General features: G+C 40.8%; 1 long non-coding RNA gene across 1 annotated transcript; it reads right to left on the reverse strand.

Annotated features, from left to right (window-relative positions):
• Positions 1-23,460: 23,460 nt before the first annotated feature.
• Positions 23,461-53,224, reverse strand: LOC122459043. The gene is made up of 3 exons (XR_006279474.1): positions 52,987-53,224; positions 52,125-52,126; positions 23,461-23,507 (listed from the first exon to the last, which is right to left on the reverse strand). It is a non-coding gene; the product is annotated as an uncharacterized LOC122459043 (long non-coding RNA).
• Positions 53,225-61,215: the final 7,991 nt, after the last annotated feature.

Genomic DNA, 61,215 nt, shown 5'->3' on the forward strand with positions numbered 1-61,215 from the left:
ATTTTTACCTAAGTGACTTGCCCAGCAAGTCAGTAACAGCTAAATACAGTATCCAGTCCACTTATCTGACCCAGTTCTCTTCTCTAGCCATTAAATCTTAATGCCTCACAAATGCAATCCCACTATGAGCTGATACATCTAACATTTTTTCCAAAATATCCATTTGTAGAATATTATGCTTTGCCTGTACCTCCTGTCTTCTGATTTCAAGTAAGCATCTCTAGGAACACATCTCTCCTTGAAATATGCCAAAGTATATCCGTGGCATCATTCCAGGTGAGACTCGGGATTATACTTGGAATGAGTGTCTCATGAGATTCAAATTGGTTGCTAGCTGTTGGGTTGCAGACTGTTTTTTAGGTTGTTTTCATTTGTTAGCTTTGGAATATCTTCTAGTTTTAGGGTGGTTTTTTTGTTTGTTTTTTTGTTTTTTGTTTTTGCTGTTTTCAGATGGTCGCTGAGGAATTTAGAGAGATTTAAAAATAAAATTAACTACTTCTGTATTTTGCTTTGATTTTACAGTGCTCGTTTCCTATCCAGACCATCCTTCAGTTAATTCAAATTGCACAGAATAAGCTTTGGTAGCCAGTGTTTAATATTCTTTGAGCTTTTTACCATCCATCTTGTTCAGTGTACAGGGTTGCCATCCATAAACTATAATCATTCAGAATTCCATAAGGCAGGAGCTTCGTTTTATTAGAGATGTGCTGATCTACTCAAACCTTAGGAATAAAATGTATTGAGCTCCCAGTAAAGTGTTCATTCAGCTATCTATTTATCTAGAGTAAAGTTAACAGGTTGTGGTCAGTTAGAATACTCCACTGTCATCAAGCAATATAATTATTCAGGAATGTGATCTTTGGTCTTGTTTCAGTTCGAGTATGACAGGAAGCTTGTGTGTGTGTGTGTGTGTGTGTGTGTGTGTGTGTGTGTGTGTGGCATAGCTCTCAACCCATATAATCACTTATACAGTACCTGAAATCAGATTATATTCTTTTGCAAAGATTAGAAATAGTAGCATAAAGTTAACTAAGCAGGATTCAGGCACAGCTTGTACGTTGGTTTTAGTGGAAATATTGTTCATTGTAACAAATCAAATGCGTACTCTAAGGTTAGGCACAATGCAATCCATGCTCAGGTACAGTTGTAGTTCTCAGAATAACTGAGGCAGGTTTTCAGAGCTAAAACATTTAGGGATCTAGGGTAAAATTTTAGAAAGTGCTTAAGTGATTTAGGAGTCTAAGTCCAACTTTCAAAAACTTGCAGCCAAATGTTTAAGAGTGCAGATAAGCACCGAGTGGGATTTTCAAAAGTGCCTAAGCAGGTTAGGAACCTAAATCCATATGGGAGTTAGGCACTTAACCAGTGTAGGCATTTTGAACCCTCTCAAGCACCTATCTGCATCTTTATGCACCTAAATACTTTAAATATTTATGAAAATATATCCCTTAATAACTTTGGAAAATCCCCCACACACATATGTATAGTTGCACAAATTTTGTAGCCATTTGTTGGGTGACAGAGCTGTGATAATCAGACTCCCCTCACTATACTTTAAGCAGCTAAACCAAAGTCAGTGTTACAGGGTGGGGGCTTCCAAAGTAACCACATTTGTTACATTCGAGGCAGAAGACTGTTCAATTTAGTTATTAAGTTTCTGGTGTAAAATTAATTAACACGCATATAAACAAGATACATAAATGAATGTTCTATCTTCTTAATAAAGAAGGAGTTATAGTCACTGGCTTTATCCTGGTTAAAGGAAAGGTATTTTCTTCCCCAGACTTTTCTTTAACCCTTTCTGAGTATAAGCAGGGTGGAGCTCTTAGCGCATACCACCTTTGGATGTTTGCTAAACCTGCAGTGGGACCTAGTAAAATCCCATGTATACATCTCCAGACGAGAATCAAGCCCTAAGAATTTGGAAAAGGATATTATCATCTTACTTTGAGTGTCTCCCCAAATCATGCAGTTACTCAGTGAGAAGGATTAAAGTAGCTTAGGGGTCATCTTACAGTTACAAACTATGTTTTCCCTCTTATCTCAAAATATGCAGGTTTTCCATACATATGTCTGAAATCTGTGTTACGGATGGCACTGTGAGCCTTAATAATCCTTAACATAAATCACTTGAAAATCTACTGTGTATTGGTGTACACTGTAACTACCATACTGCTATACTGCACATGCACTTTATTTCATAGCTAGATATAATCCTTTCATAGTTCAAGACGTCAAGCAGTTATTTTGTTTGTTAATTAACTCTGCAGTTGAGATAAGAAAACAAGGCTGGAGCATGTTTGGTCACATACATCATCCTCAGCACTGCGCAGAGAGATCTACAAGTCAAAAAGTTTGCTGAACATCAGCGCTCTCAGAGGCTGCTATGTTCTCACTTGCTTCCCATGCCTGTGACTCAGTATTGGATTTTTTGCTCTTGTCAGCAAGTGAGTGGGAGAAGATTCTTTTGACTGGGTGAAGCTGAGCGTGCATTATAGGCAGGAGTTAAGCACATACCGCAAGTACAGTGCTTCCTGCAGTCTCTCTTCATGGGGTTGTTGCCTAGACATGGATTGCAGGAGCAGTCCCATTATATGCAGAGCTTTATTTCTTCCCATGTCTACAATAGATCTTTGTTTGGGGCCCAGTCATGTGAATGGTCCTCGCAAATACCAGTGACCGCTCATGTGAGATAGGGCTATTCATTGAGTAAGGGCTTACTGGAACAGGACCTTGGTTTCTCAACAGGTGATTTAATAAAAGGAGAAAGAGAAAAAACTGTTCTCTAAAAATTAAAAGTCTCTTAAATACAGCCAGACCCTTGGCCATTATTCTTGCACCAAGAAGCCAGAGAATGACCCTAAAGAATCCAGGAATTTATCTGGTGTAGAGGGAATCCTTCAAGTAATGTAAAGCCAGCGTAACTCACTTGATGCCACCCACTCCTCATATGGGGTTTGCTGGGGGCAAGGAGAGACATGTTAGAGGTGGGGACAAAAGCACACAAGACTAGCTGAGCCATGGCTGATGACAGCTATAAATTATGTCAGGAGGCTGATTTGTTCCCTCTTTCCCCCGGGATTGAGGGAATAGGGAGATGGCATAGTGTCATGTTTCCCATGCACCTCTGAGCTCATGCTCAGAGAAACTGATGATCCAGCACAAACTGTTTTAAAATAGTTTACTTGTTTTTGTTGTTTTTTATTTTCTGCAAGTCAAGGACATTCACACTTGGGAATATTAATGTAAAATAATCTTTCATTTAGATTTAAAGACCACTAATGCTATTCTGTTTGTGATGCTTGTTTAAACAACCACATAAGATGTTCAAACTTTTGTTTACAATATTTGACTACTAACTGTTTAATGTGTTATTATGAAGCTATTTGGATTATGCTGCCAGATGTCAGCATTTCATTGTAAAGTTGTTCCTCCAAATATAAAACATTACTAATCTTACTAAAGTTCTTTTGTAAACTGGATTAGTACATGTCTGGATTAGTAGCAAGAGCTATACCACAGTGAGAGATTTATAAAAACATAACAGAATCCAGCAGAACAGTTGTGGTATGTTTGGTGAAACTGACCAAGCTTGCAAATAGAACTGGGAAGAAGCTGAAATTATTTTTTTAAATGTTTCCCTTATTGTTTCTAAAGTTGAGTTGGCCATTTTGGCTAAAATAAGAAACTATCTTGAACATTCCATCAAAACTTGAACCAAACCAAAACCATATTATTTTGAGGTTCAGAATCTTTTTAATTAACTTTCTGTTTTGATTTTGCAACCCTCTGCAATTCCTGGGTTTGTGTGGGACTGGATGTGGAAATACTGAAATACCACAAGAAAGACTTTTTCATGTTATTTCAAAACCACACAAAATTAAAAAAGTAATAGAACTTTCATAAGAAATCTTTTTCAAGTGAGATTTCTAGCATATATGCCACAGGAAAGAGGTTCATGTAAATCTGCCTGATCCAAATATCTGAATTTAAAATTTCACACCAGTAATTTTCCTTATATTTCTCCCTTTCCCAATAGAATGTCAGTTATAAACTTGTCAGAAAAAGGGATTTGCTCAATTCATCAATTTTAGGTCACATGAATGTTGGTGAAATTTATCATTCAGTTCAATTCAGTCAGTTTAATGAACTCTAAATTCCAGATTCATTCTAGGAGTAGACTCCCTGTAGCCAGCTATTAAGGTGTTTCAAGGAAATATTAGGCAACTGTATGAAAAATACAAAACAATATTTATTTGATGAGACAGTAGATTACAACAGAATCTCACAATGTTTGTGGTACAAAATCATACACAAGAAAGAATGATAGAATTTGAAGGACAATGTGTTATTCTTAGACTATGAGCAAATATTCAGTCCTGGAAAGAGATGTGCATTATTAATTTGGTTATATGAGTTTCTGATGAGAAGCCATGTGAACAGCAGCAGAGTTTGCTTTCTGTCCTGGTCTTTGATTGGAGTCAATCCTTGAGGCTGACTTACTGCCTAAGAACTGAACATTGGTGTTAGGCTGAGATTACTAAAAGAATGGACTATCTGCAGGCTGTTTGCCCATCTCTGTCCCAACCATACATTTGCATCATGGTATATGATTTGCTGCATTACTGCTCAAATTCAGTGGTGTCCTATTATTGCCCCGATGTGTGATCAGGGACATTACACACCAAATAGAGAATGCCTAGTAAAATAAGAGATGCCCTTTAAAATAAATGTTCATCCTTCCTTCAACAACCCTGTCAAGGTTCCTTCCCCACTCTGAACTCTAGGGTACAGATGTGGGGACCTGCATGAAAACCTCCTAAGCTTGCTTTTACCAGCTTAGGTTAAAACTTCCCCAAGGTACAAACTATTTTACCCTTTGCCCTTGGACTTCCACTGCCACCACCAAACATCCGGGTTTACTGGGAAAATGTTGTTCGGAAACATCTTTTCCCCAAAAATCTTCACCAAAACCTTGCAGCCCCCTGCCTGGGGAAGGCTTGATAAAAATCCTTACCAATTTGAATAGGTGACCACAGACCCAAACCCTTGGATCTTAAGAAGAATGAAAAAAGCATTCAGTTTCTTACAAGAAGAATTTTAACATAAGAAAAGATAAAAAGAATCACCTCTGTAAAATCAGGATGGTAAATACCTTACAGGGTAATTAGATTCAAAACATAGAGAATCCCTCTAGGCAAAACCTTAAGTTACAAGAAAGACACCAAGACAAGAATATTCATTCTATTCAGCACAGTCTAATTTCTCAGCCATTTAAAGAAATCATAATCTAACACATATCTAGCTAGATTACTCACTAAATTCTAAGACTCCATTCCTGATCTGTCCCCAGCAAAAGCATCACACAGACCGACCCTTTGTTTTTCCCTCCCTCCAGCTTTGAAAGTATCTTGTCTCCTCATTGGTCATTGTGGTGAGGTGCCAGCGAAGTTATCCTAGCTTCTTAACCCTTTACAGGTGAAAGGATTTTTCCTCTGGCCAGGAGGGATTTTAAAGGTGTTTACCCTTCCTTTTATATTTATGACAAACCCCAACTGCCATCATCTTTAGGAATGGCATACTGATTCATTCTCTGCCCCTGGATCTTTACTGGTGAAGGAGAGCTGTTAAACACCACCACCTACTGTTTCTGTGAGGCATTATTGAAAGTCTCTGAGTAAGGATAAAAGGGGTAAAAACCAAGGATGATGTCATGGTAAGGGTCCACTACAGACCACCTAACCAGGAAGAAGAGGTAGGTGAGGCTTTTTTTATTAAACAAAATCAACAAAATCATCCAAAGCACCAAATTTGGTGGTGATGGGGGACTTCAACTACCGAGAGACATCTTGGGAAAATAGAAAAGGAGTACTTGTGGCACCTTAGAGACTAACCAATTTATTAGAGCATAAGCTTTCGTGAGCTACAGCTCACTTCCTCGGATGCATTAATACAATAATACAGCAGGGTCCATATTATCCAAAAAGTTCTTGGAATGTATTGGAGATTATTTTTTTTAGTTCAGAAGGTGGAGACAGCTACTAGGGGAGAGATTGTTCTAGATTTGATTTTGACAGATAGGGAGGAACTGGCTGAGAATTTGAAAGTGGAAGGCAGCTTAAGTGAAAGTGATCATGAAATGGTAGAGTTCATGATTCTAAAGAATGATAGGAGGGAGTCCAGCACAATAGAAATAATGGATTTAAAGAAGGCAGACCTTTAGCAAACTCAGGGAGTTAGTAGGTAAGATCCAATGGGAAGCAAGTCTAAGTAGAAAAACAGTTCAAGAGAGTTGGCAGTTTTTCAAAAAGACATTATTAAGGGCACAAGAGCAAACTATCTCACTGTGTATGAAAGATAGGAAGTATAGCAAGAGACCACCCTGGCTTATCCAAGAGGAGATCTTCAATTATCTGAAACTCAGAAAAAGAGTCCTACAAAAAGTGGAAACTAGGTCAAATGACAAAGGATGAATATAAACAAATAACACAAGTATATAGGGATAAAATTAGAAAGGCCAAGGCACAAAACGAGACTAAACTAGCTAGACATAAAGGATAATAAGAAAGCAAACATTCTATAAATACATAAGAAGCAAGAGGAAGACCAAGGACAGGGTAGGCCCATTACTCAATGGGTGGGGAGGGGAACAATAACAGAAAATGTGGAAATGGCAGAAGTGTTAAATGACTTCTTTGTTTCAGTTTTAACCAAAAAAGTTAGTAGCAATTGGACATTTAACATAGTGAATGCCAGTGAAAATGAGGTAGGATCACAGGCTAAAATAGGAAATGAACAAGTAAAAAATTATATAGACAAAATACATGTCTTCAGGTCACCAGGACCTGATGAAATACATCCTAAAATAGTTAAGGAGCTGACTGAGCAGATATCTGAGCCATTAGTAATTGTATTTGAAAAGGCATGGAAGACAGGAGAGGTTCCAGAGGACCGGAAAAGGGCACATATAGTACCAGTCTATAAAACAGGAAATAAGGACAATACGGGGAATTATAGACCAGTCATCTTAACTTCAGTACCCGGAAAGATAATGGAACAAATAATTAAGCAATCAATTTGCAGATACCTAGAAGACAATAAGGTGATAAGTAACAGTCAGTGCTGATTTGTCAAGAGCAAACCATGTCAAAACAACCTAATAACTTTCTTTGACAGGGTAACAAGCATTGTGGATAGGGTGGAAGTGGTAGATGTGGTATATCTTGACTCTAGTAGGGTTTTTGATACTGTCTCGCTTAACCTTCTTATAAAAAAACCTAGGGAAATACAACTAAGATGGACCTACTTGTAAGGTGGGTACATAAATGGTTGGAAAACCATCCCCAGAGAGTAGTTTTCAGTGGTTTATACTCAAGCTGGAAGGGCATATCAAGTGAGGTCCCATAGGGATTAGTTCTGGGTCCAGTTCTGTTCAATATCATCATCAATGATTTAGATAATGGCATAGAGAGTATACTTATAAAGCTGTGGACCACACCAAACTGGTAGGGGTTGCAAGTCCTCTGGAGGATAGTATTAAAACTCAAAATGATCTGGACAAACTGGAGAAATGGTCTGAAGAAAATAGGATGAAATTCAATAAACTCCACTCCACAATCAGTTGCACACATACAAAATGGGAAACGACTGCCTAGAAAGGAGTACTGCAGAAAGGGATCTGGGTGTCATAGTGGATCACAAGCTAAATATAAGTCAACAATGTAACACTGCTGCAAAAAAACAAACAAAAAAACCCCCACCACATCATTCTGGGATGTATTAGAAGGAGTGTTGTAAGCAAGACACAATAAGTAATTTTTCCAATCTACTTCACGTTAATTAGGTCTCAAGTGGAGTATTGTGTCCAATTCTTGGTGCCATGATTCCGTAAAGATGTGGACAAATTGGAGAAAGTCCAGAGAAGAGCAACAAACATGATTAAAGGACTAGAAAACATGACCTATGAGGGAAGATTGAAAAAATTGGGATGGTTTAGTCTGGAGAAGAGAAGATTTGAGGGGGGACATGATAACAGTTTTCAAGTACATAAAAGGCTGTTACAAGGAGGAGGGATAAAAATTATTCTCCTTAACCTCTAAGAATAGGACAAGAAGCAATGGGCTTAAATTACAGAAAGGGAGGTTTAAACTGGACATTAGGAAAAGCTTCCTAACTGTCAGGGTGGTTAAGCACTGGAATAAATTACCTACGGAGGTTCTCCATCATTGGAGATTTTTTAAGAGCAGGTTAGACAAACACCTGTCAAGGATGGTCTAGATAATACTCAGAACTGTCATGAGTACAGGAGACTGGCCTAGATGACCTCTCAATGTCCTTTCCAGTCCTATAAGTCTATGATTTTATGATTATGGATGTCAATCAGATTCTCCCCCAATTCCACAGCAGAAGAAGCAAGAATAATTTCTTTATTTCCACGGACATCACTTGACTGGCCCTTTGACTGATCTCTGGAGGTGAGATGTCACAGAGTGCATTGCACATAAAAAAATTTCAGAACACTGTGTAAGCTAATTGAACCTTGGTGAGTTTCAAGCAGTCCTGTTGAGACCAAACTCTGAATGTGATGTATTTTATGTAGTCTGCTGTTTATCCATAACTCCCAGTAAACTTCTTTGTAGTCTCTACTCAGGCAACCTAATAATTTTTTAAAAATGAGACCTTGAAAGAACTCAAAATTGTTGAACAAGTTGTTAATTATGCAGACAGAGCCAGGTGGCACCTTACCTCAGAAAAGCAAGGAAGCATTTCCATAACATAGCCTCTTCCTGCTGTTTTTCTCTATCTGAATCTTCTGGATTCCAGATCTCCTTTGTGAGATAATTTTTGCAAATAGTTGTAATTTTCAAAATGTTCCATTATATTCCTCCTCTTGCTTCATTATATATCCTTTATGACACTTATATGTAACACATACTGTGACTAAGACTTTATTGGTGCTGTCCAACTAATTGAAAAGCTGAACAAAAATATCTAAATAATATGTAAATCCAGTTACTAGAGACATCTGCATCTAGGCTGGGTTAGATAATAAGCCACAAGGAACAATCTATAGTAGGTAACCTATAGAGTCCCCCCCCCACACACACACACACCATCTCTAACTTCTTTGGAGCACAGAAAATTTCTCCAGAAGAAGTAAAGGTGATATGCTCTCATTCGACCACAAGCTATTGGGCTAAATTAGGAATTGCAGAGTGGAAATCTATGGCCTGTGTTATGCTGAAGGTCGCACTAGATAATCATGGCTTTAAAAGCTATTCAATCTCTGAATCTTGAGAGAGAGAATTCTTACAAGGTGGAGTGTTGCCTTGGTGGTTTGATTTTGTCTAACTCAGCTATCATGAACCAAACCCTGAAGGTTTTTATACTCAATTCATTAGCTAGTCATATCACTGTACCTTAGTAGTCCATTTTATAAACCATAGACATGCATAGAGTACATACCATACTACAAAATGTGGTCCTCTCATTATAGGTGCCAGAACTACTCACCTTCTCTGTGTGGCTATCAGTCTCAGAATAGCTATATATATATATAGTGTAGATATTTCAACAATGATCTTGTCATTGGATCTGTCTGGATGCACCTTTAAGTCATGCAGACATCCATGGAAGTCAGTGGCACTCTGTCTGGGTATAAAAGTCTGCCTGCATGGATCTGATTACAGGTGTGCCTTATAGCATCCTCAATATATAAATGCCTAATGCATCAAACCACGTACCCCTTATAGATTGTATTTGTTTATTTTATGAAGAACACAAGGATGTTCTTCCAATTGGCTTTAATAACTGGCAAAATAATTCTGAAACTTATTCTAAGTGTCTAAGCAACTAAGAATGTCAGTGATATTTTCTAAAGGTTTTGTGCCTGGTCCAAAGCCCATTGAAGTCAATGGAAAGACACTCATTGACTTCAGTGGGATTTGTATCAAGCAGTTGGTGCTCACATTAACTTCAGTGCCATTTAGAATCAGTTTTTTATATATATAATTGCTCCTGATGACATCTCTTTTTTCACATGTGAGGTTAATCATTCATTCTCAATTTAGATGAAACAAAAACTATTTGGTTTCCCCTGTGTAATCCATTTGATCCCTCCAAACTCTTTGAAAATGATAAGGCTAATGTAAATAGACTGTTTGGAGAGGAGTAATATTGTCAAAAGCAGTTGGTGATGCATTGAGTGAAGTATTAACTCCATAATGTCATGGCAAGGAGCATAGGGACAAGAAATGAGGGGGCTCCATTTTATTGTGTTTCATTAGAAATAATGAACAAAAGAGGCTAAATAACACAAAAAGTCACTCATTTAACACTGAGTTAGAAAATAAATAAAAAGAGATTGGACAGTTCAGTAATACCTGGCAGTTGATTGCCCCTCAAAATTAGCATAATTGGCAGCTAGTGTATCCTATTTGTCAAAGTGGTTGTAGGCAGAGTGGATTTTTGTGAGCTGCAATGAAATTCAGTTCTTAGCCCTTGAACATGATCAATGATTGTCTGAAAAATACAGGCTATAAATAATTGCAAGCTGAAAGCCATTAGAGTATTAACTTTTTTAAACTGCTTATAGAAATAGAAAGAACTTCATAATAATTTCTTCTGATCTTTCATTAGTTTTGTGTCATTTGTTTCATTAGTTATATGCTGTTTCACATTGATGTCAATGACCCAAAACTAATTTCTTGCTAAATTGCACTTGTGAATTGTACCCATTGTAGGAATAGTTTCATTTGATCATTTGTATTGGAAATGAATGATTGCATCAAAATGGTTAGCTCTGCCTGTACTGGTAATAGGCCACTTACATGAAAATGATGCATATACCATTAGAAAAGAGGTAGCAGAATACTGTTTGGCCCTCAAAATATTTGCTGTCATGCTGACCCAAGTTGCTCAGGAGGTCAGGTGTTTGACAAGTTCTAAAGTCTCATCCAAACCGTGTATTGTATTTTGCATACAGAAAGAAAACAATAGCATCACCTTGGATCTGAGCAGCCTTTTCATTTCTACAGTGTTCCAACAACAACAAAATCTTAATCCAAACATATAGTAGACGTTAAAGGCCAACACCTGCAAAGTACTGAGTGCCTCCTAGAGGGTGCTGAGGATCTGGTTCTCCCAAAGAAATTGTTGGGATTGAGGACACTAAGTATGTTCTAAAATTGTTCCCTAATATAGTATGTAGAAATGTATACTTTAGCAAACTTCTAAGGTAGCTGACCTGATCATACCCTCTATCTGGGTGAAATATTAACAGCCTACATCTGAAAAACTCTACAGGAGTTTGTTGATATATTGAGTTGAGTTTGTTGATATAGCGGTCAGAAAATGAATTCCCATGTCTGAATTTGGACCCTCTGGTCACGCCTGAGCTAGTGAGCTAATAACAATTAGGAATTCTGTGGATACTTCACACATACTCCTTTGTGGTGATGAAGTACCTCACATCACTTTGCATGAGTCCACTCTGATGGACTCACATAGACCAATTCTGTTCCTACAGGACACAGGTAAGTTCTATTCTAGTGAACGTGGCTTTCTTCTCAAGGGCACATCCATGATAAGATACTGGTAACCTCTAGAGTGATCCCTTATTCTTTCATGCTGGATGGAAGTTTTTCTTAATATGGGGTCTTTGAAAATGGTTATTAAAAGATTGGGGGGGGGGGAATAGCATTATTTGAGATTCACCCCAAGAGGCGGTGGGCAAAGAAATACAATTCTAAAATATGTGAGTAATATAGTAAACTTCACACTCAAAAACTAGAGATAGGGGAAGTGCGCCAGACAAAATAAAAACTGATTTGCCCTGAAAACTCAAACTGAGCCTGAACAAACACTATCATCTTGTCAACTCTCCCTTATTTTTATATACTTAGAAACTGTGCAGTCTGTTCATGTGTAATAGGAGAAGGGAAGCATTTCATTATGTGCTTACTTAATTAAACAGAATTTAAGAAGAAAACAGAAGGGAAGAAATGTCTTCAGTCTCTCTGAAATTCTGTTCTTTATTCTTCAGAGAGAGACAACAAATAGAACAATGAATCTTATTCTGTAGTTCCATGGAAGAATTGTCATGCTCAGAGTTGCTACAGGGTAGCAACAGCTGTCTACTATCAAACATAATATAGTACTTTTCCAGTCTAAAGCAAACTGGCAAAACAAATGACAATGCTATAGAAGAAAAAGCTTCTTCAGTGTAAAATACATGGCAGAAAGTTACACATTTTGACATGTTGAAGGATGTCTAGAAGGCACATGTTTTAATCAGCTTGTTAGTGACCTTTGACCACAGATATGAGCTCATATGTGAGCAAATTATGAAGCATATGGTAGTCCTTTACAGTCTGTTACAACATTCTGTTCATTTGAAAATACTCATCAGTGATCTATTAAATATTCAAAATGGTATGTAATACTTTATTACGTAAGGGGGTTAGATTGGGAAGGGGAATTTTGTGTTTTGTTGGGGGCTGATGGATGTAAATGGCTATTTAATTTAATTTTGCTCATATAATTTGGATCAGGGTGCCTAGAGCCTTAGATAGACTCCCTTTTTATTACTGTCTAAATCCAAAGAAAGAAAAAAAAGAAAAGAAACTAAATGTTACATGTATTATAATGGGCTTTTAATTATGGCTTTGAGAATGTGTGCACTTTACTGGCAATAACTACTTTGCACTTCAACCCAGGAAAAAGATGATGATATGAACTTGTGCATCAGGTAGCAACTCATTCACATGACTTCAGATGACATTAAAATGGTGATAGGTGCCTGTAATTACTTTTATGCACACTTTTTTCATCAAATAATCCAAGGAGAACAGGATGGTGGTCAACAAATCAAAGCACAACACTAAAAAGTTAAATTTGAGTGTAGTTCATTATCCTTCAGAAGGTATATTGGCAGAATTTCAAGTATGTTATCACATGCTTGTGTCAAATACGAGAAAGGCAGTTGTTCATCCATTCTGGCTGCAGTCTTCAAATTCTAACATCACTGAGATAAATGCATCCGCAGTATCTCTACACTTACTTCAGTGAAATTACACAACGAATGTGGTCCATAGTCTTGAGCTGCTGTTGTACTTGATGTAGTTTGCATTGTTCATGACAGAGGGAAACCTGATGGTGTGTGGTTGATTAAACATAATGAGGTTATCAGAAGATCTTTTAATGACTATAATAATTCCGAAATCCCAAACTTGTCAAGCTAACTGCTTAACTTTCCTTTAATTATAACTGATGATTGTTCTAGCGACAAAAGGGAGAACTAAGATAAGAGACAAGGATGAATAAATTAGTAGATTGGACTTCATATGACCTTACAGTGCTACAAACAATTTTAAAAAAACAACAATAATTTTGTTTGATTAGATGGTTTACATTCATTCTTTTCAACTGGGAGCTAGTTTCTAATCATGCCATTAATCACATTACTTAGGTGAACATTAATCTAATGCCTCTTTCTCATGAAAAATGTAAAGAGGGAATAATTCTTTGTCTTGGTGATTAGACCAATGACCTTGCTTATTTCTGTATGCTATATAGTTGTAGCTGTGTCAGTCCCAGGATATTAGAGAGACAAGGAGGGTGAGATAATATCTTTTACTGGACCAATTTCTGCTGGTGAGAGAGAAAAGCTTTTGAACCAAACAACGCTCTTCTTCAGGTCTGGGAAAGGTACTCTGAGTGTCACAGCTAAATGGAAGGTAGATGTTCAATAAAAGATATTACCTTACCCACCTTGTCGCTCTTGCTTATTTCTGACAGAGTAATCATTAAAAAGAGACCTTTAAAACATTTCAAGCTGAAGTTCCAGATTAAAACAATTAAGGAGGTTGAGTATCAGGGCCTCTGATATAAGACAATGAACCTATTTTGGAGAGGCCTGCTATCATTATAAAATGATAGAGCATTAGATGTGCTTCAGGGAGTTTCTCTGACTCATGCTGGCTGGTTGTTGTAGCTAGTTTGCAGTCATTTCATAGGAAGTATAAAGACTTGCTGTAAATAATGAAGTCACTATGAAAACAGCTGTTTTGTATGTCTGTATTTGTGCATGTGATAATAAAATAATAGAAATCTACTTTGAATCTTTTTTTTTAAACTGAGTATAAAAAATTACCTATAGTCTGAGTCTGCTACTGCTCAATAAACAAATACCAGATATTTACATCAACCAGTATTTAATAGCTGGAAAGGATTAGTGCTCTCATAATTGTAGTTTAACATGCAAATTGGATGTCACTGTGTTCAGGCAGCAATAGATTGCTATGTTTATGCAGCCATGAGAGGGGGAAACTTCTTAAATAAAAAGAGGATCCTAAATCGTCTTGATTTTGTAGGATTAAGTTAAATTACAACACCCAGCACAAAGATAATATAAATGGCTGATTTCTAATGTTCCCCTTTCTATTGTGACTAAAAGCAAAAGTTAAAAGACAATTCAGGAAACACTAATAGTATCTGGCTGCTACCTCAGTCATTTAAAAGGATTCTGTGGCATTCACAATAGTGATAGAAACCGCAATCAAATTCATTACTGATGATGTACAATCACCCAAATAAGGGTTACATTCAGCTTGCCATAAAACCTGTGTAGGGGGAGGTGTCTAGCTGCATCACCTTAGGAACAGGACAAGGAGGCCTATAACAGCAGGAAATTAGGACACCTCCTGTACTGGCTAAATCATTTTCACTACCGATACTGAAATATTGAAATAGTAGTTCAAATAGTCACGATGGAAGGGTGACATATGTCACAGGTTCCTATGTCAGCAGGGCCTAGAAATTCAGATTGCAGAAGAACAGTCTTGAATATGGTGTTTGTATTTCCCAGTCCCTACTTCTGAAGATAAAATTATGGGGACTGTGTAAGATTGGAGGGAAGGAGGGAGGAAGAGAGATGACATGACATGACGTGAAAAACACTTTTATTCACATAAAATGATATTAAACACTATTAAATGTTATACAATGTCAATATATACACAGAAAGATATGAATAAAATAAAGAAAAATACATCTTAAGTGAATATTAAACATGGATCTCTAAAGTATCATTATCACCAGGTTCACTCAAAATATTGTTAACACACCAAGTCAACTGAAAAGTGTCCAGGTTACAAGTCAGTTTATAAAAGGTGCAATCAATCTGAAGTCTGGTCACAACCAGTGTGCGGAACAGCCCGAGCACATCACACCTCTCTACGCTGGCCAGTCTGTTCTGGTGAGATTTCAAAATGGCTAGTTTTGCCTGACTCAGCAAAAAGTTAGCCAGGCAGGAAACCCGTTCAACAGGAGTATCATATCTCACTCAAAAAACAAACAGGGTCTTGGAGAAAACCTGTCCCAGCAGCTGAAAAGCTGCTGCAAAAACCAAAGAGAGGAATAAAACAAGGGCGATGTAGGAAAAAATGGAACACTGTTTCTGATGCATAAGTGATGCATCTGAAGAAGTGGTGTTTTACCCACTCAAGCTTATGCTCAAATAAATCTAAAGGAGTACTTGTGGCACCTTAGAGACTAACAAATTCATTTGAGCATAAGCTTTTGTGAGCTACAGCTCACTTCATCGGATGCATCCGATGAAGTGAGCTGTAGCTCACGAAAGCTTATGCTCAAATAAATTTGTTAGTCTCCAAGGTGCCACAAGTACTCCTTTTCTTTCTGCGAATACAGACTAACACGGCTGCTACTCTGAAACCTGTCAAATAAATCTGTTCATCTTTAAGGTGCCACCAGACTCCTTGTTGTTTCTGATGGGTAATATGATGCACAAAACAACTGATTTCTATTATGCTATACAGGTCCTTCCTCTGCATGTTACCAGTGTGCTTAGAAAGAGGAGGTTTGTACAGTGTCTTCCAAGCTGGGGATATAGACTTACCCACGGACAGAAGTATCCTCTAGGCTGTATCAAGGAGATTAGAGAGGATGGCATAATGCTGCTCCTTGTCACACATGCCACAGAGCTGCTTCTTGGACTTGGTTGCAAAAGGAACATTCACCAAACCCTTCCAGGACAACAATCTGCCAGGCTGCCCAAGGATCTCGTCCTCAGAAGGGGAGACAGCTAGTGCGGGGAACACAGGATTCCCCCCTGGAAGAACAATCCCTGCAGCCCATTGAAGGAGCACAGCCTGGAATTCAGAGAGGACATTATCCAAAACATGCACAGAACAGATTCTGGTCTGAACACCAAAAGCTGTCACTGACTTCTAGCTTCCAACTGGGATCAATCAGGTAAGACAGCTTGGTCACCTCAGCCAGAGTAAAGGCAGAAAACAGGCTCCCGGAGGAGAGAGCTTCAGCAGGAAAAAGTGGGTTACAAAATAGCAGCTCTCCCAAGAGACATGCACTGGAAAATGCCTGCTCTGGTTTTGCACTTTGCAGAAGTCATCAGGAGTTAAAAAGACAATTATAGAATAGAGGCAAATCTAGACTCTGTAATGGATCAGGTACCAACAAAAATAGGAGACAGTGGAAGCCTCTCCCCCCAGCATGACAGAGAAGGCAAGGGACTCCCAGGCTGGTGGGGAGTCAGAGTACAGCAATCACTGAACAGACCAGAGCCAAAAGGCTGTCATCCTGCTGACTAAACCAGTGAGCTCCTGCCTCCTTCATCTAATGGCAGGAACAGCAAAACAGTATGAAACCAGTGGTAACTATTCCAAAAAATAGTTAATATACCTCTGAATTGAATCCAAAAGACCCAGATACACTAGCCGATGCCACAACATTGAGGTTACAAGGTTGCTGGCAAACAGGTAGCCTTGCACCTTCTCCTCAGTCCTTCCTGAGTCCTTAACATATATTGTTTGGATCCAAAAAAGACCCTCAAAACCTTAATCCCGAAGGTGCCCATTGCAATTGTTGGGGCAACAAAGAGGGAAGAGCCCAGTAAGATTGAATTTTTCTTAGCCCAGTTAATGTGGACAGAAGATGGCTGCTCATATACTTGTAAACAAGTGCAAAGTGCCAGTATGTCACTGTCAGACATGATGAAAACTGAGATATCATCAGGCCTGGGTGTGAGACAAATCAAAAAAGCATCTGGCACCCCTGTCATGAAGAGGCTAGTAAGATAGTTTCTGTGGGGGTGCAGGAATGGCTCCAACCTAAGAGCATACAGTATCCCAGACAGAGTACATCTCTGATGAATGCCTCTGCCACCTGGAAATCAGTGGCTAAGACCTCCGTTAAACTTTAGTACCCTAAAAATGTTATGGTATAATAAAGAAATATATGAAGAGAACACTGGCCTAGTGCTGAAAGCTTGTAATGTTTTTAAAAGACAACTGTGGTTAACTCTATCAGAGGTCGTCTCCCGATCCATTGAAACAAGCACCACATCCAGATTTCAACATTTGCTAACAAGTGAAAACATTTTGAATGAAAAACAAATAATCAAAAATACAGTGGTATTCATGGGCTGAAACTAGGACTGCATGCCAGCCTGGGTATACTGCTGGCAGCGCAATTGGATCTGGACCATTCTGACATACTACCACTGTCTCAGGGACTCATATTGGGACTTGTGCTGCCACCAATGCTCCCAAAACACAGCAAACATCAGGGTGAAATTCAAGTCCTGTAATAATTTGGTATTGAAGCACTAGTGGGAAGCACAGACAGGGAGAGGAATAGACACATTGACAGAAACATAATGATGATTAGATAAGTGAATGGGAGATATAGAAGATTGAACAAACATATTCACACTGGCCTTTATGGTATAAAGTGAACTCGTGTAGCCCCCGATACTTGATTGGGGATAGCTTTCCACCAATATTGCATAATAGGGGAGAGAGAGAACCTTCAAACATCTACTCCACCAACGTCTGCATGAGACAATACAGTTCTCTGGTTAACTGAGGGTGTGGCTCCTCATGGTTCCTATCTAAAACATAATCAACAGTGCAATTAAAATCCTGTCCCAGGACAATAATAGTATCAGCCAAGCATAGCATGGGCAAGCGTCTGCAGAAAGGAGACACTATTTTGCCCCAGTGTAGGGGTATGCATAGTACAAAGATTAAAACAAATACGTTTCCACCTGGAGGACCCTTCCATGAAAACTCTTCACAGAGAGGATCTGTGCCCCTGCAACCTGCAAAAAGAGAACAGCTACCCCAGCAGAGACATTGGAGCCATGGCTTGAGAAAGCTTCCCCTTTCCATTCCTTCAACCAGTTCCCCTGATTGTCAGTGTCTGAGTGATTGTCTTGCAAAAGGGTTACATTAGCTGATTTTTTTCTGAGAAATTCAGAGTTGTGCCCTTTTATGTCCATACTGGCATCCATTAATATTTACAAACACAAAATTGAGCAGCACCATAGAGACTAGGAGGAGAGAATCAAGCAGCGGAGAGAAACAATGGAAACTGGAAATACTTTGAAGAAGATTAGCCATGGGGAGGCCCGTGTATCTTGAACAATCCCTGCATGCTTCCTCACCTTGCGCAACAACTTTTTGAAATGGAAATGTTTCCGACAATCAACCAAGATCTCTCTTAAGAGGAGGGCAGCTGGGTGAACAAAGTGCCATAAATCAGGGAAATAGGCTTCAACCTCAACTGCCCGCATCCCTTTAGTGCTATTCAAATAGTCACTAATCTCCTTCACACAGTACCAAATCTTCCTATATAGCTGACTGGCTTGGACATCAGGAACCAGTGAGGAGTTAGGAAAGTCATTGTCATCCTCTTCATCTCCCTCAAATTCCACCAGCTCAGAAAAAACATTGAGCCACCAATGCAACATTCTCATCATTCACAAAGGAGAGATTCAGTGGGAGCAGCTGTTATATCTATTTTCCCAAGAGGGATAGGCAGTGCAGCCCAAGAAAGGGCCCAGCATCATCACTGCAGCATGCAGGATTGTAGGCTTCAGGACTCGTCAAGGGGAAGACATTGCCCCACTACAGAAATGGAGCTACTATACAACTCAATGCTATCCTCCTGCTAGGCACATAGCTCCCTCCTCAGCCACTGCCAGTGGCTCAGAGCCTCCAAAGTCTTAGCCCATTTAGAAACAGCCCCACATAAATCAGTCTCATTGATCTGTTCTTCACCTCCATTTCTAGAACTTGTCTTTGCTGATTCTGCAGGGAGGTACTCCTCAACCTCCAGGGCTAGTGTCTGTCCAGATATAAGTGATGTGATCACAACAGTGTTCTTCTGAGGGGCCTACTCCCTGGACAATGGCGAGGGGGGGAATCCAGCAGAGCGGATGCATGCTCTCTCTGCTGCTGGTGCCTTGATGTCCCAGCTGTCTCCCCATTATTGTGGGGTTCCACATTCTTATCAGGGACCTCTGAGCCAGCAGTCCATGGGCAGGAACCTCTCAAGTGACCAAGGTCACCACACAAGAAACATTTAATATTTTCAGAGGTATAACCTGCCTCGTCTATGTGGTGCTTTAACACTGGGTTCAAGGGCTGCTCAGGATTATGCCACAATAACCTGGGAAGGAGATTCCACCACCTCCCTAGGTAATGAATTCCAGTGCTTCACCACCCTCTCAGTGAAAAAGTTTTTCTACCTAAACTACCTAAACCTCTCCCACTGCAAATTGAGACCATTACTCCTCCTTCTGTCATTTGCTAACACTTGGAACAGTCTCGATCCATCCTCTTTGGAACCCCCTTTAGGGTAGTTGAAAGTAGCTATCAAATCCCCCCCCCTCATTCTTCTCTTCCACAGACTAAACAATCCCAGTTCTCCCAGCCTCTTGTCAGAAGTCATGTGTTCCAGTTCTCTAATCATTTTTGTTGCCCTCCGCTGGACGCTTTCCAATTTTTCCACATCCTTCTTGTAGTATGGGGCCCAAAACTGGACACAGTACTCCAGATGAGGCCTCACCAATGTCGGATAGAAGGAAACGATCACATCTCTCGATCTGCTGGCAATGCCCCTACTTATATAGCCCAAAATGCCATTGGCCTTCTTGGCAACAAGGGCACGCTGTTGACTCATATCCAGCTTCTTGTCCACTGTAATCCCTAGGTCCTTTTCTGCAGAACTGCTGCTGAGCCATTCGGTCCCTAGTCTGTAGCAGTGCATGGGATTCTTCTGTCCTAAGTGCAGGACTCTGCACTTGTCCTTGCTGAAGCTCATCAGATTTCTTTTGGCCCAAACCTCTAATTTGTCTAAGTCTCTCTGTATCACTACCCTCCAGCATATCTACCTCTCCTCCCAGTTTAGTGTCATCATTCCCAGTTTAGTGTCATCTGCAAACTTGCTGAGGGGCAGTCCACACCATCCTCCAGATCATTAATGAAGATATTGAACAAAACCAGCCCGAGGACCGACCCTTGGGGCGCTCCACTTGATACCGGCTGCCAACTAGACATGGAGCCATTGATCACTACCCTTTGAGCCTGACAATCAGGAAAATCACTTTAGAATTATGCTTTTGAGAGGCAAATTTTATATTAGCACAGCCTATAGTATTATCTACATTCATCAACATATCCTCCACAGTGCAGGAGACAGAAGGCACATGCCAAAACCCAGGCTTGTAGGTTGAACCACTAAATCTATCAGAAGTGGGCCCCAGGGAGGAATTCCCCCCAGCTCTTCCACGTAAAAGGAGAGGGACCAAAAATACCCCTAACACAATGAAACAGCAAATAACAAAACAAAAACAGACTACCATAAACCCCGGTAGTGCACATAGCACATGCCAAACACTCTCAGAAACTCCCACAATCAAGAGAGAGAGTCTGGCTAGGTGAGGAGACTTCCACTTGAAATGTGGAGCCACTAAAGTGTAGTCATGTTGCTGAATGCACTACCGGAAGATACTGAAATGCTACAGTGATGAGTACAGAATAAGAATCTGAATAGAATAGAATAGAAAGCATTATGAAAAGTGAGAGATATAACAGAAGTCTCTGGGGAATCTAGTTAAACCCCCAGAGACTGAATCACTGGGAAGTCCAGTCAAGAGACTTAGATGAATGAAGACCAAAATAAGAGACACCTGCTCAGTACAAATAAGGCCTAAATATTTTAAAATCTCTATATGGGACTGACATCTCCTATCAGAGTGTGGATCCCCTCTTAGAGGTAAGTGGGCCTAGGGGACAAGAACCTGTCTGCACCCAAATGATAACTGTCATTAGCTATTAATTATTAACATTGTTAATTGTGTTAAATCCTAATGTTATTTACTGTTACCCTTTGCATCAAATTACTCTATATCCTTGCTAATCCATGCCCTATTTTACCTTTTCCAGGTGGAGAGGAAAAGTCCTTTTCACTTTATGATTCCAGTCTGTGGGTGTCATTTTAGAGCAACCCACCAAGCATCCAGAGCTCAGATGCTCTAATAGTTGAAGCGCCCACAGCACTTGCTTTCAGAATTTGTGATGTGTTTACCTTAGCTACCAACACTACCAAATTTCCATGTAATGCTGCTCCCTTGGGCTCAGGTTCAAGCCAATATGTGACAAAAGGGGGATTGGTTACAACAATCTGTGGTTTTATTGCTTTTCTACACATGTTCCATTAGACCTATCATTAGTTAACTTTTTGTTGTTGTTGTACGGGAAGTACGACTTTTCCACTGCTCATCTCCAAATTGTGACTCTGTAGTTCCTGCACTTTTGAACTGACAAAGCAGTTCCATGGAAAACACTGCTGGTTCATAAATCAAAGTTAGGCTGAAGTCATTACAACTGATCATATTCCATGCACAAAAAATTCCAAGGAAATACTGATTTTACAAAATGTGAAAAGGGAAACTTCACTAATGGATGTATTATTTCTTTACAATCAATTATTCAGCTACATCTGGCTACTGTAAATTGATATTCCAGCCTTTAGATGAACATAGTTGATTCTTATTTTCTAAAATAAAACTCAGGGAACACATAAACGGTCTCAGGTCTTAGCTATAGCTCTGGGAATAAACCAATATCTCAACACTGCTCTGAAATAGCTTTGAGCTAGAAAAGCTTTTCAGGTACTAATATGCAAAATAAACATGCAAAATCTAGAATTCCCACAGATTACAGCTGGTAATTATTTCTCTGTACAGTTTACATGTAATGTTTGGGGCAAGCCCACATAGATCTTTACGTTCCAGATGTGATATGGATAATGTTTGAGTAATGTAAACTCCCTGGAATTTCTTATGCCTTCTCATTTTGAAGTGCTCCTGTATGCAACATTTCCAGTGCTCATCCCAAAATCATTGATTGGGTGATAATCTGACATTTGTAAGTATTAAATAGATTTGTAGGCAGTAGTTTGAAGGTAATGAATGAACTGCATTTACTGGGCTTATTGGTACTGTGTCAGTGAGGCAATCCCACAAAATTAAGTACTACACAGGATTAAGATATCTAGTTACAATTTAAAATGTTCTTTTTTTCTGTGCCTAATAGTTATCGAGGAGCTGGCAAGTAGATGATACTATTTTAGAACTGCATTGTTGATTGAGCCTAAAGCTGATCAACCTTTTTCCCCCCCAAACCAAAACTTCTCAGTTTTCATCAACCTTCGCCTCCCCTCCATCCTCCCCCACCACCCCTCCTGCCCCCACCAAAAAAAGATGGAAATCAATAAATGTTTGGTATTCAGGGTTTTGGTTTTCAGATGAAAAAAAAATGAAAAAGAAAAGCAGGCACTTAATACACACACACAAAATAATTTTGCTAATTTTCATCCATCAATTATTTTTAACTGAAAGTTTTCCACAGCACTAATTGGGGCCTTTTCACATTTTTTTAAAATAACAGAGTAATGGATAATATATATGCACCTTGACAATTGAGCATTTTTTCAATAGCTGAGATTTTAGGCCTTAGTTTGTGTAATGAAATTTAAGTACTCAATGCTATTGCAATTGAAGTCAGTAGGAGATCAGCCATTAACTTAAATAGGAGCAGAATTGGACCCAAGAGATGACAGACTTGATAAACTGAAGTTGTTGTAAAGGGGTTAATAGGTACTGCATGTGCTCACAATGGATGCGGCATAGTGTTTATGTTTTGGTTCAGTTGACAGGAGATGGATAGTTTTACCAGATCTATTTTCTTTAACAGATATTCACTTGAGTAACTGTACATCTAACCCCATTTTGATAATGCTGTTGAATGTTGGCCATTGTCTATGTTTTGCTGTTTTTGTTTTGTTTTGTTTTTTACTGTGGGTAATTGCTATTTCTACAAATGTCAGAAAGTGTCATGTTTTCCCAAAAACATGAACAACATTGTCAGCTCAAGGGCAGGCATATTGTGAAGGACATTTTAATGCTTTATTGATTTAGAAGCAAACAAAAGAGGAATATGCATATAATTCTTTGCCCTAGTCTCACAAACTGTATTTTCAAGAAAAAGAACGAGGAGTCCTTATGGCCCCTTAGAGACTAACAAATATATTTGAGCATAAGCTTTCATGGGTCTTAGCCCACGAAAGCTTATGCTCAAATATATTTGTTAGTCTTTAAGGTGCCACAAGGTCTCCTCGTTCTTTTTGCTGATTCAGACGAATACGGCTACCACTCTGAAACCTGTATTTTCAAGGGAAACCTTTCTAGAAAATGGCCAGTAAAGCAACTCACCTATTAAATTAATTAGAAAATCAAATTCCTTGTTTACTGACTTCAGATATAATGACTGTTGAAATATCCTCCAATATATTATTATTGTTCTTTATATGGTAGCACCTAGAGACCCCAGCTGAGATCAGGGCCACCTTGTGCTAGGCACCATACACATTGTGAGAAAAGCCCCTGATCTAAAGAACTTACACTCTATGGGTGGGATTTTCCAAAGCCGCCAGGGGTACATCTACACAGGATTAAAAAAAAAAAAAAACCTGTGGCTGGCTATGGTCGGCTAATGGGGGCTCATGGGGATCAGGCTGAAAAATTGCTCTGTAGATATTTGGAGGGTCCCAGACCGTGGCCTCCAGCCCAAGCTCGAACTGCAATTTTTCAACCCAGTGGATGAGGCCCATGAGCCCGAGTCAGCTGACCTGGGTCAGCCCATGCCTGTGTAGACATACCTGCACTGTATGTCTGCCTTGCATTTAACAACCTGGGGATGACCAGTGCCAGTTATCTTGGGCTCGCAGGTCTCAGACAAGGGGGGCATTTAACTGTGGCATAGACATTTGGGCTTGGGCTGCAGCCAGGCTCAGGATCCTCCCACCTCACAGGGTCCTAGAGCCCAGACTCCAGCCTGAGCCCGAAGGTCTACACTGTAATTAAACAGCCCCTTAGCCTGAGCCCTGTGAGCCTGAATCAGCTAGCATGGGGGAGCCATGGGTCTTTAATTGCAGTGTAGACGTACCCTCAGTGACTTCAGAGCACAAGACTCATTGAAAGTCAATGAGGAAACAGAGGGTGAGGTAACTTACCCAAGGTCACAGAGGAGGCTAGTGGCAGAGAGGTCAGTGGCAGAGCTAGGAACAGAAACTCAGGTCTCCTAAGACTCAGTCCAGTGTTCTATTCATAGGACCATCCAGAATATTTCTTAGTAAGTCACCTGAACCTGATGGGATTCTGACATTCAGATTGTATCAACTGCTTATCCACATTAGCATACAGAGCAATAATCATAATACCTAGTTTTATATAGAGAACTTTCATCAGTAAATCTCAAAAAACTTTTCAAAGGAGGTGAGTATCATTATCCTTATTTTACAGATGGGGAAACTGAGGCACAGAGAGTTTAAGTGACTTGAGCAAGGTCATCCAGCAGTGGTAGAGCCAGGAATAGAAAGTGAGTCTCCTGAATCCTAGTCCAGTGTTTTATACACTAAGCCACACTGTCTTTCAGAGTACAATCATCTAAAATAATACAGTGCGATATATATATAGTTTACATATTGTCTTTTTTTTTTAAATACAAACCCCTTCCTGAGATCCTGGAACTCTCTCTTACTCTCACTTATACTCCGCTCCAGTGTGTTGAGAAGGTCTTGACAGTGTTTTTTTTCTCATTCATGTGTTATTATTACCACTGTCAAGAGATTTTGGATAATAAATGTAGTGCTTTATCAACTAAAAATATTTTTTTTCACCAACACAGACTCGTCAATAAAACCCCATGGCATGTTAACTTTCCATCACTCACATGTGGCACACTGACATTTACAATGCAGAGGGAGGTAACACAGTGTGAAACACATCATAAATCATTTAAAGAGAGTTAAAAAGAAACTTAAACCAAACCCCCCCAGGAAAAGTGAAAAAAAAAGTTAGATAAGTGAAATGGGCACCAAAAATTATTTTATACAAGAATGAAATAGTGACCTTTTCACCTATCATCATTCACATCAGTTTGCTTTCTCAGCCTCCGGAGTCTAGAACAATTCAGTCACTGTGTAGTATACTGCATGGTTGAGGAATGAATCTTTTATTGTTATTATTATCCAGTGCATGATACCCTAGAGAGGAATGACAAAAACAAGTAAAAACAGAGTGAAAAAGAAAGCAATAATCATTGCTGATACTGTACAACAAAAGCAAGCTGCAAAATGCTATATTCTTAGAGACAGTCTTCAATTGAAAGTTCACGAGGCAGACAATTGTTCTTCATTGGAAACTTTTACATTTTGAAACATGTTTTACAATTTTGTCACTCATTCAATTAAAAAGAGGCATTGTGGAAGCATGGAAACGTAGCAGGGGAAAGGGGCACACTTCATCAAATCATGAAACTAGGAATGTACAACAAACAGTCCTCTTCACAAAGGCATAGTACAGAAGGTTGGACATTTATATGATCAACTTTAAACCATGACATTTGAGATCTATTTCTACTTTTAATGAAATGAAGCAATGGACAGTGATACAAGCAACATGCAGGAATCAGAAGCTGGACGTCTGAATCTGAAAAATAAAATGGGTTAAAGAAAAGAAGACAAAACTAGAACATTTTAATTTCAATTACATGCTACTATTCATGATTATTAATTGTAGTACAGTAGAGCATTGAGCATAGGCGCCAACTCTGTGGGTGCTCCAGGGCTGGAGCACCCACGGGAAAAAAATGGTGGGTGCTGAGCACCCACCGACAGCCCCTCTCCCCAGTGCCTCTTGCTCACTGGTGGCCCCACCTATCAGCGCCTCCCCCTCCCTCCTAGTGCCTCCCATCCACCTCGATCAGCTGTTCAGAGATGTGCAGGAGGCGCTGGGGGAGGGGTCGGAGCAAGACGGGGCGCCCTCGAGGGAAGAGGCTGAATGGGATGGTAAGAGGAGAGGCAGGGTGGAGCAGGGGTTGGGCCTTGGGGGGAGGGGTGGAGTCGGGGGCAGGCTTGGGGCAGAGCCGGGGGTGGAGCACACCCCTGCCCATTAGAACATCACTGCTTCTGGCATAGTGTCCCCAACCCAGATTGAAAGCCTATTCTGCTAGGCACTTTAGAAACATACAGTGAGAGATTGTTCCAGTCTCAAAAAGCGTACAGTCTAAATAGACAAGACAAAGTATGGGAGGGAAAACAGAGGGATATAGACTAAAACAACTTTCCCAAGGACACCACAGGTTAGTGATAGAGCAAGGATTAGAACACAGGGCTCCTTGACTCTGGTTAAGAATGGTAATCTGCCTTTATATAATAGCCTTGATCACACCGGATCCCAAATAGATGAACAAACTGCATTTCACCCATCACTGAAATATTATTAATGGGTTGAAATGTAACAGCTGTTTACACAAAGTAAGAACATACTACAATTTCTGGCAGGAAGTGAAGACCTGCTTAACATTGCAAAAGGATATTTTATATAGACAGAATGGCATTAGTAAATTGGAATTTGGAAGGGACTTCATGGGTAGCTATTGAAATTAGTGAAAATATAAACAAATAAAATAGGATAATGAGATGGGATAGTCAAAACCTTGTTTTGTGGTTCTTCTGTTTGAGAATGAAATTAAGCCATAGTCATAAGTAACAAAAACAGTGCCTCAAATTTCCGCTTCCCCTGCTCACTTTTGTTGCTTTTCTCTGAATTCTTTCAAATTCATCAATAACTTTCTAGCAATGAGGTTCCCAACCTGAATGCCACATTCCAAGTGCAGTCTTCCAGAGACTTTGAGAGAAGGATATTGCTTTGATCAACATTAAAAAAATTCTGAATGTTTGACAACATTTTTCATGAAAAAATTGAAATTAGTTGAAGAAAATAGTTGGGGAGATGGGTTGAGCAGCTCTAGAAATTCTTCCAGTTTTTGCTCCATGACATTGTGTCTTTTTATACCTAGCTGAAGATTGCATTGCCCTCTACTGCTGGCATAACACTTTGCAAACTCATGTACAAGTTGTTGTCCTGCATCACCCATAGATGATTTTTGAATGACTATTGTTCAGGTTTCTCCCTTGCACTGATCATATTTTGGATTTCAACTGCCATCCTCTAGAATTATCAGCTTACATTTGTGCAGCTTGAATCTGATTAATTATTCTGTTATAATATCACCCTCAGCAGCAAGATGCCCCATAATTCTAAGCAAGGACATTGGTTCAGAAACTGACTTCTATGGAAAAGTGCCACCCACTGGATTACCAATTTGAATATTTTTCTGTTTACATAATATTTTTCTTTCCGTATTTCTTCATCCAATTATTGAGTTTCAATATAGGGTTTAATTTCAATTTCCCTTCATTTAGATTCCTTGTAAAATGAAGTCTCTAATCTCAGTATGACATTTGGGAAAGTGTTGAAAATAATCTCTATATTAATAATTTTAGGTTCATAAATGTTTTGGAAACAGATTACAAATCTCTGGAAGAAACCACAGTACAAACACATTGTGTATGGAAAACAAAATAATAAATGTTGATTTTTTAAAAAATGTTCAGGTTCACTGCTTTTATTGCCTGTCTATACTTCTCAATATAAAATGCAGTGCCTGATCCTGTACTTTTTATTTACTCAGGCAAAACTCTAATTAAAATCTGTAATGTCTTCTCCTGATGTTGCGTCGGAATGAACTTGGATCAGGCTAATAATTATCCATTAGTTCATACACACATCGGACAAGCAGTTGAATAAAAGAATGTAAACTGTTGGGGAAAGGGATAATGAAAATATCAACAACGACAGACAGCAACTGTGAACTGTCAATGTGAGAATTTACAGCAGCTTCTGCAGAAACCTTTTAAAAAAGGAGGACTTGTGGCACCTTAGAGACTAACAAATTTATTTGAGCATAAGCTTTCGTGAGCTACAGCTCACTTCATTGGATGCTCCGGTGAAGTAAGCTATAGCTCACGAAAGCTTATGCTCAAATGAATTTGTTAGTCTCTAAGGTGCCGCAAGTCCTCCTTTTCTTTTTGCGGATACAGACCACAAGATACAGACCACATGGCTGCTACTCTAAAAGAAACCTTTTAGCTTCCAAGTTAAGATTCATTCTTCAGCCTTAACCAAACAGGACTGAAAGGACTGAAATATTTACAGATATAGTCAACCATGAGTATTGCTATGAATCCTATTAAAAGGCTATTCTGCTGTGACATTTTGCCAAATGTTTGGTGCCCGCTTCATTCTCAGCCACGATGCCATATCCATGAAGACAGTGAATTCAATACAAATGCTAAATCTGGGAATAATAATAATGAGAGAGACAAGGTTTGTGAGGTAATATCTTTTACTGGATGAACTTCTGTTGATGAAAGAGACAAGCTTCCAAGCTACACAAAGCTCTTTGAAGAAGAGCTCAAAAGCCTGTCTCTTTCATCAATAGAAGTTGGTCCAATAAAAGATATTACCTCACCCACTTATCTCTTCTATCCTGGGACCAACACTGCTATAACACTGAAAACAATAATAATGATGATGATTATTCTTGAAGTTCATATGGCCTCTTACTCAGCACTTTAATTTCTGGATTCAAAGCAGTTTAGCACAACTGGAAAGATACAGAAACTCTTTTCCCTCTTCCTTTGCCTCATAAATCAAAGAACACTATAAAATTGCAGCAGTAATAAAAATACTAATAATGCACTGTGAATCTCTTTAACCAATTATCCCATTTCCTGCCTTCCTATTAAGCTGCACTCTGAGTTCTGAGAGAAAATGCATTTGCATTGTACAGTAAGAGGCAAGTTTAAATGCATTACATGACAGCTGGTGTATTAATGTCACTTGTGCTCAGTAACAAGTATTTCCTATCTCACAATTTCATGGACAGCCAAGACAATGGGCTGAATAATGCAATGGGAAAAGGCTACTGTATACTGTGGTACTGAATTAAAGCACATTGATATATGTTTCTGTGGTGAGCTTGACCCATATCACATCCATGCTAGGCAAATGTGGCTTGGGCTTATTATTAGAGAAAGGCAAAAGCCCCAAATCAAGGATTCCAACATCTCTGACCTTTGAGACGGTCAGATCCGATTGCAGAAATAGGTCTGACTTTTTGGGGTTTTTTTTTATTCAAAAATGGAAAGAATGTTACAAGTAAAGGTGGACAAATTGGTTCAGAAAAAATAAAGCCCTTCCTACCATCAAATCCTCACCAGCTTCTCAAAATAACCCAGGACGATTTTCTTTTAAGGGTATTTTTTCCACTTCTAGTTTTTAGCCAAAATACCATCTCCCAAGTATAGCTGGCTATATTACTCATAGCAAATAAAGATTCATTACAAGCATAATCTCTTATTTTTATTTCAGAATAATTTACAGATCAATTCTAATTTCTGGAATGTATTTGTTGTTTGTTCTTCAAATTGACTATTCACTGTTGTTGTGCTTAGTCACCTAAGTAACATAGATATGTTTCTTTTCCCTGATTGGTTTACTGCATTTCTGTTCCTGAACCAAATGACTTTAATACACTTGCGGTTACATAACTTTTTGAGTAGTGACTATGGAAGAACAAATACTTTTGTTCACTTATAAGAACTTGTTCATATGAATGATTAAAATAGCAAATAACAAATGAACACAAACACAGTTGAAACTAAACAGTGGTTCAGAATCTGACTGAATGTTTGTGAACACTATTTTGCAATATTTAGCCAACTTGTCTCAGAAAAAAGTCCATGTCCCTTCAAGGTTTTTGTGCAGTTTTCCAAACCTGTGGGGTGAAATCCTGGCCCCACTGAAGTCATTGACAGTGTTAACACTCGCTTCAGTGGAACCAGGATTTCATGTCAAGAGTTCTGGTTAATTTGGATCACTTATCTGAACAACACCCATATTTGGGTTCCTCATTACTTATCTCAGGAACCTGATTATCTTTAGTTTCAATAATTTAGCTAAGATTCTTCCAGATAAGATGTGAAATTACTTTTGGTCTAAAGACACACATTGTAATTCCAGTTGATAGTAGCTATACATGTGAACGGAAAATAGAACATACTTATTGTCATGTCATAATGACTAAGAAAATTCCCTGCCATCATTACATACTTTTAGCATGTTATTAGCAAAGGACTCAATTCAGCAAGGTGCCAAACACTCTGTCAGCAATCCAGTAATGAGTTTAGCATACATGGAAGTAGATGAGCAGTCTCACTGAAGTCAAATGAGACTATTCCCACGCTGAAATTAAGCATGTGCTTAAGCACTTTGTTGGATCGAGATCAGAGTGCTTAAAGCCTTGCAGCATTGAGTTCTTTTTCATTCTAAATCTAAAGACCAGATTCTGTTCAGATTTATACTAGAACAACTGGGAACAAAATTTGACCGGAGACTTGAGAAACCTCTTTACTGACATATTAGTTTAGCTTTCTTTGGACCCAATCTGACAGTTCTCAGTATTACAAAATTCCCTTTGAAGTCAATGCGAGTTTTGCCTGAATGAAGCCTGCAGTGTTAGGCTTTAAATAAATAAATAAGATTTTTCTGTGTGGACTGTGTTGTGTAACTTTGCTATGGTGTCCTCTGGTTGCTCTGGAGACTTTAATCTCCATAGCCAATCAGCTATGGGGAACAGTGCTTTTAGATGCATAATGAGAACGCACGTATGTGCCTGAGAGAGAGAGTGAGAAACTCAGAGTGCATGGAAGAAAGAGCTACAGTAGTTTGAGTTTCTGTAGTTGAGAACAGAGAGTCCTGGAGAAAGAAAGATTTGAAATCTCAGTGTAAACAAAACCAACATTTTACAAGGGGGCTTGTGACAGGCATACGTGTGGTGCTGAGATCACAGCTTTGCTCTGGTAATACTGCAGGTTGAATCAAGGAAGTTTTTGGGGGGGACCTGAGCCTGAATTCACAGACCAAAGAACTTGCTTTCCCTAAATACTTGTCTGTTTCTTAATTAACTTGGTGAAAAACATCTAATTTTGTGGATTCCAAGAATGATTGTTCGTTGTGCTGTTGTTAGTGTTTTGTTAGTAGGTTTTGGTTTTGTTTAGTATTTTGGACCAGATCTCAATGAGTAATTTGAGAATGTCTATTTTTGAGAAGGAGTATGTGTTTTCCTTTATTTATGAAATTTTTTTTCCCTTCAAACTTTTTTAGGATTTAAGTGATAGATGCTTGACAGACAGTCTTGCAAGTAAAACCATGAACTGTTTTGTCAATAGAACAGGCATGGAGGAAGCAACAACCTTGTAAGCCTCTCCACTTTTAGGCCTAGTCTATACCTAAATATTAGATTGACATAGCTACATAGTTCAGAGCTGTGAAAAAATTAATTCCTCACGTAACCCACACTTTAGGTGCAGCTAGTTCGATGGAAGACTTATTCCTTTGATTTAGCTACTGCTTCTTGAGAGGTGGATTACCTACACTGATAGAAACTTAAAAACCTTCTGTCAAGGTAGGAAGAATCCACATTAGGCTAAGATTTTGTCACTGATATTTATAGTAAAATTCATGGACAGGTCATGGGCAATAATGAAAAATCCATGGAAGCCCCGTGACCTGTCCCTGACTTTTACTAAAAATATCCATGATAAAATGAGGAGCCTGAGCAGCTGCAGGTGGGCTGGGAGCTCCAGGGTCCCCCTCCACTGGCGGCTCCAAACTCAGTGGGTTTCTCCTGCTGCCATGGTGGCTGGGAGCTCTAGGGGTCCCTCCTGCCTCCTGTGTGGGGGGGACCTATGGGAGTATGCCCTCACACACAGTGGCCAGGAGTTGCAGGAGGTCCACCTGTTGCCGACAGCAGTTCTCAGCCCAGGCTGGCTGAAGTCACGGTGCTCTTGGAAACAGGTTTCAGAGTAGCAGCCGTGTTAGTCTGTATTCGCAAAAAGAAAAGGAGTACTTGTGGCACCTTAGAGACTAACAAATTTATTAGAGCATAAGCTTTCGTGAGCTACAGCTCACTTCATCGGATGCATTTGCTCTTGGAAAGTCACGGATTCCATGACTTATGTAACCACTGCAACTAAATCACAGCCTTATACAGCACTACAGCGCCACAGCTGCAACACTGTACACTGTAACTACTGTACACTACATGGTAGTGTAGACATACCCTCAGCCCTGACTATTAGCAGTGAGATGATCATGCACTTTTCATGTATTACACTACAGTTCTTGTGTAGATATAATTCCCTCTGAAATCAATGGGAATTGCATGCTTGTAAAGGTTTCAATCAATGAGAGATTCATCTGCATTAGTTACTACAGATTTGGGCTCTTACTGTACAGTTAATTATTACTGGAGCTACTGTATAAAATTTCATAGACTCAGTTGAATTATGTGTAGTTATTAATGTGAATAGTTTTATTAAAGTTTCATTGGATTTGTCTTCTTTAGTGTCTTAGTATATTACCCACAGAAAAGCATAATTTGAATATAACAAGGGTCTGCTAAATTTTATGATAAATTATAAAACTATTCCCCAGTGGAAGATTATTATTTCCATCTCAGCTGTGCTGTGACACTCTGAAAGTGTGCGCTCTACCATTATTGTATGAAAATCCTCCACAGCTAAATCTTCTGTTTAAAGATCTTTCATGTTGTGCACTGTTTCATCTGTGCTTCTGATTCTGATGACTCACCAGAATACCGCATGTTGATCTTATTAATGATCTAACTCAGCCAAAACCACTTCCTTATGCTCTCTTAAAACACTCCCCTCCACCTCATTATATAAGCAAAGAGAAGAAGCATATACTGTGCTTCGCTCAGTAATATGATACTAAAGAATTTTGCAATAGCAAAGTCTTCCCTGATAAAAAATCTCTGTGATTTTTGTATAGTATGAATGTTGAAAGTCTTGTAACAGTTTTCTAAAACCTGGTTTTAGTATTGCCAAAAATTGGCAGGAGGGAGCTAAAAACTGCAAGTTCACACCCAGACATTTGGGATTAATTTAACATAAATGTGAATCAAAATACTAAGGGCTAAAGTCTGGTGTACCCTTGCTGACTTGGAAACAGAAATGTGGCAACTCAGAGAAGTGTCTCGGAACCATTCTGCTTGTTCATGAAAAGAATGTTCAGGGTGGATCTAGAGTCACTGTGTGGTTGGCAGCTGCCTTCCCTGCTGCAGCAAATCATTTTAATATGTGCTCCCTTCCACCGTCTTCTTTCAAATACCAGTAGGCATGAAGGGGCAACAGAGGTATAGTCTTGACCTCAGTGTGTCTACTCAAGGGGCACAGTATTACTGAATGGGAGCAAAGGTGGCAAGATCTGGCTCTTTTAGCTAAGAAACACCCCAGAAGTATGATCACAGGAAAATATTGTATTCATTATGATTTAGGATGGAATTTTCAAAAAGCACCTCAGTGAATCAGAGCACAAGCTCAACTGAAGTCAATGGGATTTGTGTTCCTAAGTTAGGTGCTTTTTGAAATATTGTCCATAGCCTTTAATTACATGATCACATACTATTTTTTTTTACAGAAACTCATTCAGTGCATAGGGTGGATGGTGCTCAGGAAATTAGCTAGCTGTTCAGTATTTCTTTTTATCTTTATCTTGCAATCTATGCTGCTATCCCTAATTTACTGTACACCATCTAAACCCACTTGAAAAAAACAGATTTGATCTTGTGCTTAAAGAAGGTATCAGACTTTTAGCATTTCCTGGCTTTTGAGTGCTTGATTTTGCTGCGTTAAGCTTCCTGTAACATAGACATTTATATATGAAATATGTATGTATATGCATGTCCAAACATATTGTAAATACAGTACCTATTACCAATTTTGATAGGAGCTGGTCTGAGAACCTGTAAGTTGATGATTTGTACTCTCTGTAATTATAATTCATTATAAATAAACATCAGACTTTTTTCTGAAGATCTTTTAGGTCCAATTGTCGAAAAGCCTGCACTTTAGAGTAAATTGTGTTATACAAATACTGACAGATTTTAAAGTGCTCTTTGTTGCAGAGACAGTATTTTCAATATTGCTGCTGAAGTATTCTGATGTAATCAGGAGACTCATTGTGGCTAAATTCTCAATTTGTTAGAACAGTATGCAAATCTTGTCATTTTCACAGCATGTTCCATTTCATATTAGATTTCATACAGCTCCCTTTTATGAATGGGTGGTTTGTTTCACACAGGTTTTGTTTACGCAAGTGATCCCTTTTCATCTTTTCAATGAGGCAGTTAATATGAGATATCCAAAATGTACTAGAGAGTTAGAAACTATGGTATGTCCTTTCAATACCTTATGACACTATTATTTGCAAAGCATATGCTTTCATTTTATAATTCTCTGTTCAAGGATTTGGACACCTTTAATTTCCCCATGAATATTAGGTTATGATAATATTCAGAATGGATCATTTTTTCAGTCTCTAAAATTCTAGGGAGTATGAGTATTATGAGCTTATCTGGCATAAGATGATTTTTGAAAGTGATGTTGAAGTTGCAAGTAACCAGAAACCATTGTTTCAGAGACAAGGACACTTAGAAGAGAGTTGAATCAATGTTTGCGCTACACGTGCATAGAACATGTCTTCTTAACGTAGTCACACAAGAACATGTTAGTAGGCCAAAATCCAGCTTCCTTTTACTGTTCAAGTGTGTTGTGATGGATTCCAGTGACTATCTGGGACTTTCTTTATATGAACAATTCATCATTATCCAACTTCAGCCAATTCAGACTTTCAGTTAAATGTGGTTATATTGTATACTATATTTAACTAAAAAAATTACAGATATTTGCTATGATGGAGCCCAATACTGCTCATCTTAAAGATCCCCATTAAGCTACTTAAGCATGTGTGTAATCTTAATTAATTAATCAAGGTTATTCATTTGACAAGTACTGTATTAGAAATAAACTGAGATCCTGCTTGCAGGTGGACCTCTGCAGAACCCCACTGCTGCAGGATCAAGGCCTAAAAGTGGAACTTAATAGGAGAATTAAGGCTGGGGGGGAAAAAGTGCAGTTTTCAAAAGTACCTAGGATTCCTGGTCACTTTAGAAAATCCCAACCCAAATGCCCTGTGTTTGGTAATTAAAGAAAAAAACATGTTTATTTGTTTTAAATTCATCTGGTAGTCTAGTGAACAACTCAAAGATTTCATCTAATGAAAGTTGACCTAAATAATTTATTCTGGAATGCTCCCAAATGCTAATTCTAGTATGCCAGATCGGGTCCATTAGGAAGTGAAATGTGACCATCTCACACTGTATTCTGCTTTACTGATGCGAGAACACTTTGTGAAAGCTTGTTGAATATAAAATAGGCTTTTCTTTTCTTTGCTAAGATCTCAAGAAAAAGCTATATACTCTTCTATATACAAAATCAAGTGGCTGCGTGGGCTTTTTCATAAGCCATTTTTCTCAGATGTTTCACTTCTACAGAGGGGAGGTTTGGTAAGTCACATACTCTGGCTGTCCAATAGTACATCTTGTTCCTTCTATCTGCTTAACAGTAACAGTGCTGAACATAACGATACATGAAGTAAATATATTCAAGATGAAATTCACCCCAGTGCTGAAGGCCAGTTCAAGACTCATGCCTACTTATGTCCCTCTTGAACACCCAAAATAGAACCTAAGTGTGGCTTACACTGTCACTTCTTGTAGAAGTCTTGGGGGTTCCAAACCAACTGTGTCCCCAAATTCTACTCCCCCTTGTCCCATTCTTTTTGTTTGGGGTTGGGACCCCAGCCAGCTGTGATTCATAACCTCAGAAAAATAGTCCTGCTTATAGTGACCATTCTAGGAAGAGTCTTGTTGGGAGGGGCTTCCATACCTGCCACACATACTTTTCTCTGTAAACCCATCTAAGCCTACATACACCTATTATATTTGCTACATACAAAAATGATTCTCCCTATTTTTATTATCTAGTGGTTCTTATTACCTAAATTGAACTTACTTTCTTATGCCAAATGTCCATGCTGTGTTGCTTGCTTTTAAAATTATCTGCATCTCCTTTTTTAGATTTTGTGATGGACTATAATTCATTTACTCAGAGAGCTCCATTTTTATTTATTCCTGATCTAATCCAAATTATCTTCCTTTTACCATACCTTTTTTTTAATACTAACATTAATTAACTTGGCCAAAGGCCTCAGAGGATCATTTATTCTCTTCACTTAGGCAAGGTTAATGGGGGAAAAAACCACAATGTCAAACACATTCATGATCATTCAGTTGTTACTTTATCATTGCATTCATCTTCAAATTTGACAAGTTCAGTGTTTAGAGCCCAGAGGAGAGTAGGTACTGTAGAACACAGGTAAAACTATGTCTTAAACTTTGAACCTCTCAGTGGGCTAGGCCACAGCTACCTTAGAGACCCTTTCTTTGCACACCACCAAAATAATATAGTCAACCAGGATGATGAAGATAATTAAGCCCAGGACAAAAGTGTTGGAAAACAGAGTAATGAGTTCTTGAAGCAGGTCCCCCAGCCACAGATTTCTCTGTGAAAGAAGATCAGGATGAGTTTGTATTTTGCCTTTGTGAGCGGACGGTTTAGAAGTCACTTCATTGCAAAGATTTTGTCCTCATCAGAAACAACAACAAAATGGATGTCAAGTTTTCTTCTTCCTCTAGGTACTTCCCTCTAAAGAATACCTATAGCTCACGAAAGCTTATGCTCTAATAAATTTGTTAGTCTCTAAGGTGCCACAAGTACTCCTTTTCTTTTTATGGATCATTATGTTACTGAGGGAGAAGCAGAGGAGTTGAGTCTATTATGATGACAGTGAAATGTTTTAATTCATATAATTGGTATCTAAATAAAAAACATTATGTCTGCATGAGAGACAGATTAGGTTGAAGAACTGGGTAGGAAGAGTCATGATCCAATATGACATCTGTGGTTTCAGAGACAAAAATTAACCCTAAACAAACAACTCTGTCATTTTTGCTTTTGAAAAGGCATCATGGGATAAAGGTTGGGTGAGCATCTGATATAATGTCCAATCCAGATGCTTTGCAGGGGCCACCTGCTGTCAAGCTACGTCCCAAACAGAAGTCTGTAAGGCTCAGTGGTTCCTAAACTTGTTCCACCGCTTTTGAAGGGAAAGCCCTTGGCAGTCCGGGCCAGTTTATTTACCTGCAGCATCTGCAGGTTCAGCCAATTGTGGCTCCCAGTGGCCACGGTTTGCTGCTCCAGGCCAATGGAACCTGCTGGAAGCAGCAGCCAGGATGTCCCTCAGCCTGCGCTGCTTCCAGCAGCTCCCGTTGTCAAAATTTGTCTGATCTAAGTTTGGTAATAGACAGACTTGTCAGTACAGACTATTTTTATAGAACAATATAGTATATATTAAAATGACATTTTAATTCTTCAGTGATCCACCACAGTCACATTATGCAAAATATTAGCATTTCCTGATACAGATGCGACAAACACACCTTCCTGTACCTTGCCTCTTACAATTTCAGTAGCAAGCTGGGCCACCACTAAGCAGCCCTTGTTTATGTAATGAGCAAAACATAAGTAAAAGAAGAGAATAAACTTTGAATAATTAAAAACTAATTATTATTAGGTCTAGGTGAAGCAAGGGCTTAACACGCTGACTTTTCTATTCTGAAGTGAGAAGTGGGTTCAGTTTTTGAATTAGGTCACAAATGCAATGTTTTGAATGGTGTCCATCTAGATCATACTGGACATTGAACTATAATCAGTAACAATTACCAGGGCCAGATTTATACGTTACATGCCCCTAGGCACAGCATCTTCAGTGCCCCTCCCCCCCACACACACTTACAGCTCACCTTTGTGTTTTCCATAAAAAATAAAAATTTTAACCCACTTTTAACTTTTAGGGACTCCTAGAATGCTGGGGCCCCTAGGCACATGCCTATTGTGCCCAACTGGAAATCCAACCCTGACAATTACACAATTTCTCACTAGCGTCTCTGTGTCACTTAGGCTTTTGCCAGAAGGGTAAGTAGATTTATTTTTCTATTCTGGTTGCTAGTTATGAAGTATTTTACCAAGTGTTTTCTTTTCTCCGCTATTACATTCTATATTGTTGTATTAAATTAACAAAATGTAGTGAGAGGCACATTTTTCAAATTATAGAAATTAATAAAATAGGAAAATTATAAAATGAAAAATCCCTTCTTATGGCAGCGAGAATAGAGACATCGTTCTGTTATTTCTATAACTATTTGCTGAAAGAGTCACCTGAAACTAAACAAAATAACCCCATCAATCCTTCCCCTAAACTAGTCTGAAAGTTTGTTTTATGGACTGTGTTATACAGGAGGTCAAACTAGATAATTACAGTGGTCCCTTAGAGCCCTATAATCTATGAATTTATGCACTGCTTTAATATATACTATGTATCTAAGGTGCTTGGTAGGTAATTATATTTGACTTCTCATATGGTTGCTTCCATCATCCCATCAATATCACCTCCATTGTACGTGGATTGAGCTTTAGCTAGTTCCCAATAGCTCTCATTCAAGCTCCAATCTTGGCCAGACACTAGTAAAGTTGATTGGCTACACAATATGAATCTGATAAAATGGAGATAGTCGGTCAATCTACACCAGAGTTCTTCGGGAAGCCTCCCATCAGCAGGTGGTCAGAACATTTTTGACAAATGAAATTTCAGAAATATGCCGTTTCACTGAAGTCAAACATTTTGCAGAGACATATTGGTTTTGATTAAATTTTCTTCAGGAGGTGGCTTAGTTTGGTCCAGGGCTCTCGTCACTTCTGGAGATAGAGAGAAAATAAACTCAAAATTCTGTGTTTTTGATCTGAAAACTGATGTTTTGACAACTTTATTTCACAAGAACCTTTCAAAGGTGTTTTTTTTTTTTTTTTTACAAGGTGGAATGAAAAGAAATTTCAAAATCCTGCTGCAAAATCTTTCAGTCAGCTCTATTTCAACCACTGTAGTTCCATGGGTGTTACAGTAGGAGTGCTAACACACGCAGGGCATCAGCGCTGCTTTCAGAGCTAGGCACCTGGCCAGCAGCGGCTGGTCTCCAGCCACCCAGCTGTATACTGTGACCTGCCCCTACAATAGCCTTGCAACCCCCTTTTGTGTTAGAACCCCCAGTGTGAGAAACACTGAACTTTTACCCTATAATATAGGGCATTTTATAGTATAGGGTAAAAGTATGCAAAAGACCAAACTTCATGGTAGAGACCAGATTTCATGGTCCATGAGGCATTTTTCAGGGCCTAAATTTAGTAGGGTCCTAGTCATACTCCATGCAATGTTAGAAGACATGATGTGCTGTCTACCCTAGTACTATTGCCAGTGGAGATGTACCAATGGTAAACACTGCCACAGAGATGGACAGTTTTCCAAAAAGATTTTTTGGAAGTAGTGTGAGTTTCTGAGAGCAGAGTTGAAACCCAGTTTAGTAAAAAACTCACTTTTTACAGGTTGTTATACCGAAACAAAAAAGCTTATCTGGCTTGCCCACAGTCACATATTAAGAGAGTGGTTGAGAGATAACTAAAACACAAGAGATTTTCTTTTGAGGTCCCTACCTTAATTACTCCCTCTTTTGAAAATAATTTGTTTCCTGATGAACAGGAAGGACAAGCAAGAAGGCTTTTACTTTGTGTCTCTCAATGAGAATGATTAGATAAATTGTTGACTAGCACATAGATAATGACTGAAAAATGTTGCTGGGCTGACAAGAGTAAATACATCAAATCACTTTGGATGGTAATAAATAGGAAATGAGCAAAAACATCTGTGTCTAATTACCCCATGAAAGTAAGAGGAATACTGGGCAATCTCTTTTATTTGGCTGAAAACTAATAACTAGTAGTTATTAAAGTTGTGAGGATTCATCCTTTCCCAATAACCTGTCACACTCTGGCATATATCTTGCAGTCTGGCTGCAAGACATTTGTAGCAAATGAGGAAATGGCAGAGTTAATGCCCCTTAATATGGAATTCAATTGTAGCTGATGCAGAGTGTGAAATATCCATTAAAGCTATATTGAGACCATTGGTCTCTTGGACAGAATACAATTTCGATAGACTTATGTCAACGGCAATATGAATTTTTGACACAACTTTCCTATCTCTGAACATGTCACCACTTAAAATGTTAATGGGAGATTTTAACAGGTGTTATTCTACCATAAAAATAAACCCAAAGAACTTAAAACGAAAGATAAGCTAAAATGATATGAAAGAAAATACCAAACATGTTTTTAGTTTCATTTTCCTGTTTCTTTGTTGGCTTATCATTAGCCTAATGCAAGATCCACTGAATTCAGTGACAAGACTCTAGTTGACTTCAATGGGCTTTGAATCAGGCCCTGAAACTCCAAAATGTCTTGGCTCAGAAACTTGTGTTCCAGTATGTGTCTGTTGGTGAGGACTTATGCCTATGTCTATTTTGGTAGTGCTGGTCAAACATCTTCAAATTTCTAAATTTAATAATGTTTTTCATGAAAATTTTTGAATTTTTCACAAAAATGTTTCATCTTTTTTGATCATTTCCCAAGTTTTGCAGATGAGGAGGGGAGAATTTAGTGGAGTTATTAAAAGCAATTTAAGTGTATATTATGAGTTCTCTGGAGTTCTCAGTTTGGCCTTCCTAATTTGAAGAAGCTCAGGAAGTTAACACCATCTGGATGCAACCTTCTCAAAGCATCCATTCTGCTCTGATTGAAAGCACTGGCAAAACTCTTGTGCCACATTGAAACCTGTCTACATGCACAGAGTAGCAGCCATGTTAGTCTATATTCTCAAAAAGAAAAGGAGTACTTGTGGCACCTTAGAGACTAACAAATTTATTTGAGCATAAGCTTATGCAAGCAAGTGTCTAGTACCCTGAAATCCAGAGGAGTGTACACTCTAGGATGGGATAAATGGTGGCAATGTAAATGCCAGTTAGGTATGTTTCATTTATTACTGTATACTCTATTTGTTACTTGATTTTATATAACTGCCCCCTGTGGATTTAAATTAGTAGTGACATTTAATCCTAGTTGGTTACACTCTGTTTCTTTAAGTTGTTAAGTAAAGGTGTGTTAACTCTAATTTAAGTATATTGGGTCTATATTATTTATAATTGGTATTTTTGAATTAGACCCATGCCACAGATTATTATTAATTATTATTATTATAGGTTTATTCCTGGAGATTCCAAAGGCAATGCCATTGAGTGTGTACAGGGGCCAGCCAGGTGGAGGCACAGCCAATTTTAAATTCCTTTAGGAGTAAAGGGACTGCAGTAGAGGGGTGGAGAGAGGATTCCCATCTATCCAACATCACCACTGGGATACCCAGGATCTCCTTTAATGTCAACATCAGGCACCCAGGCACGAGGTGAGTGTTGCCTGCTCCCGAATAACCCAGGGAGAAAATTGGGCCGGGGGGGGGAGGGGTTGGTTTACATGCACATTACTTAAGAGTACTTATGAAAGTGCTTCTCAGTGCTCTAGAACATTTTGTGAAGTCTGCTGCTTTGGTATGAGCGCATGCACCTTCAGAATTGAGGAGACCAGAACAGCTGGCTCACATGGAACTTTCTTCTGGAGGAACTATTCCATTATATTAACAGCTCTTCATGGTACATAGATGTACTGATAGTATTCTGATGCACAAATACAGAATGGGGGGAAATTGGCTTGGCAGCAGCACTGCTGAGAAGGATCTGGGAGTTGTGGTGAATTACAGCCTCAACATGAGTCAGCAATGTGATGCTGTTGCAAAAAACAAAAAAAAAACAAAAAAAAAAACGCAAATGCAATTTTAAGTTGCATTAACAGAGGCATAGCATGCTAGTCATGGGAGGTGATAGTATCACTTTACTTGACAGTGGTTAGGCCTCAGCTGGAGTACTATGTCCAATTTTGGTCACCAATGCATAGAAAGGATGTAGAGGAATTGGAAAGGACATGGAGGCGAGTGACAAAGATGATGAAAGGGATGGAATGCAAGCCATACAAGCAAAGGCTGAAAGAACTGGGTATGCTTAGTTTGGAAAAAAGGAGATTAAGAGACGATGGATTCAAACTTCAGCATAGAAGATTTAGATTAAATCTCAGGAAAAACTTCCTAACTGTAAGAACACTGGGACAATGGAACAGACTTCCTTGGGAGGTTGTGGGAGCTTCTTCTCTGGAGGTTTTCAAAAGGAAGCTGGATAGATCTGTCTTGGATGGTTTAGACACAATAAATCCTTCATCTTGGCAGGGGATTATACTGATGACCCTTCTAACCCTGTGATTCTATGTTTTCATTGTCCTCCTGCTCTGAATGGCAAAATGCCCCAGTGGTAGTGTGAATACACTGCCTTTATTCCTGCCTTATGAAAATATGCCTGATGAACAACTTTCACAATCTCCATTATTGTGGAGACTTGGTGAGCACCCTGCAGAGCAGCATGGGATCCAAAGCCTACCCATGGATCATGAAACAGGCCTCCATGGAAAGGTGATCCATGTGCCACAGAGGAGGGGAGCTCTGTCTGGGGTACCTCTCCAGCTTTCTTATTGGGAGCATCATGAGCTGGGCCAACCTTAAGATATAGGCGATAGTGTTGAGGTATTCAGTCAGGTCATGGCCCAAGCACCTTTCTGCCCACCACAGCCCAGCTCAGGGCAAAGTGGAGCAGGGTTTTGGGGAAGGAGAGCCCCACCGGCACATTGTGGCAAAAGCCAACAGGCTAGAACGGGGACCCAGGCCAACCCTGAGGGACAAGAGCAGCTGCAGGTTGAGTGTGGGGTGGGCTCATTTTCACCCACCCTAGAGGCTCCCAACCCCACAAGGGCAGGACCCAACTCTTCACCCATTGTATGTTCCACCACTTTAAATTGGGCTCCACAGCCCCTATCAGGCATACCCCTTTTCCAACGGGACTGCCTGCGTTCAGGTCTACAGTGCTCATGGGCTATGTAGGTACCTGCCTGACCCCTCTCTTTGTGGGCAGCCTCTACAGTTGCACATAGTAGGTGTAGGGAAATTTTGTGAGGAGGGCCCAGACTTTCACAGGTATTTAGGTACTGAACATCTTCGATTTCAGTGGTCATTAGGCAACTAAGTACCTTTGAGGATTTGGGCTACGATGCTCTGAATTCACCAACTGCCTCCTGGATTGCTTGTCAGCAGTGGGTGTGACATTCTGTCCTAACTGGCATGCCCTCTCCTCCCTCCTGCAGCACTTGGTGCAAGCAGACTTCCTTCACTACATAGCTGTAGTGTGAAGAGCTCTCCACCTAGGGTGCAAATGGAGATTCATAGTAGTGGGTTCTCCTTGCACCACTGGCAGGATCATGCTCTTATAAAGCACCTCTCACTACAATATCTAAGCAACAGGGAATAATGGAATATTTTCTCCTTTTCCTTCTGTTCCTCCTTCAGGCCTAGCTAATGCTAATTAGTGTTTTTATCCATGAGTACTCTCATTGACTTCAGTGAAACTAGTTGTGGAGGAAGTTGCTACTGTATGTAAATAAACATGGTCCATTGTAATTACTACTGCTAGTATTGGACTGGTATTTATATAGCACTTTCCATCTCAGAGAGTCACCTAGTGCTTTATAGATTGCATGCATAGAGATCACTTCATCCACCACTAAAATTCATCAATCTCTGAAGTGCAGAAAAAGTTGCTAGTCTATAGAGCCGACATAAAAAAAAAAACCCCAGGATCTATTTATCTATTGTGACAAAGCTCTGTCCTTACCTACTTGGGTCCCACATTTCCTGGCGGATTTCACTAGCCTCAGAGGCTCACTGTGACCCTCCATGTAACTCTTATTTCTCTAGAATCCATGGTTAAAGTCTACTGAGCCATTTTCATCATAAGCCAGCAAGGGAGATGAGGAGGTTATCCTTCCTTGCATAGTCTCTATTGTCTCCCAGTCTCAGTAATTAATCAGTAGGCAAAGGTGGGGGCAGGGCAAGCCCAGGTCCACCCTCTACTCTGGGCTCCAGCCCAGGAACCCTAGTAGTATCAGCTAGGGTAGCTGACTTTTTAGAAACATGACATGTACAATTCCCAGGGCTACTTCCCCCACAACAGTCCTCACTTCCTCAAGCTCCACTTCACCCTTACCTCAGGACCTCCTTCCTTGTGCCTGATATGGTGTGTACTACTGAGGCTCTCCAACCATACAACTTCCTCCTACAGCTCCTGACATACACACCCACCTGACTAACTGGGAGGCTTTTAGCTAGTTTCAGCCAGCCCCTGATTGGCTTCAGGTGTCCCAATCAACCTAGCCTTCTCCCTGCCTTCTGGAAAGTTCTTAATTGTCCTCAGGTGTCTTAATTGACGTGGAGCAGCTGCTATTTCACTTATCCTGGTAGCAGGGATTTGTTTAGCCTGGAGCTAAACATTACTCTTCCATAGCCTCCTCGCTTGGAGGGAGGGGGAAAGTTGCTACTCCTGCTGCTAAGCTCTAAGCTCTCCTTGTTACTCCAGCTGCTCCCTTGGCTGGGCCAGACACCCCCTGTTCTCTGCTACCTGGTTGCTGGATTCCCCACTCTTGGGTGCTGCTACTGCTGCAACTGCAGCCCTGGGGGGAGGGGTTGCTAGCCCGCTCCCCAGAGAGGAGGAGTGAGGGACCCCAGCCACTGCTGTTGTGGATACCACCATCACCTGAGAGGGGTCCTTTCTGCCTGCCTGGACCACCACCTGGAGTTCCTGGAGCAGCTGCTGCTGCTGTGGAGTCTGCTGCCTGGAGCTGCTGAAGCCCGAGGAGGAGAAGAAGAGGACCATCTACCAGTGGGGGAGCAGCTGGAGACTTTGCAAACCACTGTAGAGGGGGCCCTAAGACTGAGTAACTTTCAAACTGTGCTCTTGTGGTGGGGGTTTTGACTGTGTTTCTAGGGACACAGGGGGTGTGGTGTGGAGTTGCCCCCCAATCTGTGTGTCCCCCCCAACCCCCACCACTACTACCTCCACCACTGCCCCCTCCACCACCCCCACTGGCTGTATACCATCTGCCTCAGCTCCTGCCTCGGGACTCAGCTGCTTGCTTGGCTTGCCATGCCCTATTTCTACCCTTTGGGCCAGAAGCAGTAGCCAGCTTAAAAACACTTGTGCAAGGGCACGTGGGTGTATGTGCCCCCCCTGGACTGTCTACCCCCCCCCCCAGCTTGCCCTTTACTACCTGCTCCATTTGCCACTTGTAGCTTTGCTCCCGCTTTTGTCCGAGCCCCCCGTGCTAGCTTCAGTTTGTTTGCCTGCCCCGCCCATTTCCCTCTGCAGCCTTTGTTTGTTTGCCCCACCCCAGCCTCTGAAGCTAGCCCCTTGGTTTTCCTATTCTACCTCCAGACCGCTTAGCCCCTTGCTCTGTGTGCCCATGCCCCCTCCCATGCGCTTGTGCAATTCCCCATTTTAGTTAAAAGAAAAGGAGTACTTGTGGCACCTTAGAGACTAACAAATTTATTAGATGCATTATTTATTAGATGCATTTGCATCCGATGAAGTGAGCTGTAGCTCACGAAAGCTTATGCTCTAATAAATTTGTTAGTCTCTAAGGTGCCACAAGTACTCCTTTTCTTTTTGCGAATACAGACTAACACGGCTGCTACTCTGAAACCATTTTAGTTGCAACCCTCTTCACTGCACCCCCAATGTTGTTGTATCCCCCCCTTCCCTAGTGCACCAAGATGAGCTGGAATTCCACCTTGTGTTGGTGACTGACCCCTGATTGCCCCCCATCCAGCCCACCCCTTTTGGCGACCTCCTCCCCTGCCTGCAGCCTAGTGGGGAGGAGTGGTCGACCTGCTTCCCCTCTCCCCTCCTCCTTCTGGTGTCCCCCCTTCCCTCCTTGCTCATGATGGCGGGGGATGAGACGGGTGGGACCATCTACCTCTGGAGGAGGGAGGGCAGGGCCTAAAATGTCTGCTTACTCAGGTCCATGTCTTCTGCCTCCAGACCCTGCAGAGGCTCCTTTATGGTGCACGTAGTCCGGCATGGAGCATACTGGCACACGCCTTCCTGCGCCACTTCCAAGGGCTCCAATACAACCGGCAGCTCCTTTATCTCTATCCGAGAGGTCTTCCGCGAGTCCTCTCCAGGCTGCCGGTCTTCTACCAGGACCTCCTCCGGACCTGGAAACTCTTTTCAATGACCAGGTCCGTGGCGGCCACCGAGGGGGCAGATCTCCTCGCGGAGCCCCTGCTACACAATCCCCAGCTCCGTGTGCAGGTGGCGGAGTCCCGCTCGGTGCGCCAGAGGTTGGTCCTGGCAGAGGTCACAAGAGTCGGAGACCTCCTGGACTATGACCGGGGAGACTGGCTGGATCCCCTGACGCTCGCTCAGCGCATGGGGTTCTCCAGACCTTGTACTCCCTGGCGCATACTTCAGGAGGTGAAGGACGCTTTGCTGCCCGCTGCTCGGGTCCTGCACGAGGTCATGCCCTGCCTACCCCAGGCCCGCCGGACCTTTTAATTGGACCCCTGCCCCGTGGACCCAACCGACCCCCTCACCCCTTCACTATAAGCCGGCTGCACGAGAGGCAGCCGGTCTGCTTTCAAACCACATGAAGAAAACATCTATACATGCTCGTGCTCCACACCCTTCACGCCCTCACCCTCGTGTCCCGCCCCGATACAAAATGGCGGGACCTCCTGCCACCTTTGGAGGGTGAGGAGCCCCGGTGGGCCAGCCTATATTCCATCTTAGTCCCAAAGCCCGCCGGGGATGTCAGTTGGCGGCTCCTTCACAGAGCCGTGAGCGCGGGTGTGTACTTGGCGCGGTTCACCACAATCCCAGACACCTGCCCCTTTTCCGGCGTGAGGGAAACCCTGGCACATATATACCTGGAGTGTGCCAGGCTGCAGCCCCTATTCCGGCTCCTCACCAATATCTTATTATGCTTTTGGTTCCACTTTTCCCCTCACCTTCTTATTTATGCACTCCCTATCCGTGTCCCCACAAAGTCACGGGATCTACTGGTCAACTTCCTCTTGGCCTTAGCTAAAATGGCCATCTATAAAACCAGAGTGAGGAAGTTTTGGCCGATGGAGTCTCCTGTGACTATGGGGCCTATTTCCGATCCTCGGTCCATTCACGTATGCGGGCAGAGTTCCTCTGGGTGGCATCCTCTGACTCCCTTGATGCCTTTGAGGAGCAGAAAGCGCTGTCTGGGGTTCTCTGCTCGGTGTCCCCGTCCGGTTCCCTTCGTTTGACCCTTTGACCACACCCCTGTCCCTGTTATTTCATTAGTTGTCCCCCGAAATTAATTGGAATCTAGGTCCTGTTGATCCCCCTTCTAGGCAGGGGGGATCCTTTAGCGGTGGACGGGCTTCGTCCGCCCACTTCCCGGATTCCAAAAGGAATACTCTTCCATAGCCTTCTGGACTTGTCCCGTCACATCTATCTATCTATCTATCTATCTATCTATCTATCTATCTATCTATCTATCTATCTATCTATCTATCTAAATTTAAAAAAAGAACAGGAGTACTTGTGGCACCTTAGAGACTCTCAAATTTATTAGAGTATAAGTTTTCATGGGCTACAGCCCACTTCATTGGATGCATAGAATGGAACATATAGTAAGAAGATATATGGAAGTTAGACATTTCCATAAAAACTTCTGTGTGTGTGTGTGTGTGTGTGTGTGTGTGTGTGTGTGTGTGTATATATAATATAAATAAAAATAAAATCTTCTGTTAGTCTATAAGGTGCCACAAGTACTCCTGTTCTTTTTGCGGATGCAGACTAACACAGTTGCTACTCTGAAACCTAATTTAAAAGGAACCTATCACACAAGCATTTAAAAAGGTGTTAAATGGTGTTTTCTCAGACCATTCTTTTAGGTTACAACAGAGTGGGAGTGTACGTTGTTTGTATTGTTATCCTGTATTTATTTCTTGTAGACTCCACAGTGTACTAAAAGCTTTCCAAACAAAGGAAAAGGCATTATCCCTGCTCAAAAGAGCTCACAGGATGATGAGAGAAAAGTAAACAGAGTGAGTAAAGGAAAGGGAAACAACAAGTAAATATTAAGGTCTGGATCCTGCAAACAAATAATGCCTGACTTTATTACTCCTGTGTGTAGAGTTAAGATGTGTGTAAATGCTCGCAGGATTGGCACCTCCATTAATAAGTTTCTTATAGGCATCGAAACATAGATTTTTCTTCCAGTCTTAACTTGAATGTAGTGAGGGTTGTTCATGGCCTGAAAGGTGGTGAGTTAGATTCTCTAATTCATTATGATCCCTTTGTCAGAGAGGAACTCCCTGCTAGTGTAAATGTGCCAGATCCAAATCATGTGCCCTCTCTGAAGCCAGCCCAACGTATGAGACACAACAGGGGCGGGAGGAGAAAATTAAAGGTAGGGATTGGATGTGACAGAGCAGAACTCTGTTCCAAAAATCCTTTACTAGCATTGGGGACATGAAAGACCTAGTAGAGCAGCCTGGTAGCTACACTGACTTGTATCAAGAGAGAGCTACTGTATATATCTGAGTCATTTTCCATTTAATCTGAAGACTAAAGCTGCCACTAGTACAGATATCTCACTGGCAATACAATATGCATACTTGTCATTTATCCGTTTTATCCCACATCATTCATATTTAAAGTAAGACGCTTGCTTTTTTTTAAGACTTTTTTTAAAAAAAATTTTCCTCAATGATACCCACACAATCCTTCTTCCTCTTTATTTATCTGACTCTTTTTACTTTTATGATCACCACAAACACGGGATATGTTAGCAATTACAAATGCATTAAAGGCTTTTGCTGTTGTATCTCTGAGTTGGAAAGCAGATTTGTAATGGATCTCAGCCTGCATTCCCCAAACTGACCATGAAATTAGCTTCCTATAAGATCATGAGGGACAATCCTAAAATAAACAGCAATCTCTGAACATGTTTGAAAATTTAGCAACTAGGTTGACAATAGTTGCTCACTGGAAATGCTAATTTATCTCCTCAAGCATTGTTGTCTCCCTGCTCAACCCTTTGTAAAAATGTGAAGGGCAGTGTCATGGGGGCTGGCTCCTGAGGGGGTCAGACACCCAGACTACCTGTGACAGGCTCCACTAATGAGAATGTGCCAACCCAGATCCACCCATGGATAGTAAATTGCCTCAGTAGCTTGGCTGCAGTTAATTCTGGAAGGAGCACCTGGGCTTTACAAAGAGTTATGAAGGTTCAGATGGGGAGGAGAGCACAGAGAGGAAGCTCTTAAGGACAGGGCTTCTCAGGAGAGCTGGTGAGGGAGCTCACCAGGAACAGAAAGTGAGGAAGTGTTCTCTCCAAAAGAAAAGGGCTGTGAATGCCTAACCCTACTCTGATCCAGTGGAAGGACCTCACCAGGTAGCAGCAGGCGCTCCAAGCCTCAGAACAATGACATTCTGAAGAAGGCTTCTGTGGTTTGAACTCTGCAGGGACTTTGAACCCAGACCAGGAATCCTTCCCCAACAACTGGGTTTTTTTCACCAGGACACTCCAGGGGTGAGTGCCTCCTTTTACAGTCAGAATTTTTTGTTGCCCCATATGTATGTATACATTTTTTGTTGTTAAATGAGAGTGGGGAAGAGCATATGGGGTCACAGGGAGCCCCCCCCCAACAGGAAGAAGCCCTGACCCTGCTGTGGCATCTCAGAGACAACCTAGATCACCCTCATGGCAACAATAAGGTAAAGGTAGAGGTGGACAAGAATAAGGAGCTCCTTCAGCCAGAGTATTGGTGGATAGTTACAGATTCCAACATCTCTGCAGTCTAAAGATCAGCAGTTATGGAGAGAGACAGACATCTGTGACACAATTCCACTTGCAGACCCAGGGCCCAAGACTCAGTAGTACTTACCCTAGTTGTTCTAGCTGAGTGTGCTTTGCTGAGCCTCAGACAATGCCTTGTACTCAGATGTTAAAGGACCTGTTCCTGACTGTATTCAAACTATACAGATTCAAGTTTGGAGTTTTTTTTTTAACTCTGCAACTAGATGGTAGTTTACAATCTGTCCTGAGTAGCCTGGTTGAACCCCTCCCCCTACGTGCGCGCACACACAGAAACACACACGCATACATTTTTTTGACAAAAAACAGTCATTCTTTTCATTAAAATTCCCACAAAAATTCATCAGATTTTTTGACCAGCTCTAGCTTTAAGAAAGGAGAGAGGGGGTACATAACTACACTGGCCCAAGGGGCCAAAATTCATCCTTTTCTCCCTCTGTGCTTTGGAGAAAGAGTATATTACATCTTAACTTTTCAGGGAGCACATTTTTCCTTCCATTCCCTGTGGCCTGACCACTCTCCCCTATATATGCCCAGTCAGCTATTCTGACCAGTGAGTTGTGGGAGGGGAGGCTCCATCCACTCCCTGCACCTCCAAGCCTCTGTCCCTTCCCCTGGGAAGAGCATCAAGCTAGTCAATTGGCTTTCCACTTCCCATGGCTGGAGTCACAATCTGAGCTGGGAAGCAAAGAGGAGTCTTACTCACTTTTACCCCGCTATCCATCTGGGTAACGGAGGTGACAGTTTGGCCCTTTTGATTAATAACAGAACTTGAGCTTGTCTAGGTTCTTCTAGCCTTAATTCTGATCACCCAAGTGCATGCTGATGCTTTATTTATGGTTTTCCTTGTCTTCTATCACTAAATTCTTATAAACAGAATTCAGTCCAGTTTGTGCTAATACCTTCCTTTAGACAGCTTTAGACAGAATGCTTTGCTGGAATCCAAGCCAAGGGGGAGATTGCGGCTGAGATGCATTGATGGTGTGTTGGCTGCTTTTCAAGAAAGCACAGATGCTCTCAACACCTTTTTAGACTTCTTAAAAACGAAAACATCCTTCTACTAAATTTGCAAAGGAAATTGACAAAGAATGCTTCATGCCTTTTCCAAGCAGTTCACTCACATGTGCTGTGGAGGGCAAGTTCCTAAACTTTTCTAATGATGGAAATCTTGTTCTTAGGGATCAGAATCATCACTTTGAGCCTAGCCATTATCCTAATCGGTGTAATTCATACTCTGACTGACAGAAGCAAAAAAATGATCCAGACAAACATGAATTAAGAATGTGAATTAATTCCAGCATCAGTTGCCAGGTATTCTGAATAAATAAAATTATTGACAGAAACAAAACTCTTGTTTCATCTTGTTCCATATTAACTGAGTGGAGACTTATTTCTTGTGTTGCTTTGTCTGCATGTATGTATACATCTGTGTATGTGAGAGTGTGAATGAATGTGTAACTCAAGTTTTGAAGGATGGCAGGATTAACATTTCTTTTCATCTTCTAATATTCACCAGCTAGATCAAATGACTGTAATTCAAGAATATGGAGGTTTGGGATAACTGAAACAGTTTTTTTTTAAAAAATCATATAAAAAATCTACCCACTGTTTTAAGAGAGAGAGAAAAAGAAGACTGTATTAAGAAACACATAAGTCATCTATCTTTTTTTTTAAGCACATTTGGTGATCACCAAGTGAAGAAAATTGTGATTAGGAAGATTGTTTAAAGCATGTTTACAAATAATGTCATTGTTACAGAGTTTGGGGATGCAATTCAGCCTGGTGAGGGGTTGTCACCACTTGCTCTGCAACCCTGGGTACCCTACAATGCTTTGCTCCTGTAGCTCCCAGACTGGGATACTCACAATCAGCCTACAAACATGCAGGTCTTTGCTAGAAAATCGTGGTTCAGCAGCTTTGACCACAGCAGCCTATCTATAACCTCAGGTTCTCCCTCTGGCTTCCACCAACCTTGATTACAGACAGCAAGGTGACGCCAATACACTCTTAATCCTGAATTTTCCAGAAACTATATGCTCTGTAATGTCCATCCCTATCTTGGACAGTTCAGAGAAATAATGTGGTTTGTTTGTTCCTCTAAAGAGACAAAAGCACAACACATCTTATTAACTAAACTGGGATGAATACACGCTTTCATTTAAACACAGCACCGAGTTGGTTTATAGTACACATAAAACTTATTAACAATTGGTAAAGCTACAGTTCTGTCATGGAAGTCGCAGACTTTCCCTGACTTTTACTAAAAATACCCGTGACAGAATCTTCACCTTAACACTAGGACATAGGTTAAGTGATGCCAAGTAAAAGGAACAAACTTAGACAGAGATACAAGCAACAACAACAAACAAAACAAAAACGAAAAAAGAGAAAAAACGCATCTACAATCTCACAATCAGCAAGTCTAAAACTTAGTCTAGCAAGATACAACCTTTATTCAATACGATTTCTCTTACCAATCTTCCATCTTCCCAGCCATGGCTGACTTTCCCTTAGTCAAGCCCTTATATAGAAGTACAAGAGACTAGCTTCCCTTGTCTTCTTGGGGGAAAGTCTTTGCCTAAGCAGATTTCTCACCTACATTCAGTTTCCAGAGACTTCAGTTGCTCCTTAGCTGAAGGACTCATCTTAGATTGAAAGAGCTCTGTTCCCTATTGTCTGTCCAGTGAGGGATGCCAAATATGGCTTCTGTCTTTGCTTCTATCTTCCAAAGTTCATTGACTTTGTTTCAAGAGGCGGGATGCCTCATGCTGTTCTTCCCTTCCTGTGGGTTTTCCATCCCTCTGGACATCACTGGGGCTTCCATTGTTTTGATTCCACCATGCTTAGTTTACATAGGAGACTGGTATATAGCTGACTTCTCTCCTCTCTGGGAGGGAACCTGTTTCTCCCTTTGTTTAGTCGCAGACCGGAAGCATAATATCATTAGGCATCCATATTTCCGCATACAGTGTTAATACAGACATTTCACAATGATATTAATCATCAGTGTGCCATTAGCTTTTAGAAAAGACCCTCTTCTATACACTTTTATAATACAGAAGTATTGTATATAATCAGTTGATTCAATTGCTTATCACCTGAGGTTCAGACCCCCTATCTTTATAGACCAGCAAACCTTTGAAATGGATTCTTTTTAGGGTAACCCCTCAAAGTAAAGTTTATTCAAGCTGTCAGGAAGACAACATGAAATCTGGTGGTGAAGGAAACTCCATTGTCTTTCTTTCCCCACTTGTTAGCTTAATAGCTTTGTCTACTTGGTATATAAAAATAGATTTTTGTTGTCTGCCTGAAGATCAGGCTGGTCAGAGAATCAAACACACAATCCTGTGTCTGGTTAGAGAATCAAATACACATTCCTTTGTCTAAAGCAGACCTTGTTACCAACTTCCCCTGACATGCCTGGTTTAAACTCACATTAGTCATAATTTGGGCATATATCCATAACTCTTAATAGCCACCACGGACATATATTATGCAAGAACATTAGTGATCAGCGAGTTATTCATTTTCAAATGATACCTCATAAGATATATTTTGTGCAAAGGTTATTACAATAGTGTATAAGGTGTGAATAAAGGAATGCTTAGTGTCACAGTCATGTTATCATTTATTGGTATATTTTTAAACTAGACATGGGAAAACAAGGCTAGATGAAATAAAAACTGACCTGAAATTCTCCCAAAACTCAAACTGAACACAAATCAATTATTTCTCATTTTTGCTGTAAGTGGAGATGTACCAAAATACAGAAAGAAAGGGTGTTCTTGCATCAGAAACGAACAAATACTTAAAATTTTCCAGATAAAGTAACCTTAAGTGAGGTTTCCAGCTGGAGCTGGGAGAAATATTAATCAAAGTAAAAATATTCTTTGCTGTGTCTACAGATTTTCAAGAAGTCCAGGCTCTGCCTAATATGAAACAAGGTATTGAACCTGGATTTCCCAATGGCACGTGAAAGGACTAATCAAAGGGTTATTGACAATATTGAGTTTGTGGATGTGTGCGTTCTCTCTTTCTCTCCGTTTCTCATATTCTGTGTTTGTTTTTGGTTTGCTACTTGCTGTTTCTTTGTTTTAGGGCTGTTGTTGGTTCCCTCCTCCCTTTTCCTTATGGAGGGAGCGGGATATGAGGGATTTTCTCCATAGGGTACAGTTCAGATGGGTTTAGTGGTTCGACCCACAAGCATAGGGTTCAGTGTGTGATTGCTGGTGGAGGGTTTGTTGTTGAGTGTAGGTAAGCTTATTGGATGTGCTAATATAAAATCTGCCTTCCAAATATCTAAATCTAAAGTGATTTTCTTGGCCCAGGAGCAGTTTGTGAATTGTTTCGTATAGGATGGACTCTGGGTCAAGGAGGCTTTTGTTCAAATTTTTCCTTGTTTACTTCTGCCATTAAAGTGTTTTTTTACAATGCCCCCCGCCACCCACCTTCACCATGAGACGGTAGTGTCTGATCTCTCCCATAAATGGAGAAGGATGTTATGTCATTCCAGTGCCAGGTTTATGTGGTTCTACATAATCCTGAACAGCCCTTGAACCCGGTGTTAAAGCACCACATAGATGGGGCAGGTTATACAGTGTTTGCTACCTCTGAAAATATTAAATGTTTCTTGTGTGGTGACCCTGGTCACTTGAGATGCTCCTGCCCATGCACTGCTGGCTCAGGAGTCCCTGGTAAGAATGTGGGACCCCATGATAGTGGGGAGGCAGCTGGGACATCAAGGCACCAGCAGCAGAAAGAGCCTGCATCCACTCTGCCAGATTATATCTCCCCTCCATATGTGGTCTGCCATTTTCAAGGAAGGAGGCCCCTCAGAAGAACACTGTTGTAACCCCATCATTTGTGCCAGGACAGACATGAGTCCTGAGGTTGAGGAGCACCTCCCTGCAGAGGAAGCAAAGACAAGTTCTAGAGATGGGGGTGAAGAACAGACTGACAAGACTGATTTATGTGGGACTGTTTCTAAACAGGCTAAAACTTTGGATACCTCTGAGCTGCTGGAAATGGCTGAGGAGGGAGTTGGGCATCCTAAGAAGGAGGATAGTATTGTGTTGGATGGGAGCGCCATATCTGGAACTAGAAAAGGAGTACTTGTGGCACCTTAGAGACTAACAAATTTATTAGAGCATAAGCTTTCGTGAGCTACAGCTCACTTCAGCTGTAGCTCACGAAAGCTTATGCTCTAATAAATTTGTTAGTCTCTAAGGTGCCACAAGTACTCCTTTTCTTTTTGCGAATACAGACTAACACGGCTGCTACTCTGAAACATATCTGGAACTGTTTTTCCCAGCATGTTGAGTCTTTAAGCCCCCAATTCTGCATGCTGCAGTGATGATGCTGAGTCCCAGCCTGGGGCTGCACTGCCTATCCCTCTTGGGAAAATAGATATAACAGCTGCTCCCACTGAATTTCATTCCTTCATGAATGAAGAGAATGTTACAGAGCTAAATGTTCTTCTCAGCTGGTGGAGTCTGAAGGAGATGAAGAGGATGATGATGATCTCCTTCACTCCTCACTGGTTCCTGATATCCCAGCCAATCATCTATATAGGAAGGGTTGGTGCCATGTGAAGGAGATTAATGACTTTTTGAATAGCATCTAAAAGAAGCGGGCAGTTGCGGTTGAAGCCTATTTCCCTGATTTATGGCACTTTGATCACCCAGCTGCCCTCGTCTTGAGAGACCTCGGTTGATTGTAGGAAATAATTCCATTTCAAACAGTTGTTGAGCAAGGTGAGGAAGCATGCAGGGATAGTTCAAGATACACAGGCCTCCCCATGGTTCATCTTCTTCAAAGAATTTCCAGTTTCTATTGTTTCTCTCTGCTGCTTGGCTCTTTCCTCCTAGTCTCTATGCTCAATTTTGTGTCTCTAAATATTAAGGGATGCCAGGATGATCATAGAAGGGCACAACTCTGAATTTCTCAGCGAAAAAACAGGCTGATGTTATCCTTTTGGAAGAGACCCCCTCAGACCCTGATAATCAGGGGAACTGGTTGAAGGAATGGGAAGGGGAAGCTCCCTCGAGCCATGGCTCCAATATCACTGCTGGGGTAGCTGTTCTCTTTTTGCAGGATGTAGGGACACAGATCCTCTCTGTGAAGGAGATTGTGCTGGGCTGGATCCTCTTGGTGGAAACATGTATTGACACTGTTAGTTTTAATCTTTTTTCATATGTTTGCCCCTACTTTGGGGCAAGATTCTGTTTGTTTTTTACAGACAGTTGCCCGTCCTTCACCCATGTACTATTTTTGTAATGGGAGGGGATTTCAATTGAACTGCAGATTATGTTCTAGGTGTTGGGGGTCTTTTTTTAGATCTGAACAAAAATATATGTTAAGGAGTTGGGAAAGGGCTGAGGAGAAGGTGTAAAGCTTCCTGCAGAAATGGCATTGGCTCTTTCTTGAACTCTGTTTTTGAGGATAGATTTTGATTGCCAACAAAATTGTGGCTTTGAATTTATGTCACCGGCTAGTCAGTCTGGACCCTCCCCTGGGCCTTTTGGGCCAGATGCAGTATCATATTAACTATTTTTTGAATAATGACTACTGTTTGTGCCCTGCTTTGCTTCTCCTGCTTTTAGAAGAAAGGAACTAGAGAATCATTGGTTGAGGCAGCTGGTGGTGGCCTTTCTCCTCCAGTCTACTCAGCAGTTGCTGTACTCCCCACTAGCCTGGAATTCTCTTGCCTTCTCTCTCCTCTCTCATGCTATGGGGAGGTGCTTTGATGCTCATCTATTTTTGCTGGCACCTGGTTGATTACAGAGTCTAGATTTGCCTCTATTCTATAATGGCCTTTTTAACTCCCAGTGACTTCTCTGAATTGCGCAACTGGAGAGGCATGTTCCAGTTTTGGAAGAGCCGTTGTTTTTTGATGCACTTTGTTCCAACTGAAGCTCTCTCCTCCAGGAGCCTGTTTTCCACACAAACGTCCTCGTGGCTGGACTTTACAAAAACTAGACAAGCCATTTACAACGCACTCTTTGCTTCTCTACAAAAGAAAAAGGACACTAAACTATCTAAACTACTACATGCCACAAGGGGCCACAACAGTGGTTCCCTTAACCCACTAGCAATATGGTTAATCTATCCAACTCTACTCTTAGCCCAACAGAAGAATCTATCCTATCTTGGGGCCTCTCCTTCTGCCCCTCCACCCCCACGAACATGATACAGTTCTGTGGTGACCTAGAATCCTATTTTTGACGTCTCCGACTCAAGGAATATTTTCAACACACCTCTGAACAACATACTAACCCACAGAGAGCTTCCTACCAAGACTACAAAAAGAAGGATTCTGAGTGGACTCCTCCTGAAGGTCGAAACAACAGACTGGACTTCTACATAGAGTGCTTCTGCTGACATGCACAGGCTGAAATTGTGGAAAAGCTGCATCACTTGCCCCATAACCTCAGCCGTGCAGAACACAATGCCATCCATAGCCTCAGAAACAACTCTGACATCATAATCAAAAAGGCTGACAAAGGAGGTGCTGTCGTCATCATGAATAGGTCGGAATATGAACGAGAGGCTACTAGGCAGCTCTCCAACACCACTTTCTACAAGCCATTACCCTCTGATCCCACTGAGGTTACCAAAAGAAACTACACCATTTGCTCAAGAAACTCCCTGAAAAAGCACAAGAAGAAATCCGCACAGACACACCCCTGGAATCCCGACATAGGGTATTCTATCTGCTACCCAAGATCTATTAACCTGGAAATCCTGGATGCCCCATCATCTCAGGCACTGGCACCCTGACAGCAGGATTGTCTGGCTATTTAGATTCCCTCCTCAGGCCCTATGCTACCAGCACTCCCAGCTATCTTTGAGACACCACTGACTTCCTGAGGAAACTACAATCCATCGGTGATCTTCCTGAAAACACCATCCTGGCCACTACGGATGTAGAAGCCCTCTACACTAACATTCCACGTAAAGATGGACTACAAGCCATCAGGAACAGTATCCCCGATAATGTCACGGCTAATCTGGTGGCTGAACTTTGTGACTTTGTCCTCACCCATAACTATTTCATATTTGGGGACAATGTATACCTTCTAATCAGCGGTACTGCGATGAGTTCCTGCATGGCCCCACAGTATGTCAACATTTTTATGGCTGACTTAGAACAATGTTTCTTCAGCTCTCGTCCCCAGTTCCCCTACTCTACTTGCGCTACATTGATGACATCTTCATCATCTGGACCCATGGAAAAGAAGCCCTTGAGGAATTCCACCATGATTTCAACAATTTCCATCCCACCATCAACCTCAGCCTGGACCAGTCCACACAAGATATCCACTTCCTGGACACTACGGTGCTAATACGCGATGGTCACATAAACACCACCCTATATCGGAAACCTACTGACCGCTATTCCTACCTACATGCCTCTAGCTTTCATCCAGATCATACCACACGATCCATTGTCTACAGCCAAGCTCTATGATATAACCGCATTTGCAACCCCTCAGACAGAGACAAACACCTACAAGATCTCTATCATACATTTCTACAACTACAATACTCACCTGCTGAAGTGAAGAAACAGATTGACAGAGTCAGAAGAGTACCCAGAAGTCACCTACTATAGGACAGGCCCAACAAAGAAAATAACAGAACGCCACTAGTCATCACCTTCAGCCCCCAACTAAAACCTCTCCAACGCATCATCAAGGATCTACAACCTATCCTGAAGGACGACCCATCACTCTCACAGATCTTGGGAGACAGGCCAGTCCTTGCTTACAGACAGCCCCCCAACCTGAAGCAAATACTCACCAGCAACCACACACCACACAACAGAACCACTAACCCAGGAACCTATCCTTGCAACAAAGCCCGTTGCCAACTCTGTCCACATATCTATTCAGGGGACACCATCATAGGGCCTAATCACATCAGCCACACTATCAGAGGCTCGTTCACCTGAGCATCTACCAATGTGATATATGCCATGATGTGCCAGCAATGCCCCTCTGCCATGTACATTGGTCAAACTGGACGGTCTCTACGTAAAAGAATAAATGGACACAAATCAGATGTCAAGAATTATAACATTCAAAAACCAGTTGGAGAACACTTCCATCTCTCTGGTCACTCGACTACAGACCTGAATGTGGCTATTCTTCAATTAAAAAACTTCAAAAACAGATTCCAACGAGAGACTGCTGAATTGGAATTAATTTGCAAACTGGATACGATTAACTTAGGCTTGAATAGAGACTGAGAGTGGATGGGTCATTACACAAAGTAAAACTATTTCCCCATGTTATTCCCCTCCCCTCCCCGGTTCCTCAGACGTTCTTGTCAACTGCTGGAAATGGTCCATCTTGATTATCACTACAAAAGGTTTTCTTCCTCCCCTCCCCCCCCGCTGGTAATACTTCATCTTTAGTGATCACTCTCCTTACAGTGTGTATGATAACACTCATTGTTTCATGTTCTCTGTGTATATAAATCTCCCCACTGTATTTTCCACTGAATGCATCCGATGAAGTGAGCTGTAGCTCATGAAAGTTTATGCTCAAATAAATTTGTTAGTCTCTAAGGTGCCACAAGTACTCCTTTTCTTTTTATCTTGGCTGAGTTGACCAAGCGGTCTTACCTGATTGTTCCTAGTTAATCAAGCTGGAAGTCAGTGACAGCTCTTGGTGTTCAGACCAGAATCTGGTCTGTGTGTTTTTTGGATAAGATCCTCTCTGTATTCCAGTTGGTGTTTGCTCAGAGGGCTGCTTGGTATTTGCAGAATGCTTTGAATGGGCTATTTTTCCATGGGGGAGTCCTGTGTTCTCCTCACTAGCTGTCCCCCCTTCTATGGATGAGATCCTTGTGTAACCTGGTAGATTGTTATCCTGGAAGGATTTGGTGAATGTTCATTTTGGATCCATGACCAAGAAGCAGCTCTCTGATCTCCTTGATACATCCTGCAGGATGCCTCTGTCCCTGGGTGACTCTGTGTCACTGGAGAACGTTGTACAACCTTGCTCTTCCTAAGGGTTACAGTGACTTGTAGTGGATAGCAAACAATCATTTTGTGCACCATATTACCTATGAGGCATCTGTGCAGTACCCCTTTGGTTAGGTGTCAGACACAATGTTTCATTTTTTCCTGCATCACCCTTGTTTCATTCCTCTTTTTGTTTTTTGGCAGCAGCTTTTCAACAATTTCAAACTGTTTTTTCTCCAAACCCCTGTTTGGTTTTGGAGTGACATACAGTGCTCTTGTTGGGCTGGTTTCCTGCCTGGCTAACTTTTTGCTGAGTCAGGCAAAACTAGCCATTTTGAAATCTCACCAGAACAGAATGGCCGGAGTAGAGCGGGGTGATGTGCTTGGGCTGTTCCACATGCTGGTTGTGGCCTGACTGCAGATTGATTACACTTTTTATAAATTGACTTGTAACTTGAACACTTTTTATTTGACTTTGTGTGTTAACAATACTTTGAGTGAACTTGGTGATGGTAATGCTTTAGTGATCCAGGTTTAATGTTTATTTAAGACTTGCTTTGCTTTATTTTATTCAAGTCTTTTTGTGTATATATGGAATTTTTCTATGCTTTTAACAGATTTTAATACGATTTTATGTGAATAAAGTTGTTTTTCATGTCAGCTCTCTCTCTCTCTCTCTCTCTCTCTCTTTTTTTTGTTTTGTTATTTTGACCAGGAACAAAACTAAATGTTGAAACCTTTTTTTTTTTGCAAAAACAAATGTGTTTTTTTTCCTGTTGTCCCTAAACTGATTGCTCTGCCAGGTAAGGAACTGTAGCAGTGAGCTGATTGGCTGAATCTGCTCCACTATATCGGATACTTGTAGGACTTCTGATCATTCAAAAATATAGGCTATATCCAGAGAATTTAAGCTTGTCCTCAGGCCCATTCCTACCATTAAAAAAGTTCATTCTAGAGTGTTCTGAGGTTTTTTTTCTCTCTGTTCACATCAGCAAATTTGCATATGGTGTGTAATTGATTCATCTGGTGTGGTAGGCATTTTATTTCATCCTTGGTTTGTGCCTTACTTAACAAAATATATACAAGTCTTACTTTGTGCTGGAATCACTTAGTTTCGAAGCTGTAGAGCAGTGGTGGGCAATTGTGCCCTTGGGCCACGTGCAGCCCAAGAGGGTACTCTGATTGCAGGCCGTGAGACATTTTGCTGACACTTCCCGCGGCTCCCATTGGCCAGGAATGGC

This window comes from Dermochelys coriacea, chromosome 2, assembly GCF_009764565.3.
Source record: "Dermochelys coriacea isolate rDerCor1 chromosome 2, rDerCor1.pri.v4, whole genome shotgun sequence".
NCBI lineage: Eukaryota > Metazoa > Chordata > Testudines > Dermochelyidae > Dermochelys > Dermochelys coriacea.